This window comes from Clarias gariepinus, chromosome 5 (assembly GCF_024256425.1).
Source record: "Clarias gariepinus isolate MV-2021 ecotype Netherlands chromosome 5, CGAR_prim_01v2, whole genome shotgun sequence".
Classification (NCBI taxonomy): Eukaryota; Metazoa; Chordata; class Actinopteri; order Siluriformes; family Clariidae; genus Clarias; species Clarias gariepinus.
In genome coordinates, this window is record NC_071104.1 from 15,488,237 (window position 1) to 15,560,325 (window position 72,089).

A 72,089-nucleotide genomic window follows, 5' to 3' on the forward strand; every position below is an offset into this window, starting at 1 on the left:
TGAACAGAGCTTCCTCTGCCTGAGTGGGAGTGTATATATGTGTGCGTGTGTATATATGTATGTGTATGTATTTCTGAGAGCAAATATAATCATGAAGAAGTGCAATCTGACAACAATCTACAAGTTTCAAGAGCAGTTTAACTAGAGTGTCTTAGGTTAAGGTAGTAATATTACATTACTATACACTTTACATTGAAATAATCTAGTACTGAGCTTTTTCAGCTAATTTAATTTATTTTCCAGCATTTTTTTTTAACCAATAATGTTTACTCCTAATTGTGTCTGCTATGTACTGTGGCAGTGTTTTTGCTTGCCGAGTCAGCCACTTTTTAAATGTTATGCTGTGGTAACCTCTAATGAATCTGTCCTTTCTGCTACAATCAGTGCAGTGTTCCATACTTCATGTTTCCTGCATTTTTACATCATCTTAATAGTAAAATTATATGACATGTACCAGAAATTTCCAGTGAGAGTGCCTTACTTGCACTTTGAAGAGACAGTCAATTTGGTTGTGAAGAATTTTTAAAAATCCACTGAATCCTTCCTATGAAAATGAACATCACTAATGACGGTGCATCATCACAGAAGCTGATCAGTGGAATTGGAGATACGTTGCTCTTTCAAATTCTTAGATAAAAGGACCACTAATTAATATTTGGGACAAAAAAGACGGAACATGTTGACATTATAGCCCTACTAGTTTTTAAGGTATTGAGGTTTGGATTAAAACTATTTCATTTAGGGAACCAGTTAAACAGGTTAATAAGAACTAAAAAAAAAATCCAAAAGCTTTTATAGTATTAAATTGAGATTTATACTAAGGTAACAACGTAAATGTTCAAAAAAGGGTGTCAATAGTTTTGGCTATGCATAATGGACCCGACTTTGACAACCTGTGTTGTAGATCACTCTTAAGAAGTAACTGCATCTTCAGGAATTTGTCTCACTGTTTTATTGCATACGATGGCTTGTCGTCAGATCTCATTATTTTATCCACCCCATTACTCATTTTGCTAAAAACATGCAGAACTCCTCTTTGGTGGCTTGGATATAAACTATTTAGGAACATTTATGAGTTCCGCTTGTTAAATTAGATAACAGTGCACGTACACAGGAATCTGCCATAAATGTTCTTTTTTTTTTACTTTGGAATATGGTCCAGATTTTGGTCACAGGGTGTCAATAGTTTTGACCGTTTAATGTGCAAGGGTCATATGATCACAGTATGTAGGAGTGTTTTTGTTTGTATTATAGTTTAAAGAGCTCCAAACTGTATGCTGACAGTTTCATCACTTTTGTGATTATAATATATGTGGAAAAAACTGAAGAACTGTATCCATGGACCAGTGAGTGTGAGAGTGAGTATACATACTACTGTGTCCAACATGATAAGTGTGTGGTTGTTAATTACCCTGCCATTAAAAAGCTTTGGGGAACCTATTCTTGATGACTATCATCAGTCTAAGTCAAATGAGGTAAATAGCATGAGAGGAGAGTTTTATGCATCCATGTAAGGGAAAACAACACATACCTTTTTGGTTGTATAGGTTCTCCTGTGTGAAAACCTGGGCTGCCAGGTTCTGTTTCATGCACATATGACTCCCAGAATAAATCATAACTTCCTGCTCTCAGTTCCTGCATTAGCCTATCCTTCGTTTCTTCTCTCCACCCTTCCTCTTGATACAGCTCTGGATTGGTTTTGGAGAGCCTGTCAGTCAGCAGGCACTTGGGCTCCTGTGTCAGACTCCCAGGGGCTTTGTCTCCTCAGACTCGCCCACAAATTAGAACACAATCAGTTATCCATCCCCTCCATGCAGGCTCCAGGCAGACCCCCAAGCCAGGAGACGCAAGCCACCCTGTAGCCGTAATTCCACCTCTTGTTGCACAAAGCAGAGGCAGCTTTGGCCTTGTCCTTGACAAGACCCTTCGGATTGCCTCCGCCCCCTGCTTCCACACAGCCCTCCAAAGACCTGCTGAGAGAAACCAGGTTCTCAAAAGGTTTCAAAAAAAGTGTTGGCTGCTTTATTGAACCCTGGCATTCTTACACCATTCTTAAGCAGCTAGACTTTTTTTTTTAATGTCTCATTCCTGCATTTATTCATTTTGGCAGATGCTTTCATGTGCAGCAACTCACAACTAAGCAGTAAAGATGAAGGTTTAGTATCACCTGGTGCTCAAACATCAGCAGTAGCACCTTGGTAGTACCAGGTCTTAAAACTTACACTAGACCAGAGTCTTAAAAATTCACCACATCACATTTACTGTTTGACCAAGTGGAGTTACAGTACAACTAACATCCTGTGTTCCTGCTTCTTCTAGTTTGCTCCTATCCTCCAAATTCATGCAAGTGGACTGAATTAACCCTAGGTGTAAAAGCGGTGCATAATGTTATCCATTATCCCATCCTGGGTAGTTTCTTGTACAGTCTGTGCATCTCCTACCCGTGAGAGATTACAACCATAACATGATTGTCTGAGTTGTTTCTTCCCTATACTGGAAAAATCTGTTATGTGAGTTATGTGATGGGTAAGTTTAAAACTGCAACAGACCTGCATCACATTTAATTTCTTACCTACAGCCATGCTGCACAATTAAAGCTCTTGTTACAGTCATCAGTATATGTTGCCCATATTTTTGTCACATGTGATGTGACACAAGTGATGCATTGCAAGATAATTAAATGTTCTGATACCCGATAGAGTTTACATTCAGGCTGATTTGATACAAGCTGTAACAAATCACTCAAATCACTTGTGATACAATATACATTTTTGGGAAAGTGGCTTTAAAAACCCACAATATAGCCCACTCAGTTTGGCTAGAAAGTTTGAGCACTTCAAATTGTAAAAGCACCACCCTGATATATAACTTGTTAAAAATATCATAAGCCATACTATATTTCAGGAAAAGCTAATAAAATACTATATTAAACACATGCAGCATAAATACTGCCCATGTGTGGTATGATCATAGTGATTATGTGAACTAATATCAGTCATTTTATTCAGTGTCGGATATAAACACCTCCTTTGAGGGTGTAATGCTAAACTGGAACCAAGCTGGTTGTCTAACCATTAATTTGCATGCCTGCATTTGGATCAAAACACCCCACCCTTCATCTGCAAGTTTTTGTCATCTAAATAGCTGGGAGGCTATTAAGTTAATTAATGACACATGGAAGGATCTGGATCACCCACGATCACAGCTCTCACTGGCTTTATCTCTTCCCTTACTGTGGTACAGTACAAATACATAGACCTCCCTCTCTCTCTCTCTCTCTCTCTCTCTCTCTCTCTCTCTCTCGCTCTCTTGCTTAATTCCACTATATCAAATTAGACTGACTAATGTACCCCAAAACAGATCCCTGTCATGTATAACTTATTTAAACATCTCAATCATTTAAATTCCACCAAACTTATTTGGTACAAACTTGGACACGTTTCATCCCACTTTCATTCTTTATGCTTTTAACTTTCCTACCTGTCACACACTTAAAAGTTTCTATTAAAAGTAAAATGATGGTTTGATAGCTGGCTTGCAGTGGTGTGATGCCATGAACTAAGTGCGCTGTGTGCAGGAGTAGAGGGGAAGAGAGAGGAGAGAGGAAGATAATACTGTGCTGAAAGAGGATGATAAGAAAATTATTTTCCACCTAAACTTCAAAAACAACAAAAAGTCAATAGCTAGAAATACACTAATAAAGTGACAATGTCAATAATGCCTGGAAGTTGGGGGTAGGTTTGAGGCTGGCCCTGAGGGAATGTTCAACAGAGCTGGTGTGCGCTCTGATGAATATATCTGTATGTGATTATTTTGACAGCAGTTATAAACCCATAAGGCCTGGCCTCAGTTCCTGCTCTTGTTGATTTAAACCACCGCAGGCCATAAATAATGGCTGATTAAGTGGCCTATCTGGCTCTCTCAGCCCCCTCTGCCTGGGTGCGGGCCTGCGTCTTGAGTGCTGGCCCTCAATGTGTTCTGCATTAGAATTAGCGAGGAGCTAGGCGAGCTGTGAGGGGGGTGCCCCCTGTTGCCCCAAGTACCAGGGAAACCTTCAGTTTTTCAGATTTCAAAACCTTCAGTTTTTCAAATTTCTATACTTAAAATGTATTCCCTATAGGTAAAGAGGTTAGAACATTGAGTTCGATGATGACCAGCAAAATGATAGTCATGCCTCACAGTCATAAAAATACAATGTGCATTGCTTCAATAATTTGCAAAAGCCTATTATGTGCAGGTTGTAACATGTAGGTTTTCTATAACTGCTCTGTGTTTGGGTTAGTCACTTTTAATGCAGTGCATCCATTTTCCCCAGATGGCACTGGTGACGTGTGAGCCAGCTAAATTCATTGTTATTACAGGATTACCTTACATAGGTCAGAGACTTTGTATATAAAAGTGGGCTTTTATGGATATTTGTGGTTATTATTTCTGACTGTTAAAAATCTAGCAGTTTGTGCAGTGTAGAGCGAGTGTTTATGCAATAGCTTGTGTCGCTTTTCTGAGGTCCATGGACAAGATGGAATGATTGGACGGAATGCCTTTGATGCAGCTGTCGGAGTACAGTCCAGTAAACGCATAAGAAAACACTTTGGATTGGCAAAGGCTAATGAAGTTTGAGAGATATTTCACATGAAAATCTTCAGAGGTTTTTTTCCTTACTTCAATCTATATTTCAGCTACCCTGCTCCAATATGTTATGTCTCACTGCCGAGGTGAAAATTCCAAAATATGTGCTGAGGTGGTATTGATCATGAACCAGCTGGTTAGTCCTTATTTGTCCAGGCCAAGTCCCTGTAAAAACATCCCTTATGCTGCCATATGCAGTGAGCAATAATTCAACCTGATGTCTTGACTTTGCACAATGGCCTCCAGCCATCATTGCAGTAGTAGTGAGTACTATGGCACCTTACCCACTTTTAGAGGGGATAATATTTCAGCACTTTAGATTAGTAAACCAGGGTCCCATCAACACCTTTAAGAGGGTCACGCCTCCTTCTTCAGTGCAGGCTAAGGGAAGCTGAGTGGGCTATGCTATGTTAACCTGTCCAAGGGCAGGAAAGCAATAACAAACACAGGATCACAGGACTACCATGACCTTTGACTCTTACAACCTCTTACAAAACTCCTCAAAGATCACTATCATATATATCCACTTCAAAGCCTCCCACACAAATGTTTATTAAAATGTAAAATAAACGTAAATAAATTGTTTGTTGCAACTCCTGACAAAATGTAATTGACGAGATGTTCACATACGCTAAGAAGATGATGAATATCAAATTTAAAATGTAATTCTAATTTAGGAATTAGTATGTAAGAAAATCTGCACTGTATAGGTTTACATTATTTGCCCATGCAAATTCTAATGTCGTTGTTTTTTAATCATTCTTTAGGTGATTGGTAAAAAAAAAAAAAAATAGGTTGGGTTACTTATTTGTCGATATCTTGTGTATATAAATGATGAATAAATGGTTCATTATTATTTTATGATCTGAGTGAAAAGTTAAATTGATAATAATAATAATAATAATAATAATAATAATAATAATAATAATGATGATGATGATAATAATAATAAAAAAGTGGTATCTACTAACAACGCATTTATTATTATTATTATCATTAAATACTACTACTACTACTACTAATAATAATAATAATAATAATAATAATAATAAAAATAATAATAATAATAATAATAATAATAATAATAATAATAATTTGGTTGTTTTTGTTACTAGAGACACCATTTTTACTAAAGTTAAAATATAACATTGGGCAAATAACATGCCATAAATTCAAAAATAATTTCATGTTTCATGTTTATTTTATTAAAATGTGTCAACATACATAGAAACAACATAAAATGAAGTCTGTAGTGGCATCCTAAAACAGACATATCAAATTCTTCCATTTAGCTTTGCCATTGGGGGTTGCTTTAGTCCAGAGCTCTCAGACATGATTGGAGTTTTAATAAGGACATAATAGACCTGGCTCCAGCCCCCCTCTCCCTTCTCTTTCTTTCTGGCCACAGAAATCTAGTCCACTGCTCTGGAAAACTTCACAGTGCCAACAGAGATTTAGAATGTAAAGGCTATGCTCAGTAATGTTTAATAGTAGATACAGCTCACTGATTGTGACCTTCTCTACTTAAACAAATATGGCCTCCTCCTTCTCCGTCTCCTTTCTGGATTCCACATCCACTCCCCCAACAGCCTCCTTTCATCAAACTCAAACCTCAGGTTCATGGACTCCATCACAATATACAGAATCAATTTCTTTGTTAATTTGTGTGCAGCAGCTGATAATCAGGTGCTTTTGCTGGTGTCTGACTGCTTTGTGACAAGAAAACCTGAGCCATTTACAATGTTGTGACTGCCTTCTTTAGGTGATTGGCAGTAAATGATTGACACTAACAGTCATGGGAAGTTCCGCATTCAGGTCTGCAAAGTTGTACACCCATTTTGTTTACCCACAAGGCCATTCTCTTGTCAGTCATGCGTTCAGCAAAGAACATGCAAGTCAAGGAAGACAGCTGGGAAGACAAATTAAATGCAGTCTTAACAACCCCTTTACTCTGATGTAACGTGGTAAGTAATAAGCACATGACCCTTTGTTTGGATGGGTTTAAAAATAAACTGCATGTATAAAACTGAAAATATAACTATAGATTTCAGATCATTCAGATGAACATTTATAGGTTTTGTTTTATGTCCTAACAAAACAAAACTAGAAATAGTTTTCTCCAAAAGTCCTTGAGTTTTTTATAGTCTATAAGATTTTTTTCTGCCACACTTACTAGTTCTTCTTGCACCAGTGCTGTTTGCGTTCATGGTCTGCATCGGTACCATTGTCCACTGCAGCCCAAGCTGTTCACTGAAATACCCATGCCTATTAGTAATGTCTTTGGTTTTCTGTGCATTTTCTGTCAACTGAATGCAGAATGTATTTTTGCCTTGGTCTCCAGGACTGAGGTAATGGACTTTGAGCCTTCTGAAGTTAGTCTTAACTTTTTTAACTGTTGTTAGGAGTAAATTAAGTGTTAGAAGAGAACTACATAATTAGTATTAATTAATTTAATAATTATTCCTATACAATAACGTTAACGGATATGACTGAAAACATAACACTGACACAACACATTAAGGGCTTTATTATCCACGTTTATGTGACATATAGGCTATATTATAACCAGTGTCTCAGACAGAGACAAGGAAGTGTACTTCTGGAGCACTTTATACGTTAAATGGTAAGATCCATTGTAGAAAGAGAGAGAGAAAAAGAGGGAGAGAGAAAGAGAGAAGAGAGAGAGAGAGAGAGAGAGAGAGTAAGCAGGAGTGCAAACTTGCAAAATGATTTGAACTATGGTTGCTTAATTATTTAAAAACATAGCCTTTAATTAGAATAGTGCACACTGTATATATATTTTAGGCCTTTCATGGTGTGTTTTATCCGCTGATTATGTTAGAAAAATAAATTTCTCGGAACCAGAGTCAAAATGTAATTTCTGTCATCTACGTTTGGTTTCATAACCCTTTTATACTGTAATAATAAATGAATAAATAAAAATAACCTCGCTTGCAAATGAATCAGACTTCAACACTACACTTCTGTAAAGTAATTACAAAAAAGCTTGCTTTACAAAACCCATTAATAAATAATTAGAGTCATTATAATAATTAATAATTGGAACTGTGTCGGTCTCCTCGGTTAAGGTGCCCAAAATCACTCTTAAAACTTGACCAGTTTCTTTTAGTCTGGTCTTGTTTGCAAATTTTTAACAGGGCATAAGGTACAAGGGCTACCTCATACATGCTCTAATGAAGTATTTACAGATAATTTCAGCTGTCAAACACTTGTGGCCGATGACACAGTGCAGAGTGCTGGAGGTCGAAGCGTTTCTGCTCGTCGCGTTTCACTCAAGCGGATTTCATTTCAGCTCAGAGTCACCTGGAGCGCAGGGAAGTGCAGAGCTGTGGGCTTTTAACACCCAGCTCTCCTTACGCTTCCATTTGCTTTCGTTAACGTCCGGAAAAGCGTGAGAAAGTCACAGTTATTGTTAGTTATGCTGGACGAATTTGTGAAACTAAATGAATCTCTGATTTATTTAGTTATAAATATTTATTTATTTATTTATGTACTCTCTGAGGTTTTACTAAGAAGGTCACTGCTGGATGTCGTCACTGCATAAATGAATTGTCCAAACATAGGCACAGAGGTACTCTCCACAGAACTGGTCTAGAGTTAAGGAATTAAATTAATAATTTAATAATTTAATGGCATTAAATGATGGAAAATTAACACGGATTCGTCCGCCCTACATTCACGATAAATTTACGCAAGGTACCCAGCGAATGATAGAATTAGAGACTAAGAATAATTTATAATAACATTTGCATTACCTGCCTCGCTTGCAATATATCGATCCCTTTACTGGTACATAATACAACTATTTATTTTGTTTTATATAAAATAAAAAGGTGAACAAAAACAGTTCATAATTTAAATAATAATAAGTCAAAAACACTTCGTTTTACATAATTAATATAACATATAATCGTCATTGATATATTATTGTGATATAATATGATTCCTGGGAATCGATACATTGGGAATATTTATTATTATTATTATTATTATTATTATTATTATTGTCCATATAGCCTACGATACGAGGTGGACCGATTAGTGGAAGTCTAAAGAGTTTGGGTAGTTTGAGTCATGACCTCTGAATGGATGTAATTTGTTGAGGTTGGAGGTTCTCCTGCGCCGCCGCCTCTCCTATTAGAGTGTCATTTAAAGCATAAACGGAGCCAAACTAGTGCGAAAACTCATTATTTGGGAAAGAGATTATTTAAGCCGGTCATTTTACCATCTAATATGTGGAGCATGGAGATATGACGCAGGGGAGAAAAGATTCATCTTTAATGCTTAAAGGCCTGAGCCATTAAGTAGGTTTAGTTATTTAATTGAATTAATCACACAGCGAAAGTATAAAACCCGGAACATAATTTTAAACTCAGTAATAAGTATAACATAACATAAAACATTATGAATTGGTTATGATAGCATACTGTCTGATAATGGCATTTTAAAACGTGATATAAATATTTTAAGCTTAGGTTATTGAGGATTAAAATAATTAAAGTAAATTTTCAGCTATTATTTAGGTCCTGTGTGCACCTAAAGTGCCCTGTGGCAAAGGAGAAGTCTGGGAGCTGAAGCGCTGCTGCTGCCGTTAATCGCTTTCCGTGCTAATTAACACTGAAGTAAAGCGCGACTCCCTCACACCTCCACTCTCTCTTTCTCTCTCTCTCTCTCTCTCTGCAAACCCAAAGAGCATTTCAAATAGCTATTTTATAAACCGAAATGCTTTTTTTTTTTTTTTTAGAAATGTCTAAATCAAACAATTTTAATCTCAACAATAACTTTGTCATTATTATTATTATTAGTAGTAGTAGTAGTAGTAGTATTTTTTTTTTTAATGTAAAGACGGCCTGCACTTTACTAATAAATTGTCAGGCGGCTGAATGGGATTTTTTAGGAGGGTTATTATTATTATTATTATTATTATTATTTCGTTTGTTCTTAATTTGTATGTAAATTTAAATTTGTAGGCGAAACGTATATTTCCCTGCTTTAGCGCTGTTCAAAAACTTTGTTGTTAATTGAAAGGTTCTACCTGTAATCGATGCAAATTATTATTATAAGCAAAATAATTTTGAATATTTTCAATAAGAGTGGCGTTAATAGAATTAAAATGGATAGTTAAAACATATTTAAAAGTTTATTGTGTGTGTGTGTGTGTGTGTGTGAGAGAGAGAGAGAGAGAGAGAGAGAGAGAGAGAGAGAGAGAGAGACTGAGACTTACCACTAGATCGTGCTATTTCCCGGCCTTCCTTCTGCCATGCGCAGACTGGGTACTATAATGTCACTCCATTCTTTCATGGTATTTAGTCAATTGTGATCTTACATAAGATAAGATCATTATGTCATCTTATGGATATTCATATACGTTTTGTTCAGTACGGCTAGAGGTTGAAACACTTTACGAAGCACTATAATTTGCTCTCAATTAGGGCATCTGCCAAATGCTGTAAATGTGAATATAAATGTAATCTTTGTGTGTTTATTTCCTTCAAGTCTAACATGGTGACATTACTGTTAACTAAATCTTTATGTTGTGGCTCGAATATATATATATATATATATATATATATATATATATATATATATATATATATATATATATATATATATATATATATATATATATATATACTGTATATATATATATAACATAGTATGCGTGTGTCCTTAGCCTGCAATATACGTTTAAAACGACTTTTTTGTAATGATAGCAAATCTAGGCTAAATCCACGTGATATAAAGCGATCGTTCAAATTTAAATACAGTTTCAAACAAAAGTTGCGAAACTGCCATCATGTTCTGTTACAAGTTCCTCCCCTTTTCTGTGGTGCATCATACTGCATTGTTTCATAATTTCTCCCCCCTAAATGTTGTCACGCCCTGCATCACAAAAAGCCAATATGTCGGTCAGTCTTAACTTTATACAATATTGGGACCTTGAGTACTACATATTAGAAGTGAGGCAGAGCTGCTACTGAAGCCATGTGATCAAAAACATTACAGCTGATAGGAAAACCAAGGAAGGTCAGAACAGGGAGATCTCATTAACAATAGTCTGATAAAGATGCCGATTTGCTTGCTTTGAAAGAACATATATCCTTAAAAAAATGTACACATCATTTGTTAATTTGAAGAGAAGCATATGTATATAACCATGCAACAACATTAGTAGTTTTAACTAAAACTGATCGTCTTTTTTCTTCTTCTTTTTCTTCTTCTTTTACATTTGTTTTATTCTCTAAACACACTCACTCTTTAAAAAAGGAGCCATTCAACGTTTTCTCAAGGGTTCATTGAGGAGTTGCGGATTCCTCTCTTCCTAACAGAAATATGCTTGTAATGCCTTTCTGAGTTTTCTTTTTCTTAGTTCAAAGATTTTTTCCCCCAGAGGGACAAGATTTACTTAATGTTATACTTAGGATTTTTTTCTGGTTAAATATATTGAATCTCAGTAATCCACAAAGACATAAAGAGCATCTAACAATAATGAATTACAAACGGGAATCATTAAAGAGGGGGCGGGAATACAGTGTGTAGATCGTATCAACTTCTGGTCATAGAGCATTCCTGACACACAGATATTTTAATCTATACTCCTCCAAGACCCACAACCAAATTTATGTACTACATAATTTGCGCTCTTCAATAATTATTTAACTTTTATAACATGCTTGATTTTATAATAAGAGTGTTGTCTTTCAGGACTGGACTCGGACACTTCTGCAATAAAGCACGAAGAGTCAAAATACAAAATTTTAATATGTAGATAAAAAACGTTAAGCGTTAAGAATAAGTTTACAGTTTTAGAGAGCATAAATATTTCACCAGATCAACTATATTAGATTCAAGCAAAAAAGAAAAACCCAACACACTAAACATTTAATCATGTCAGAAAGCCATGTGGGTTGAAAAACAGAGTTGCCGACAGAAAACATTTTGAAAGTATAAACGGACAAAATATTGTTTCTGATTACTTCACCTTGCATATGTTACCACTAAATTATAAAATGTGGGTTGATAAGTATGCCCACAGAAATATTATGTATGCACTTAAATATTTCTGGTATTTAGATTATCTCCAGGGATTTTTGTTTGTTTGTTTTTTAGAAATTTTGCAGATGAAGCAAATGGAAAGAAAAAAACTATTTGCACTTATATGCTGTGGGCAGCATATAAGTGACATCCAGCTGTTTTATCCCGCTTGGGCCTATTTCATAGTTTTTGGTGCTATTTCATCATATTTATGCCTTCTCATTGAGCCAAGGGTTTTGTACACGCTGTGTTTTACCACTACATAATTACTTGTTTATTTTTTTTGTTTATGTAATTATACAACAACAGTAATAATAATAATAATTATTATTATTATTATTATTATTATTATTACCGATTACATTGTTTACCTTTCTCACCTCAAATGAGTAGTTTCTCTTTAAGCAGACCGATAACTTTAAAACGTCGATGTCATGTTGTTTTAAGGTATCCTGTGTATCAAGCGTTTCTGATAGCGATACATCAGTAGGTCTATAACCAACAACGGAATCCAAGATTTATGCTTAATGCTTTTACCGTTATTTAGTATTAAATATTTAAATGATCATTAAAAAAATTAAAAAAATGTCACTGAAACTTTAATACAATATTAATGCAGACGCTATTTATAGGAAAACAGACTACAGCCAGATCACAACTCCTTAGTGACTTTATGAAATTTTTTAACATGCTCGTGTTCATTCTTTATCCCTGTCAAATTAATTTATGTTTATTCTACTGTATATAGCCTGATGTTACCTAGGCATTATTAAAAATGAAAAAGCCTGGAAATCTCACCAGATGTTATGTAATGTCATGTCATTTTATAATAAAGTCACAGTTAGATGTGATAATCAAGCCGATAATTAATCAATTAGAAATTGCATTATTATTATTAGTAGTAGTAGTAGGAGGAGGAGGAGGAGTAATTGTAGTAGTGGTAGTAGTAATGTTATTGTTGTTATTGTTGTTTTTAACGAAACCTCTCACTCACTCAATCACATCTTCTATACCGCTTTATCCTGTTCTAACGAAAACTATTAATCTGAAATTACATACGTTAAATCAAAGCTCTCCAGAGGTTAGCTAACATTTGTAAGAACATATTTAGCAAACGGATTTATATGTAGTTTATGGTAATAGCTTGATGAGCCGTTTCTAATATTCAATCATGCATGCTTTCATCACAGTGAACAAGAAAATCTAATTTGTGTCGTTTTTTTTTTTGTTTTTTTTTTGAAGGAACAGAAACCACACCATGCTGATTTACTAGCTTTGGCATGCATAAACACGAGCGGAGCAACTAATTCACTGTTTTCTTCTCAGGTTTTATGTTGGGTTGCAAATTTTCACACACATCATAGACATCAGTAAATCTGAGACTGTACTGAGAATTTTTCTGCAATTGCTGGAAGCCCAGGAACATTGCGTTGAGGATTATTCTGTATCTGTTAAAGGCGGGGAAAGACATCATTAATAGAAAAAAAAACACTCCTGTAGAATCAGACTCGCGCACACACGCACCCCCATCTCACAGCGTGGCTTATTCATGCAAATTCTCCGTCAATAATAGCGAGGCACCTGAACTGCGGAGAATTGAGGAAAACATTATCCCGCCATGCACAGTGTCAGCACAGCTATCTTCGCCACCACTCTGTGCTGTTGAAGTCTTTGTAGTCTGCATATGATGGACATATTATTATCGCCTTCTAATAACCTATAATCATCGGATAGCCAATAGTGTGGGATGATGCTAAAGAATCAGACACAGCACAGTCCGCGTGTTCCAGCTCTCAGCACACTCATTACTGTGTAGCTCTGTGAAATGACTGAGCGCATCTGGAGTCACTTTTGAAGAAGGTAAGGTCGCTTTGCATGAGCCTGCTGGATTTTTCTGAACTGATCGAAGAGAACTTATTGTATGTTTGGAGGCTAAATGGGGTGTATTTCGAGTGCATGATCAAACTTGTTTTCAGAAAGGAACCCTTTGGGTCTTTTTTCCCAAACAGGAGTGAAGCGATAAGAAACATTTTAAGATGCTTAAAATTGACCGATTTTGTGTCTATATGTTATTGTCGTGGGATTTTCCCCCCAGCCGTTTACCTTTTCCAGTGTTAAGGGGAAGAATGCTTTGTGTAACTGTGATGTGAATGCGAGGCGATAGAGCGCAACACATGTAGTTGATCATCTTCGGATTCAAGTCATATTAACAGCTGATTGCATAAGGCCAATTACTTCTTAACCTGCAGGGAAAAGTGTTACTAAACTCTGATTAGAATGGTCCCGAGTTATATATCAGCCCTTGCATGCACACGGTCGCTTAATGTTTGTACTCAATAACCTAAAACATATTAATCTCAGATAGTGAAAGACTTTTCAGATGTCCGCTCTAGTTACTGTGTGAACATAAAAAAAAAAAGAAATGATCACAGATTAACTCTATGGCGCTTTATTGCCAAGATGACATGGATGGGATTAATAAACTGGATCTGACCCCCCCCCCTCCCTCCCTTCTCTCTCTCTCGCTCTCTCTCGCTCGCTCGCTCTCTCACTCACTCCCTCCCGCGCGCGTTCTGTCAGTCAGCGCGCGCTGGCACGGGAGAGATTGAAAGTGACATACACACTCACGCGCGGCCGACCTCGATCTTTTATGTCGAAGAAGAGGCTTCTGCTGCGATAGCTCGCTTCTGAGGAGTGAATCGACAACCGCAGGTCCCTCGTCTCCTTTATTTCCTTACGCGCTCCCGCGCACTAGGACTTGGCCGGTTTATAACGCGCGCGCTGTCTCCTCGCATTGCGCCCACACGAGCTCGCGGCGGACAAAAACTGGCTGCACTTCCGTCACGGGGAACTTGTGTCGCTTTGCTGGTCGGATCTCCGTCTCTGCCATTATCGCTTTCTCTCTCACCCCCTCCTCTCTCTCTCTCTCTCTCTCTCTCTCTGTCTCTGTCTTCCCAGTCATCTTTGCCGCCTCCTCGCTTTAGACTCTGGCTTCCAGTCCCGCGTTCACACACAGCCTAAGTGTCAAACCGCCGATATCACCGAGCCGATTTCAACCCACCGATATTAGCAACACGCCGATTCCAGCCATCCTCGAAGCAGCAAGAAGATCAGCCCTGGATTCTCTACTTTTACTCAATGGACAGAGTCCTCTCAACGGCCAGCCCCGATACCAACACGCCGTGAGCAGTAAGTTCATCTCCATACCTAACCGCTTGTCTCAGTTTTCTCCAGGCTTTAGCACACGTGCTGTTTTCCCCTCTGTTTTCAGATGGTACACTTTAGAACAACTCGTGCCTTTGTTGCTGCTGCTGCTGAATTATCATCTACAAAGTCCTAGATATGGAGTTTATGATGCCCATCTGCTCGCACTGTATAGCCTTAATTTACCACGTAGGATTGTGATATATAGCTTTATATTAATATTTATATCAACATGGAAGTTAATTTCCATCTTCACATTTATTTATACAGCGACATAACCCATCCACCATTTATTAGGATCACTGCATGCTCAGTATGGCGTTAACTGAAACAACGTAAAATTACTATTGATCATTTTAAATGAAGGTGAGTTTACACAGAGTTTTGTGTTGTAGCACATTGCACCTTTGGACTCAGACAGCTTATGATGTTAATCTTCTAATATTAGTGAACATTAACACACACACAAGAGCTACCAGCTGTTAAGTAAGTTTCAGTTACAATATATTTAACATCTGTTAACCTAAAATATTAAGTCGAACTTATGCGTGTAGTGTAAATGCTGACGGCTACAGTATAAACTTACTGTAAATTAAATTCCCAGTGTTGTTCAATTAAAATGGGCTTGTGACAGAACAAAACATAGTTTATAAAAACCTATTAAAGTTAATTAATAGATACCTGATATTTAGAGTTTCCTGTTATTAAATGAGTTATAGATATTTAATAAAAGCGATTATATAACGAATTATTATTCTAATTATTGAATTCTATAATTAATTATCTAAATTGCAATTCAATCATAATTGTGCTTCTACTACTTTTATTTATAATAATAATAATAATAATAATAATAATAATGATGATGATGATGATTAATTTTATTATGTGAATCAGCAGACACTCCTTGTGCATACTTTTACTATTCAACTGTTAGTATTCCTACAGCTAATAATAATAATAATAATAATTATTATTATTATTATTATTATTATTATTATTATTATTTTATTATAGTTATAATAAAAATAATAATTATTATTATTATAATTATAAGACGTGTGTTTGACGTTTTATACAGCTAATTTATATTTCCTAGACAGCAATAGCTCCCATTAATTTGCAGCTGAGCTGAATTACCTGCGAATTGAAGTTAAACTGTGTAAAAGAATCGGATCCGAGGTTCTGGAGTTCTGGAGTTTTTCTCATTACAAAGCAGATGAGTTACAGGTTATTACAGCTGCACACAACTGAGTAACAAATTAGTTCAACCCGAGAGCATGTCGCGCTTTAAAGGCGCCGAGTGTTATGCGTTAGCTGTCCAAGTCAATCATACTGTTCAACAATATAAGTTTAGAAAAAAAAAATATATATATAGTTTTTGTTACTTATATACCAAAATATATACCGTTTATGTGACTTTGAAAAGACACAATCGTTCAATAGAAATATAAGACAGAGGCGTTTTGGCGTTCCTCATTTACTGCCACCTTCTGCCCCGTGGAGAATAACCGCACCGCGCACAGCCAAACTCCTTCCCATCCAAACCAACCTCTCTCTCTCTCTCTCTCTCTCTCTCAATATTTTACTTCTTTTTAATTAACTTACATTTTTCGCTTTAAAGATTAGGTTCCATTAGGTACCCTATGTCCCTTATAAATATTGGATAAGAAACTGTAATCACACCTAAACTATCTTCTGTTTTATCGTTGTATTTTCTTGAGTTTCTTCTTCCTAAGACCGGTCCGAATAAAATTGATCTAAAGCACACTTTCAATGGATCGAGAAAGCCAGTAGAGTGTTTTAATCACATATTAATGAACACGTTACCGGACACAGGACATGAGTGTGATGTGATTTGTTTTGCCTGCAGCTTTATTTTGAATCAATTATTTATTTATTTTCGTTTTTTTTTTTTTTTTTTGCACGTTCACAACTACTCAGAGACAGCTTTAACTACAGTTAAAACTAATTGATCTTGTATGAATTAATAGTGGTTTTTTTTTTTTTTAGAATAATAATGTCTTACTTGACTTACTTAAATTTATTAATCGTCCATCTTTAAAGCATTTACAATAATAAAAAGAACTTGACTTAATTGGAGAACACACGCATGTATATATTAAATTAGTAACGTGATGAGTTAGTGTTTTAGTGTTGGTAAAGCGTACAAACTTCCAAAAGGGAAACCAAAACGCATTTGAAAGAGACTTTCATAAGTCACTCTGTGCGACTTATAAAAACACTATCTATCCATCCAGAGTCGAAAGGAATACTTCTGACATGCAAATGGAACTAAAACGCAATAGTTTTGACTCTTATTAGTGCCACAAACTCTGGAGTAAACACGCAAATGAAACAAGCAGAAGCATATGGAGCAGTGCGCAGGATTCAGGATCGGATTGCATGTGACTTTCGCCTCTCCATTCAGGCCTCGGTTTATGCATACAATCAATGTTTATAAAATATGAATTATATTTTAGAAGGCACTAATGCCTTTCCCATGCTTGTGAGAGACAGGGATGTTTAGTATAGAGTTGCCCTGAAGCAGCTGTTAGCGTTAAGGATTGTATCGTTGTTCGTTTTGAAGTGGAACTGGTGCGTTCAATATTCATTCGTATAAACTATGCGCTTCGCTCTTTGACTTTTTCTCCTTTGCTGAAGACTACAGAAAAAAAAAATGTCTCACGATTTCCCAGGCTTGCCTGACATCTCGACAGCTTCTTACAATCCCCACAACGTCCCAGACCGCTCACTACCGAGTCTGTCGACCCAAGGAGAAGAGTTTGCGCAATATTTTGTCTTACTTTTTGACACCATACTATGCTGTTTGTTTAGTTTAGTTCCACGCAGACTTCGCAACGCGTGTATGTCGGTGTGCGTTAATCACCTCAGAGATTATTCTGGTGGTTAAGAACAAATTTACAAAGCCAAAAATCTTTTGCTATTTGAATAGCATACTGTACGTATGAACATAGCTCAGTCTAACCTACTGTATGGCCTCGTGCACTACGTATCCATAGGGAGACGAATGTTGTTTAAGGCCAGAGAGTCGTACTATTGCATATCGATGTTTATTTCAACTCCACAAGGTTTAATTGTGAGCTCGCATTAGAGTCAATGCTTTTCCTGTATTGCACATTTTTTTTTACTTCGTTTTACTTTTAAACCTGAACTAGAAACGCACTTAACTGGTTTTGTTTTTATTTACTTTTTTGTATGCTGTTTTAAAAGCTTTTCTTCTTACTTTATTCTAAGCTGATCACTCTGCCATATGGTGCAGATCATGCGTTTTATTCTCAATTGGTAATTTCGTCACCGTTAATGCTTATTATTTAGACAGACAATTAAATAGCAACCACACTTTCCCAGCCCTGTACCTGTAAGGTAAACTTGTGGTAAATATAAACAGGTTGACAATCATTGCAGTACTATATTTAGGCCTAATCTTTCTCAGCTCTGTGGATTTCACTGTGATTGTTGGATAACTCCTGTTTTTAAAGTACCAATATACGTATATATCCACAGTATCAGGCTGTATTAGGCTACTGTCTTCAGCATTATTTGGACAAATATCCAAGCAGTATTTGTATACCCAAGCAGGGTATTTCCAAGTATATCCAAGCAGAGTATTTCACAGTCCTGCACCCTGTTCTTGTCTGCCTTGTCAACCATATGTGACAACTGTGAGACTTACTGCTGTGAGTCAGTGTGTGGTCCCTGCAAGTGTCAGAGCAGCAAGCCTGTTCTGTGGTTAGTGTATAGGTGTGTGTAAGTGTGTAAGTGTGTGTGTGTGTGTGCATGTGTGTGTGAGCGTGTCACATGTGTTTTTGCCTATATTTGCCTGTGTGTACACACGCTTGGGGGGAGCGTAATAAAGTCCTACCTCCAACTCTTTGTCTTTTACTACCAAATGAGATGTTTACGAGCAAGCTGAGTCTCGAGAAGATCTATTGCAGTCCCACAACTGCTCAGCCACCAATTCTGCTTCTTCACCACATGGCACACTCCACATGTCACCAAGTCAGGTCTTTCTTCCATTCTTCAATAGCCTCATTTATTTTTTGATACAATATGATCTACAGCACATATTACGTGACGTCTTCAAAAATTTCTATACTATACGTACATTCCTTATTTTTTACACATCTTTCAGTGGAATGTGTACACATTTTGCACTGCATGTTATGTTATGTTCTTTTAGTTTTTTAGGTTTAGTCGCTAAATTGCTTGCCTTGTTATGTGTAAATTCTATTTAATTATCTCTGCTGGTTATGCTGTGATCGGCTATTAAATGCATTGCTGATAAGTTGTTATCTGTCTTTCCCCTCCTTCCCAACACACACCTGTACAAGAAGAGACTCTGAATGGGGCCTTCATAGATGTCCCTCTGACCCTCTACTCATCCTTTATCAGCACTCCAACTCAGCCCATATTTTAATAACCATGCAATAAATGACTATTACACAGCTATTCTCTGACCAATGAGGTTAACGCCTTAGCACATTGTCACCACACAGATATGAGCTAATAGTGCTACCATGGATCAACCTATGTTTATTTCATTATTTACTAAGTTCATTATTAGGAAAAAAAAAGATAGGTTTATCAGTGCTGTCAGGTCACATCTGTAGTTTTATGGTGTTTAGGAATAAGGAACTTAATGCGTATTCATTTTTATTTATTTTTTTATTTTCTCTTTTTGTGTTTCTTTTTCTACTGATTACATCAATGCTACATGCCACTAGCTTACAATGACAGTATTACTCCACAGGAAAAATATAATGTAAAAATAGTGAGAGCCATAAGAAACCTGCATTGTGGTTACTGGAGTTTAGAAATCAAAGTCTCTCAGGACATGTTCCATTTATTAAACAAACTAGACGATTATAGCATGTATTTAGTCTGAAGCAGATATTTATACCGATCTGTTGTGATCTGTAGAGTTTAAACAGGCAGCATATTTATCACCTTCATTGAATCTATCACTCTCCATGTTCCTCCAGGTGGATATGGGTTTATCTTATTGAGTGAATCTTTTAATCTGCCTTCATTAATCTACATAACTGATTTGATGTCCAATGTGTTTTACTGATATAAAAAAAGATATGCGCTTTTCAAACGCACAGAATTATTGCATTATGGTAACAGTTGCACAATATCCTCATGTTCTCTTTTCTCTTGAGGTGCAATTTTAATCTAATCTATATTGTATACACAGAACAAACATATGTATATCCTTTCTATTTACATCTAAACCATATGAATTTAATTTCATACAGCAAGTTGTATTTGGTCTAAGGTAATCTGATTTCGGCATTTAGATTTCTTTGCCTTGACTAGGATTATAATATTTAAAGAATGGATTATAATACCACCTTTTCTTTTTTTTTTTTACAATATTAACAACAATATTACAGCACTTAACATTAAGATGTCTCAAATAGAGTGAATTCCCAAGTATCATTTTGGATCCAACTTATCTTCCCTGTCAAATATTTGTAGTTTAGGAAGAGGGAGTAGGAGGACAAGTAAAACATGATAGAGTGAGAGACAGAGGAATAAGCACACTGATGCAAACTAAGATGCAGACCATTTCTTGATTGTGATCAGTGGTAGCGTCATTAGGCTCAGGCAGGTCAGGACCTGTGCTCTACTGCAAAGGTACAGAAAAATCAACGGGATCAGCATCTCAAATCAGCTTTAAAGTAGATGAAAGACACTGAGACACCAAGAAGGGCAATGGACAGAAGCATTTTAGATGTCTACAGTGATTTGATGGTAAAAGGAAGATAATAAGATGCAAAAAGCAAGATATATGAAATATTCAGAAGCGGATCTTTCATTAAAATAAATATTCCATACAATGCATGTAGCGTGACATACAGTATAGATTCTTCTCACCCATGTCTTTTTGTCATGCACAACATTGCTTCTTTTATTTTCTCTCATATATCAAGATATATATATATATATATATATATATATATATATATATATATATATATATATATGTTAAAGATTACAGGCTTCGTTTTGTTAAGTGTTTATTAAGATTTTTATGGCCCCAGTGGGATCTGTAGTCTAATAAATACAGAGACAAACAGGAATAGGCGTGCATTTCAGATCTATGACTTCCCTTAGAATTAGTGAAGCCTTCTGTTTAACACTAAGTTGAGGGTTGTTTTTTCTTACCACTTTTATGGATGACATATAGTGAGATTAGTGACTCTTCATTAGGTCTTAAAAGAGTAACTTGTAGTTATTAGAAGATTGTCCTCTCGTTAACAAAGAGTGACTAGCACAAAGTATAATCTCTAATGTAGAATTAACAACTACGGTGCTGATTTAAGATGTACAGTGTTCCTTTATTTATAGCTAAATTATAAACATTCTTATTTGTTAACACAAGAGATTATGTTGAACATTAGCTAAGCTGTTTTGATTTCGGCTTATGCTCATGTCATTTTCATTTGTTTCATTTGGTTCACATTTTACGCTTTTTTACTTTTTTCTCCAAGTTTAGGTCCTTGCAATGAATGTAAATGGTGTGTTTTACTTATATGTGGCTGCTGTCAATTACACTTAAGCAACTTTAAATTGAACAGTATTTTATTTTATTAACTTATTTTATTATTTTTTTATTATTATTTTTGTTAAGATCTTGCTTTTTGGTTTGTAAATCAAGAAACATAGCAATTTCACAGATAATGCTAGATGCTAGATGATGGGGATGATGATGATGGTACAGGGTGGCCTAAAATCCTGGCATTATAGCAAAAATGTATTTAAAATAAGAAATGACAGCAAATGTGCAAATTGATGACCTCTGACTTTGGGGATCCTGTGTATAAGTTGAATACAATAACACTGAACATTGGTTAATTCATCAGACCTAACGGTGTTTCATGCAGATGTACTTCTTTAATACAACTATGGTTCTGGGCAAAATTCCGATCTCCCCAAAGGTAAAAATCCAGTATTGTCTGGTTCTACTTGATCTTCTATAAGTCTGAAATAAAAAGAACAATATAAAATTTAAAAGTGTGTTATTGGAGACAGGTTTGTGAAAGCACTATATAACTCATAATTCAGCAGTACCCAGAATCATTTATTTTTACCCGAACAGCATTTAAGTGTTGTGTTCCTCCTTTTTTCTGCACTCATTAAACCACAATGAATTTAGCCTTTTGCTTTACTGCCCTAGTTGAAGTTTTAATCACTCTGAGGTTAATGGCTTTAATTTATTATTCATTTTAAACATTTATTCCCACCTCGTAATGCTCCTCCAATTTAATTTGTACTACATTGGTACAAGATTTGTTCTTAAAGCCCAGAAACAAATTTAACATGCTTGCACTATAGGATTATTCTGCTTCAGTGTTAAATTACATATAAATCAGTGATTTTAAAATATAGCTTTAAAATGTAGATTTAATTTAAATTTATTTAAAATTTAATGTCCTTAAAATACACATTTTGCTACTGAAACTAGGACCAGTTATAAACAGTGGGCAAAGTTTCATTACAGCAGTACCTTATCTGTTTGCTTCTGGAATTGATGGCAAAACACATGCCTATTACTGGTAAAACTGGTTGTTTGTTACACTTTATAGTATTCTGCAGCTACATTTGTGCAAATAATGTTTTCTTTTTTGCTAAATTTTAGACATTTCTTTTTGGGGCTTTTTTCACCTGCTTTCTCTGAGACCACATTTGACCACAGCCTTTGCTTTGTGGCGGGAGTAAAATGTAAATTGTGTTTCTCCTCCTCCACTTGGCTAGTAGTGTGTGAGTACTCATTCTTTTACACTTGGCAGGTGAGCCGCCCTGCCTGGCATTCATCCTGATGGACATTACCAATATTAAAGGTTTGGCTGAAAAACAAGAGCCCTTGGAATCCAGCCCAATTAAGCACACATGTGTGCATAAATATGTAATCATTAGAATTGGTAATCTGTAACTATATTATTGATAAAAGGAAATATTGACCAAAAATGCAAATCACCCAAATATAAAATATCACTCTTTTGATACATTTTATTAAATCATCCTTGTAGAGCCATACAAATACCAAACTATTACGCCTATAAGAAATAAACACACAAACATGTGCACACGGACACACGCATATGCATATGCACATGCTTATACAATTATTTGCCAGAAAAGTCTGACAGACATTTAACCCTTCATTGCTCTAACACACACATAAGAAAATATAAATGCACACAGAATGTAGTTTACATTCCCTGTAGACACTGGTGCAGAACAAGATGCATAGTCAGTCTGTTTGTTGATTGGAGTGATAAGGCCCGAAGGAAAGGTCCTGTTGGTTATAGGACACTGCTATCAGTTTAAGCTCTACCACCTGGATGTTATTCCTCATAAACCCACCTAGTGTTCCTGGGATAGACCCGGGATCAACCACGACCCTGAACAGGATAAAGTGGTTACTGAATTTGAATGAATAAAGATTGTTACAGAATTTGCATTATTAGAGTGCGTTAGATTGTATGTAAATCCCTTATATAGCATTCTGAAAGCAATTGCTCCGGCATTTAGCACTCTGATGTCTAGTAATAGTAATAAGCAACTGGACCTTTCGTCATTAACGCCTGTTCAAGTGGATTCAGTTTAATGTCATACACAATCAAAATGTCTTGGATGACGGAAAATAAACTTAGCAAGAATACCTACAACACTTATTATATCGTATGTATATCCATCTACATGTCCATCTTTGTCTCTTCATCAGGTCCGTACTCCCTGGCCGGTGTTCCCCCTGCAGTGTGGAGGGGGATGGAGCGCGGAGGAGGAGAGAGCCCATGTTTGCGCGAGAGCCCAGAACGCCGAACTGCTTCCAGCCCAGATCTGACTGGCCCCCCTCCAGGCAAGATAAGCCGTCTGGAGCTGAATGGCAGCCCTACGGGACCACGCATCCGCCACAACGGAGCTCCACAGAAAGCTCTAGGAGGTACGACTCCAAAAGCAGCAATAGTAAAACAGCAATAGTAAAATGCCCGAGGTATAAACGTTTATGTATAGTGTCCTGTAATGTCCTGTCCAGAGTGTTTTTTATGCCTTAAGTCCAATGTACCCGGGAAAGCTTCTGAACCGTACACCTGCCCTGACCAGGATACACAATTACTTAAGATAAATGAATAAAGTCTTTCTATGTACTTCAAATTCAATCTGCATAAGACACCATTGTTTTATTGGTACTTATAGAAAAAGAAAACAAAACTGTAGTTTGTTTTAGTAGAATAAATACTCAGAGGTTTAGACATTTGAATCCTTAGAAAAGAATAATATAAATGTAATATGCAATAATATATAGATTTAATAGGTTAAACCAGCTTCAACCAAATACTAGCCTAATCTTTTGCATCTTGTGCGTTTTCTACTGTGTGTCTGAGCTTTTTATTAGGCTAGATTAAAAGGCTAACTCATTGCCTATGAAATGAATCAATTCCATCCTATACACCAACATGGCCTGCGGAGTGTCATGGGGACAATATAACACCAAGTGTAGTTAATAAAGTAGCACTGTAGGGGCCTGATTTATTTGCCTAGGTCATTCATTGATAATAACTTCCCAGATGCAATCACGCACACAGACACACACAGATACATACACACAGTGTTGTGAAGGAAATAAAATGTTGGGTGTAGTCGTCATGGTTGTTGTGAGCAGATAACATTACGTGGCATGTTTTTTTTTTTTTTTTTACACACAAAAATACAAAGTCGATGTGTTTAGTTATTACATCCCCCAAATGTATAACGCACACATGCATTCATGTATGTGTGCATCTGATTTAAAGGATTTAAGGAAGGATCAGTGGTGTAGAAAGGCTTTTCCTGTGCCCGTGTGCTGAAAGCTGGGGTCGATGGTTAATCCTAATGAGGGGTTGTCATTGAACATAGGAAACTTAGTGTGCTTCCTATAAACCACAGCAGAGCAGTAAGGAAAGGGCCACACACGTACAGTCATATACATGCTCTCACTTCTGTATATATAGTAAAGTAAATCATAAGTGGGGTTAATTACTCCACCTGACTTATATTAACACAGTAGTATACCACCAATCAAACATATCCACAGCCCACAGGCACAGGTCTGTACAGAGATAGCAATTAGGCTGAATGTAGTTACAGACAAGATCTATGCTCATAGATATACTGCACACAGATGCCCACACAAAGTGTTGTGACAAATAAAGCTGATAGATTAAACTTTATGGGCAGGATAGAGAGAGAGAGAGAGAGACTGGGAGCGTGTGTGTGTTGACATTTATATTTCCCTGTTGGGGGAAATTCACTTACTTGATTTGGCTCAGGCCCATAGTGTAACTCACTCCATAAGAGCATTTGTGATCGTGAATTGGGAGCTAGTTTGATTAATGGGGAGGAAATAGAAATATAGGAGCTGATTGATTAAAACACAAGGCTTGGTTAGGTGCTATATATACAGTATATATTGATATGCATATACAAATATAGTTTAATACATAAATGTTATTATTATGCATAGGAACATAACACTTATGCTCTCTTCAGTCAGTTTCTAAATATATTGAGGGAAAAAATCTTGAATCAAAGTAATAAATATGGCTCAAAACTGTAACAATTTTACGTTTTTTTTATTACTTTGAACTAGTTTTAAATTTTTATTAGTGTAGAGAGAAAAGAGGCTATATACATTTACCACCACAGCAAATCACACCACAATAAGCCTCTATATATTTTTGAAGCACATCTGTGAGACAGAATGACAGACAGAGAGAGAGAGAGAGAGAGAGAGAGAGCATGTGTGTGTTTCACCCAACTTGGCTGTTATTATTAGCGGTCTGGTTTGCCCGACGCTTTCAAACCTTCATTTCTTTAATTAATTTAAGCCACCAGAAGACTGTAGAACAAAGCACATCAAGAAAAATGCTCTAAATGGGGGCAGGATTTGCAGAGAGAAACAAAACGTTTATATTTACCCAACTGATGCAGCAGAGATCATGAAACTGTGCAGAAGAAAAGCAATCAGAGATGATAAAGGGTAAAGTTTGCAATGTACTGTATGTTGCAATGTCTAACTAATTAAATGAACAACATATTACTTCTATTATCCATGTAACCTAAAGGGTTATCAGTTCAGCTTGTAAAATGGAGACAGGGCAATGCTTGATAATTCGCGGATGTTTGATAAAGGATTGATTATTTGTATGGCTACTAGCCAACTCGGATCATCATTAAATATGTGATTAACCTATTAATCATTAAGCATTTATGCATTGATGACTTATCTTAAGTGTTCAGAAACAGGTGCAGTCAGAAATTCTGTCACAATCTCTGTCTCTCTCTTTCTCTCTCTCTCTCTCGCTGTCTTTCTCCCAACAGGTCTAATGATTCCCGTCTTCTGCGTGGTAGAGCAGGTAGATGGAGGGATGGTGGTGGAGGGGGAGGGCAGAGAGGAGCATGCAGAGTTTGTACTAGTCAGGAAGGACATTCTCTTCACTCAGCTGGTGGAGACGGCGCTACTTGCACTCGGCTACTCCCACAGCTCAGCAGCCCAGGCCCAGGGTGAGTCCACCAGTGGAAGTCACACTTCCTTATATTGTTCTAAGCTCAATTTGCAATGATTATGACTTATTCTGGTCAAGTGGAGCAGTGTGGTGTGGATTACTGGGGTGATTACTGGCAGACTAATAATTGACTGATTTAAGGTTATTGAATCAAATTATTCAATCACATTTAATATACAGTCTCAGATATCATATGTCAATCAGGTAACATGATGAAGAGCCCATTGAGAGTTTGTGCAGTGCAGTTTGGACATTTGACTAGTTCCCACACCGCAGAGTGGTTGTGGTATTGTTGTTGTTGTTGTTGTTGTGGTTTTACTCATTTATTCAATAAAATATTGGAGGTAAAGTGTTTCAGAAGTTAAGGTTATTAGATTCAAGTGTAGGCACCGTATTAATAAGACAATATTAATAAGGTGGTTAGTGCATGATGCAGATGATCTGTAGTCGTATGTAGTCAAATGTTATCGTACATTTTAATTATTGTGTGTGTGTGTGTGTGTGTGTGTGTGTGTGTGCGTGTGTGTGTGAAGTAGACAAATAGTTTGTAAGTATGCTAGCAACAAAAGGATTATAATGAAATAAATGTATTGTTATATATAGTTCTCAAGGCATCTTCTGAATGTGCAGGAAGGATAAAACATCAATTTAAGTGACAATTTATATAACAAAGACGTCATTCTCAAGAGCGTAAACCCAAACATTTCTTAACACATTTTGATCTTCTCTCAAAGGTATAGCATCAAGTTAAGATAATTTTGTGATACCACAAGTCTGCACTACTTTTAGGGAAATTATAACGTTTGTAAATTTTACCTTCTTATTTGCTTTAATTGATATTTAAAGAGAGCAGTCATTTTTTAATTCTTAAGTAAGACATTTCTATGAACAATTGAGTGTTATTTTTTAAAATAATAAACAGAGCATTGGTTTTAATTAGGAGTGCATCTAATTGTCAGTTAAAAATAAAAGTATTACACACAGATTTAAAAAAATCACTAGTTTCAGTGTAAGCTACAGTACAAAATCCACCAAAGCAATTTTTTACTATCAAAATATTTATCAGCAAAATATTTATCGCAGAATATTTATACCACCAATTTGTTTTTTTAATATTGATACCATCAAATATTTATATTGATATCTTTATGTTTCTCTATGCATATACACTGTAATATTCTGTAGCGTGCAAGGGGCATTCAAGTCAAACTGGGACTTTTGATTGTGCAGAATAACAGAACACAGAATAACAGAATAACAGTTATGAGAGTAAAAAACTGTATAATCCCCTGCTACACTAAATTACTTATTTCAGCATTTCACATAGTGCTTGAATACCATCAAGGCAGAAAGATTTCTCAGCATGCTGGAGCCATAATTAGACTGCCTGCATATCTGAAATGCTGGCCTCCCAGGAACTCCTGTAATGACCCAAACATTAGGAAATGGGCAATAGCCCCCGGCTAAGTTCCTTCTATAATGGTTGGGATCATCATTCATGGACGTATAGCCTTCTGTAAAACGTTTGCACAATTTAAATGTTTTACTGGTGCTAGGAGTCTTCCCACTGTACTCTGCTTGATGTCTTATCTAAAAATTGCTTTTAAGACTTTATTCACAAAAAAAAGCCCCTTTTTTGACTTGAACACCCCTCAGAATACTGCATTGTAATATGTGTAATCTGTGATATTAAGTAAGATATTGAGTTCATCAAACAGGAATATAATCTTTTTGGAACGCATAGCATTACGGTATACCATATAAGTAATTCTAGAGAATTCTTTTTTCTCTATCTTACAAAAAACTTTAATTATATTAAAGTATAATACTTTTAATATATATATACTTTTAATGAAATAGTATCAGGACACATGTTTGTTTCACATAATCTGCCAGAAAAATTCATGTGAGCAAATAAAATATAAAAAAGCATTGAAAGGCTTATTAAGTTTATAGTGTTGCAGCTAAGAAAACATTTTTTTTGAAAAACAAAGCATTTTTTAATTAATGTGTTGAAGACTCTACAACACATTGCAATAGTCAATAAGTGGCAGAAGGCCATATGAAACGAACAGAAGAGATAGAAGAAAAAAACACTAATGCTTGTTTTTGTGAAATGCAGGGGTGGTTCCGTCATGGTCTGGTGGTACATATTTTAACCAGTGATGTAGCAGATCTGGTCAAGACAGTGAAATAATGAACATTTAGTCTTATAAACAGATTTTGTTTCGTCATCTCTGGGTAAACAACTGAGTGGTTAAATTCTGAAAACTGCTTTCAACACAATAAAAATAACACAATACCCAAAGATTGCAAACTCAGTAAAGAACTATGGAAAAAAAAGTTTGATGGGAGTGTTACTTTATTAATGTATATACTACTTTGCGACTCTCAACTTCAGCATCACTGTATACTGTATAATCTTAGAAATATTATATTATAAATATAGCAAATTGACACACAATTATTATTATCATATGTGTTAAATGCAAAAAATATATAAATACTATTTAAAGCATGCACACAATCGATAAAACAATTTTAGTTTTAAATATTGACTCTTTTTATAACTCTTTCACAATGCAAACTATATTTTGTGCTCTGTTTATTATTTATGTTGGGCTGCAGTTCATTGTTTTTTTCCCCATGAGAATGTGAAAATGTCCAAATTAATGGACAATTATTATATTTTTGGAAGTGTGATAACTACTGACTGTCTGGCATCAGTCATTTTAAAAAGAGGCCAAAAGGTCATCTCTGCACATTGGAGAGGCTTCCAGAAGAACTTAAAAAAAAAGGGAAAAACTAAATAAAATCGCACACCATGAGAAAACAGTGTGGAGACAGTCCAATTTACTCCACACCCTTGACAACAAGTCAACTAGATCTATCTATCTATCTATCTATCTATCTATCTATCTATCTATCTATCTATCTATCTATCTATTTATCTATCTATCTATCTATCTATCTATCTATCTATCTATTTATCTATCTATCTATCTATCTATCTATCTATCTATCTATCTATCCATTTGTCTATATGTTTGTCTGTGGTCATGAACATGTACCTAGTTATCTCAAACTCCCACAGACGCATAGTCTTACCTCCCCCTTCCCTAAAAAATGCGGGGAGAGAGAGAGAAGGACAGAGAGAGAGAGAAAGAGAGAGAGAGAGAGAGAGAGAGAGACCTCATCCTAAATGAATACTTTTTGTTTTTTAAAATAAGCATTTATGTTAAATGAATAATTTCTGGCTTAAATTATACATTTTTTCCCCTGTGGTTCAAGACCAAAATTACACAGAGTCCCGGCTATTTTCTCCCTGTTTGAATTGTGTCCTGCATAGCTCTTTTCCAGCGGTGTATTTAAGCTCCTCTCCCAGCACCACGGCCTTTCTTTAATTAGCCTGGCCAGCAATTAACTGGGAGATATTGTTTATTTCAATTATAAGGGTCGGAGTATTTTTATAGAAGCATATAGACAGACCTGTAGTTTAAGGCTTCAGACAATTAAAAGTGGTGATGGCTTACAGAAGTGCATTGTTGCCCTGCCACGTTTGACATGTGGCTACTGAGGGTCAAACCACCATCTGGGTCAGTTGGATGGAAAATATGTTCTGTTGCTTGATATGGTAGATGCGGGCATTGTGGATGCTTTGAACTGTACCAGCTGACATTTTTTATGGGGGGTCTGCTTTTTTTCTGCTTTATGCGGGTTGTTGTTTAGTCCAGTATGATCCCATTCCAACAGAAAGGATCTGTAGATGTTCTAAAGATCATATATTAATCCTATTAATATGGCAAAAAAAACACATCTAAACTGGTTATGAAAACCTGGTTCTAAATCACAGTCAGTATTTGTAAGATCCACAGAGATGAATAACACTGACCACACTGAACGTAGCCTATTTAAAAATTAAATAATATGAAAATACTCTTTTATATAAATGAATGATCCCTACAGCAGCATTTCAAGTGACACCATCAGATTTATCACAGTCAGTATTTGTCACCCAGATGCACTTGCACATCAAATGCATATGGATATTTAGTATTATTATTGCCAGATTATCCTCTTTTGCACCAGTCATGACTGTATGAAACTCTGTGGTTGTCCTGACTCACACACATCAGGGGCCATGCCACTTAAACGCAGTCAAGTGTGTGCATGCGGGAGCATCTATCACAATTCATTGCATTTTTCTGCTTGAGAGACAGAGTGAGAGATAGCATGTGCAAAGAGATTGGCTTTGTGTATATGAGCGTATATGGATCAGTACACATAAGCTTAAGCCAAGCCACCAGTTTCCCACAAGAAAGGCCATCACAGAGAACAGGAATTTTAATGTGGCAATTGGAACAATGGTTTGAAAAGGGGAAGAAAATGCCAAAGAACATAAGCTTTCCAAGTTAAAAAATGATTCATTAATGCCCTTACCACAAGGCCCAAGTGTGTATTTGTGTGATGGGTGTTTTGTGTTAAGGAAAGTACATCTGTGAAATACTCTGTCAAACAATCTTTCTCAGTTTTCTACTCTAAGAATACTTGTAGGGTTTTTTTTTTTTTAGCTCATTTGGTTGGATCATCACAAGGCTTACTCAGCATTGTAGTGAAGCTATATGTAGAGAAGGTTTTCCGTGTGTGTGTGTGTGTGTGTGTGTGTGTGTATGTGTGTAAATTGGATGGCAGCTTTAGTAAGCATTGTTGTGTGGCTTGTATAGACTGTCAGACTGTGGCCAGTGTACATACAGCACTGCACGGCGAGACAATGAGCTAAACAGGCTCGTCCCACAGAAATCAAAGCTCTCCAGTAATATAAACATGGTCTGAAGACAAAAAGAGAGGGAGAGGAGATCTGAAGGGGGAGTGGCACCACACAAATTGTCTTCATCTGTTTCACTTAGTTCTCGAATTCTGTATCTGGGTAATACGTTTGTACAGATAACTTTGGAGAACAAATGCAAGACTCCCCAAAGGCCTGTTGGTATGTAAGTGAGAAGGGAGAGTCTCAGAGGTGGTCAGGCGTGTGTCGTGTTAGTTTTTCTCTAGCAGTCAAAACACAAACTTGCTCACAAACTTGAGAGGCACAAAATGAGTGGACTGTCTGGCTTTTGAATAAAAGAGTTAGTTGTCAGAGGCTAACTGGTGTTGGCAGTGGTGTATTGGCTGGGGATAGGTTAGTGTGTGTCTGCTATTGAGCCTCTTCTACAGCTGGAGCTCTTCAACTTACAGAAATAGCCTGAAGCACCAGAGAGGGAGAGAAGAAGCTAGGCCATACCATGTCTGTCTCTAATTTAGTGGACAGTAATGCGATTTGCATTGTTTAGCTTTCATGACTTTAGCCTGTCCTTGATAAATCCAGGGTAACTTAGCATCCACCTTTACAGCTGGGTATTTCATATGTGTGTTCATGCTAAGCTTGCAGTTATTTTTCATTCCTACAGTGTGCGTATGTGTTATGCGTGTGTGTACAAGAGAACGTTGCTTGCATGTGGTGGTGACGATGTGGGGCTCTTCGGAAAATAGGTAAATAACGCGATAAGCAAACGGCCGGGTGCAGCACATCCCAACAATGCTTGTGATATCTGGACTTAAATAAAATAAAGTCAGTGACCAAACATGTGCCTCGACGATTAAACACTGAGTGTTAGTGAGTAAAGTCACTGATCTTCAAAATGCATTTTTTAAAGGCAAAATTTTTCTATCTATGATACAGTAGCAAGGAGACAATGACAGTAATCATGTGAACACTGTATGAGGATAAAGCATCCAATCTGGTTGAATTTTTTTAAAAAGTTTAATTAATTGTTATATCTAAGGTTTAAGTGATTAATTAAAATATACAATGAACAATATAAGAGCAAATAGATTGTCAATATTGAATGGTAAAAAAAATATTTTCTATAGTCAGTAATGAAAATATTACATAATGACAGTTGCAAAGACCTACTTGAATTAAAAGCAATATACCAAACCTTTATGTGACATCCTGACATTCCATAAACCATCAAGGTTAAAGGTGACTCAAAGAGGAAATGTCATCTGTCTCCTCCCTTGTCTGAGGTTGCTTAGGGACAGACTGATTACGCATTTTATTTACAAGACAACCAAATGACACTCAGTTGACTAACATGGTGGTTGTTCTCAACCCCCCAGTAGGCACGTCTTTATGGACTACTTCTCGGTCATAAATGGCCATCCCATCCTTTGCACAGTGAGAGGCATTTATAAGGGTCAATTTGGGTTAATCAAACAATCATTGACTGGCGTTTATGGCAGGGCCATTAATGGAGGGGCAGACACGAGTGTCCGAGGCATAGCCTCTCCTCCATGTCTTTGTGGGCTGTAAAAGGAGCAGTGGCGTCCCAATGAGCCGCACTTTAATGGGGCAGCCGCCAATGTGCGTGTCAGGTGCTTCTTCCCTGCCTGATAAGGGTTTAATAGATAAGGCCTTATCATTACAACTATTGTTCCCTGCTGTCTGCTTTTATAGCCAGGGATGAACTGCTCCACAGGGACAGACAGAGAGACACAGAGTGAGCGAGGACAAAAAAGAGAAAGCCCTTAATTCACTTCCCGTATCCATGATGCAATGCACATCTATAAACAATAAATATTGACTCATCTCCAATAATAAATGCCTGTATCACTTTAAGACCACATGTATAGTGTTTATGTCCAAATAGACACTGAAGTTCAAAGTCAAGTGATCTTTTTTTTCTGTATGGCGTTCCACTTTTTCTATTTTCCACTGAGGCATCCAACATGTCTGATTAATAATTATTTGCTAACATCTGGCCTGCTGTGGTGATGTAATGTACCCTAGTCAGCTTTTGGTGTTGTGGTGGAACTGCTGAGCGAAGGGTCTTTCCATTTCAGCCATCACTGACAGTGGGGGTGGCACTGACCATCTTAATCGTGTAATGGAAATGGATTTATGTTGTGGAAATTGGTACAAATTAAATCAAACATGGTTAATGAATTCTCTCTGTGTGTCTCACTCTCTTGCTTACAGGCATCATTAAGGTGGGTCGTTGGAACCCGTTGCCTATCCACTGCCTGACGGACGCTCCCGAAGCCACAGTGGCTGACATGCTGCTGGACGTTTACCACATGGTCACACTCCGCATCCAGCTGCAGAGGTCAGACAGCATAGCAGCAGCAGGGTGGAGGCTGCACAATGTTTACTCTGTTAAAATGTGCTAACCTTTTCAAAAAATTAGATTACAATTTTTGACAATACTCATTTTTAAATAAACTATTAAGCCATTGAATTCTGAGAACCAGTCAGTGAGTGCAGACTTCATTCCACCCTCTATTCACTTTATACTTTGTGAATAGTTCATGGTTGTTACTGGTTGTGAAGCTGCCTTTCAGACTTGCAAGTAGAGTAACCCAGACTTTGACTGCAACATGTCTGGCTGTTACTTATGGTTGTGCAACCCATGTAGGCTCTGAAATATATATTTATTCATAAAACTCACAAATAATTCAAAAGACAAAAGACATTGCAAAAGTAATTTTTTTTGTTTCAGAAACTGTTGATCTTTCAGAAATCTTATCAATAATAGTTCAATAAATAAATAAGTTACACAGATTTCCCTCATTCAGCAATTCACCATCTGCTTTGCAACTGTAATATCGTGACAGTTCAGGCGAGATGCTAAACATATTTTTTAATGATAAATAAACATCACTGATGAAGGTGTAGTGACACTGTGTTCTTGTAAAACAATATTGATATACACAAATCTAATTGGTTATTTAGTTAATAAATCTTTAATTAATTATCATTTAGTTACAAGGCAGAAAAAACCTAATTGGCTGAATTTCACCCTCTACCATGTGACAAGATTTTTTTTTTTTTAAAGAAATAAAATGCCTTCACTGAAGGCCTTTGAAAGCCTTAGTATGCCACAGCGGGTTGTTACTAAATAATATGGTTTAAAATAAAAAACTGAATAATAAGTCTGGAGGTTTAATTACATTACATAAGACCTGTTAATAGCTGCGTAGATTGCCTATATTTAATGTTGCTAACTATTTGCCACTATTGTTTTAGATATATGCACATTTTTTTTTTAGAAATAGCAGGTGCCTGCATGCACTGATGATGATAAATATTCTACATAACAGCTACTGCTGTTCACTTATCCAGTCAGTATGATTACATGTTCTTGGATTGTGATTGTTTCAGATAGTGTTATGTTTGTTAATATTGATCAGGCATTATACACTCATTGATGACTCTATTAAGGAGCACAGCACAGCAGCAGAATGAATAAAATAATGCATATACAGGTCAACAGCTTCAGTTTTAACTCACACAGTCACTCAGTCACGCACTCATCCCCTACACCACTTAATCCTGTATAGAGGGTCGCGGGGAGCTGGAGCCTATCCCAGGAGATTGCACAAGGCTATAAAATCCTGACTTATATCTGCATGCTTTATACATTATGCAGCTGCTACATGACTAAATAATTAGATGAGTGCACAGGTGTGAAAGTGATCCTAATGAAGTAGTTGGGGAGTGTACATCCTGATTGTATAGAGATACAGGAAGTGATGGATCTTATGGTTACAGCTTTGCCAAACTGGAAGACCTGCCATCAGAGCAGTGGAATCATGCAACAGTGCGCAACGCACTTAAAGAGCTGCTGAAAGAGATGAACCAGAGCACACTGGCTAAGGAATGCCCACTTTCCCAGGTACAGACATGACCTTTAATTGTACAAGTCTTCCTGAACTGTCCATATCATACTACTGATCACAGATCAAAGATGTTCCTACAGCAACAGTGATGTTTTGTCATTGTCAATATTGATATGTTTGTGCCGTCATGTGTGTTGTATTTTTGTAAGGTTCTGTAAAGCCTTGCACTGCATGTTCACATCCATGTTAAAAAAAGGGGGGGATTTATGATATTTGTGTATCTGTGCATGTTGTGTTTTGGTGAACTGCTCTGTGTGTGGGGGTGTTGAGCCTCGTATCAATTGGTAGCATATGTTTGTGGCTTTCTGTCTCTATGCTGTTTGCCACTAGTTATTTCTCAGCCTCCATCTTTATCCCTGTCCCTCTTCTGACCTTTCTCAGAGTATGATTTCCTCCATCGTGAACAGTTCCTACTATGCTAATGTCTCCACTGCTAAGTGTCAAGAGTTTGGTCGCTGGTATAAGAAGTATAAGAAGATTAAAGGTGAGATCTGAGCTCTTGTTTCACATTGTTCTGGTTTATATATGATAAATGTGCCTTTTAGTCATTATTCCTCAAAGCCCTTGCCATTGTGCCAGAGAGTACAGTTTCAAACCTGGTTATAGTCAGTTACATGCACCAGAAATGAACCTGACAAGAGAGTTTGAATATCCTGAGGTGACCCCATTTTATTAATTCTCCTGAGGTTCAGGGGCCCATAGTATACATTGTGCATCGTGCATGGCCTCTCTGTCACTGGACGGGGAACCCCAGTCTACTTCTCAGCTTAATAAAAACCACGACTCACTCACCTCTCTGCAGGAGGTCTACAGCACCAGACCCAGCAGATGAGCGTGCCCGCTGCTAGGCTGTTTAAACCTCTTAGAATCTAAATGGCTGTGACAATTTTTCTCCTTCCCTTACCCCATTAAAAGGCAACATAATTACACAGCAGGACAGATCAAAGTGTCGAGCAAACCCCAAGCACAGCTTCAGAGAGAGAGAACAGCAAGCAGAGAGTAAGGAGGTCCTTGGTGACAGAGCAAGCAGTGTTGGGTTACATACAGCCTGCTTTCGGTTCTGTTCGCTGCCTCCCAAAGCCAAACACACAGCCACAAGCCACCAGATGTGACCAGGGAGAAATCTTATTGATTGACAATCTCAGTCATAATTTTCAGTAAAAAAGGCTAAGGCACTAATAAGGCGTTCTTTTACGCAGAAAGTGCGTTTGTGTTAATCTTATGAATGTGCACTGGTAACATTTATCATACACAGTCACCATGAGTCACATTCCTCTTTGCGTTTTTAGGTGATTACTTTGAAAAGATGTGGCCAGTACGAGAGAATTCTGAAATTAAAGGTGAGTAATTGTTTCATTACAAAAGAAAAAATCTGATGAGTGATTTAGGTGATTTTGCTGACTGAAAGCAAAGGACTTTGTGACATGTAGTAAGAATCTAAAGGAAGTATTTATTATTCATGTCTTTTCATCTTGTCTCACTCTTCACAGTGGAGAGGGACACCATAGTAGACTTCTGTGTTCTGGGACAACGTCCTCCCCCTCACCTGGCTGGCCTTGCTCAATTAGGACCTTTAGGCAGTGGTGGGTCTCTTGTGAAAAGCTCTGGAGAAGCTCAGAACCCTCAGTCTCAGACCCCATCGCAAGGACAGCCACAGCCACCCTCCTCTCACAGTGGCCAGCTCCATCACAGTCCCCCACTACGGACCCAGGTAGCCCCTTCCACAGCCCTGCAGCCGCTTCTGGGACCAAGAGCCCTCCTTTCTCCTCAACTCAGTCCACAGCTAGTGCAGCAACAAATAGCTATGGCTCACCTCATCAACCAGCAGCTGGCTGTCAGTCGGCTTTTAGCCCACCAGCACCCACAGGCCCTCAACCAACAGTTCCTTAACCATCCACCTATCCCAAGACCCAGCAAGTCTGGAGGACCTGGAGAGCCAGGGTCCAATCCTTCTGCAGCTGAGGTCTCAGCAGACATCTACCAACAGGTCCGTGATGAGCTCAAGAGAGCCAGTGTCTCACAAGCTGTGTTTGCCAGGGTGGCATTCAACCGAACACAGGTAAAAACAAATGTTTGACAAAGTACACACAGATGTTAAAAAAGCTATAGTCACCACAGTCATCTTAAGTTATTCACAGTAAGTGTAATGTCTAGGTTGTACATAATTGATCCAAATCAGATAGCAGAGATTCAATCTTTTAGTTGAGGTCTCTGGGTAGAAAGTTAGATCAGAGTTTTCCAATCTGCAGGTCACTGCACTGAGGCCCAGCATGGTGGTTCCAGCCCCTGGGCCATATCAGTCTCGTTTCCCGCCCTCTCAGCAGCCTATACACCTGGTGCATTGAACCTCTGCAGGCCTGAATTACGCCCCATTAGAGCCAGCCATAGAGTGGGTGGGAGATGATGTGGTGCAGGTGAAGACCTGGTGGGATTTGCATGTGTATACTTGCAAGACCTGGGCCTTTCTGATTTTGCTTTCATGTGCTTGTGTGTGCATGTTTGTGAACACCAGGGTCTGTTGTCAGAGATTTTGCGGAAAGAGGAAGACCCTCGCACAGCCTCCCAATCTCTTCTGGTCAACCTCAAGGCCATGCAGAATTTCCTCAACCTTCCTGAGGCTGAGCGAGACAGGATTTACCAGGAGGAGCGTGAACGCAGCATGAACCCTCCTGTAGGTTTGCCCCCAAACTCAAACTCCAGTCCTGGGGGTAACCGCCTATCTCAGGTACCCATTATCCCACTGTTATGAAGCCCTTTAGACCTTACACACTGTTCCTACTGAGCTGTCTTTCTTCCTGGCCCAATATGAAAGTACCTGCATTGCAAATTTGTGTGTCTGACTCTCCATTTTCATACATGGGCTTTAGAGATTGTTGTTGATTTCTGTCTAGTTCTATCTTATCTGATTAGTTGTTCTGTTTGGGTTATACATATTTGTGGTTGTTGTGAGCTGAAACAGAGTTGTTGTTTTTATGTAGGCTTGATGCAACTTAACAAGGGCTCAAAGAAATGTAAAGAAATATTTAGACATGTACTTAGGATCAGTGGCCTTTTTATACACAACTGCTTTCTGATGCTTTTGATACTTATTTGTATTAAATGTCATAGGTTTCATAGGATTCCTTTTATCCATTTGTGATTCTGTGCAATATCCCATGAGTGGCATGTTCATACTTTTTTAAACCCAAATCACAACACCATATGTTTATAAAAAAATATTTCCCTTTTTACAGAGTTAAACCTCTGCTAATCACATAATGTTCATTTCTACACAGAAAGTTTGGGAGCGCAGCATGGATGAACAGTTAACCCCTGATGCCTGGGCATCTATTTGGAAGAATAAAAACAAAATTACCAACTCGGTAAGGATCATCTTAGTTCCCTCTCACTATATTGAAGAATAATTTTCTACAGGTTGTAAATGATCTCAAGATTAATTTTGTCATAATGTCTTATAAAATATTATTAGTATTATTTTTTTATTTTATATATATATATAATGCAACCTGTTTAGGATCTGTATCTAAAAATGTTTGCCTCTTGTATCTAGGGAAGTTTACTTATGTTAAGTAAACTTGGTAACTTATGTTAACTTGAAACCTTTTGCTGAACATGCCTACTGTAATAGATGGTCATTTGAGCAGGACACCTTTTAATCCTAGAGCATCATGGAAACAGTACACATAGCTACAATCTCTCTGATATAAGGACAGAGTGTTGATTCTTTCGTCTTAGGGAATGCAGTTATGTACTATGATTATTATTATGTCTGTATATTGTTATCTTACTATCTTTTGTGTTGGGGAATGTGAGATTACTTGCCTGTACCTGCAGGATGACTTCAAACACTGCATGTGAAAAAAATATATAAAACACACATAACCCTAAAATCAATATGCAACGATTCAAATATAAACTACAAAGTAGATGCAAGAGAATGTCTTATCTACTGAATGTGACCATCGCTGCGCTTGACTAATACAAACAAAGGCTGCTTTTAACCTTTTATGTGTGGATTATCATTTTTTTTAAAACTTGCTTTGTTCATTTCAATAACATTTGCCTCATTCTTGTTTCTGATGAACCTGTTCTCCATGGCATCTTGTAGTCGAAGCCCTCTGGTCCGAATCCTGACCTCCCCCTGAAACTGGAGCCACTGGTCAACATCACCTCGTCCATTTATGATGAGATCCAGCAGGAGATGAAGCGAGCCAAGGTGTCTCAGGCTCTGTTTGCCAAGGTGGCAGCCAACAAGAGCCAAGTAAGCCCTTATGTTTGCTTACCCAAATAACTGCTTTCAGTAGACTAATGATACACTTCAAAGCCTTCACAGCCTACAGACACAAAACTTTCTCTTTTTCTACTGCTTGATTTTATGCACTTATGAAAAGGTGGTGATTCAAAGTCATTGGAGTGAATGGAAGGATTAGACTGGTAATTGTTTGTTTCAAGTTAAAGATGCATTTATGGCTAAATTATTACACACGTGCATGATTATCAAAGACACACTGAGCAATTCCTTTCCACATGAAAGGAAAATAAAGCTGAAAATAACAAATGACGTTAAACCGTGCTCAATCTACCGTAAGCACGTGTCTCCTCCTGTGCAGGTGCTGGTATCTGATCAGAGCATGTCTGCACGCGGTAAACAACAACACAGGCAGATAGACATGCTTTATTTTGCAGATGTCCATCAGAAGGGTTTCCATTCACCCGACCATAACCCACCATCTTGAAATCCCAAGGATCTCATCCTCCATGACTCATAATCTCAATCAAATCACTTCATTGGCAGGATATTCTTTTGCACTACTTAGATAGTCCTGATTACTGGCTCCTTTTTATACATTGACCTGCATGTTGAGAGGCAGACAGTGAAGCTCTGATTCAGGTTAGATTGCTGCAGCAGTATGGACAAGTAAAAATATTAGGAAAAATTTAAGTGTAGAGTCACTAACCCTAACCCACTGAAAGGATAAAAATAAATTTGTTAAACGGCACTATTATCTGGGTAATGACACACTAAGAAGTATGCATTTATATGGTTATCCTTATGAAAATTCTCGTTCTGTAGTCTTTTTGAAAAGAAGACTATAATAATAATAATGGTGCAGTGACTCTAAAAAGCATGAAATTCATCTGTGAGTCTTGATTAAGGAATATTTTGGAAAACCTGCTGGACCAGTTGTGGGTCCCTTTCCCATTTGAGAGCAAAGAGAGTTAATTGATTTAGTCAAATCTGATCCTGTACCCAGCTGCACCTAATTCCGGCCATGAAATTGTCTGAGTGACGACAGTGCTGTAGTGACCCATTCAGACAAGCACCGCTAGTACGCCATGTGTGAATTTGCAGGTGTGACCACCCCATTCCTAAAATGTGTGTAAAGCAGTGTTGTGCTGGTGTATGTGTGTGTATGCATGTGACAGATGCAGTTGGGTCCCACAGGTCTGGGGTCGGTTGGGGGGGTCATGGCTGAACGCACCCATCTGCTGCAGCTGGCCAAGAGGGCCTGGAGTGAGAGAGGGAAAGGAAGAAGGAGAGACAGAGAGAGAGCGACAGACAGAGAGAGAGAGAGAGAGAGAGAGACAGAGGGCTCTGATCAGGTTATTAACACAGGGTGCTGGTAAAGGTTGGCTGCCCACAACAGCTGGTATCAAAGACTGGCCTAGTCTAGCAGAGATAATCATATCTCCCTCCATTTCACACTCTCTTTCACATATTCTCATTTTTCTCCCTCTCATCTCTCTCTCTCTCTCTCTCTCTCTCTCTCTAACTGACTATCTATCATTTACCTTCTTGTTCTCTGTCAGGGTTGGCTATGTGAGTTGCTCCGTTGGAAGGAGAGTCCAAGCCCAGAGAACCGCACGCTGTGGGAGAACCTGTGTACAATCCGCCGTTTCCTTACCCTCCCCCAGGCAGATCGAGACCTGGTATACGAGGAGGAGTCCCGCCACCACCATAGCGAACGTCTGCACACTGTCCTCCATCTGCCCTCTGACCCTCAGGTGAGTTTAGAGATTTAAAAAAAAATCATAATACTAAATCTAAGTGTATTAAAGCTTTCAGTGCTGAGGTTTCCTGTTGGGTTGAGAAGTTGATAGAAGTACAGAATTATTAATATATCATGGTAAGAGATCAAAAAAAGGCAAATTTATTAAAAGATTTATTGTGCAAATTTCCTCTAAATGGTTTGTGATTTATGATATTTTCCATATTTTTATTGCTGCTGTAGAAGGAAAAAAGGGGTCATTGTGATTGTGTTTCATTGTGTGGTTGCGCACACATCTTTGGAGCTTTTGTTTTAATATCAAGGCCTCTGATGCAGGGTCCCTGCCAACCTCTAATAACCTAATACATCCAGCCCCCTTTAATCATAAACACACACACACACACACACACACACACACAAATCCAAATACAGCACTGATTAAATGGACTTTCCCCTCCTCCAGCCAGGGTCATTACAGTATGCACTGAGCACAGTCAAAATTCACACCTACACATATGCACACACATTTCTATATTTTAACCCATACCTTATAAAAGTGTGCAAGCATAAATCTGCCTCCCTCCAAACGCTATATATTCTTTCTGTACTTTTCTAGAATTCTGTAGCATCCCGAAATATTCCTGTTTTTCTGTTTTTGTTCTTGCTTTCTTCCTCCAGTTTGGATTCTTTTTACGGTAGTGGTTATGAGTGTATATTTGTGTGTGTGTGTGTGTGTGTGTGTGTGTGTGTGTGTGTGGTTGTACTTATTTATGTGTTTTGGGCGCAGTAGGAAATGCCCCATTAAGACACACCCTAACAGACAGTACCACCACAGCCCTGATATTATTAATGGCGGGAGGAGACAGAATGCACACACATGTACACACACACACACACACACACAAACACACACACACATGTATATGCACGCATACACATTAGGTGACTCATGGGAATTAACAGTAGTGGGCGACTATGGTTACCGTACAGTGGCTTTGACCATGAGCTATTGCAGACTACTGACCATAAAGTGACTGAAACTGGGATGGGAAGCCGGCACCTCCTGTACCTTTTCTACCATTTGTATTTAATAATACATGGCGATGTATAATATTTATTCTCCGGCTCTTACAATCAGCCCAGTCTCCCACCCATGTGTGTTACATTGTTATTGTACAGTAAAGTTGCTGCATGTTTCAGCACTTATTACTGACACTCTTCTTCCTGAACTGAATCCTTTTTGAATGATTTCGCTTTACTATTTTCCTTAAAGTCCCTTAACATCGCTGAGTGTTCCCCTTCTAACTCCTCATGCTTTTGTGTGTTATTAAATGCTCATCACAGGAAGGAAACTGTGGTCGCTCCATTAACACATTCCAGGTCTCTTCTGACACAGAGCCCAGACAAGCCACCACACCGAGGACAGAGACAGCTAAAAATACGGCTCGCAGGAATCAAACAGCTGTACCCAAAGCAGTGGGGTCCTCTTTTTGTGCATGGTTTGTTCTATGTACAAAGACTGTGCTTTTAGATCTGATTTAGCTCTTTTTTAAAAAAGGAATCTGTGACCACAATGAGTTTAGGTTTTGTATTTTTAATTCGCTGTCAGCACAGATTTTTTTTAAAGGTTGGGTAGCCAGCGATCGTAACAAGCACGGCTTTGTCTGAGTATCTGTCTGTCTGTCTGTTAGTATGTATGTGTGTTTGTGGGTGTCTCTCCTGCAGTTGTTTTCTTGATACAGTAATGAGGGTCCCTCCCCAGATCAAAATACCCAGCATCCCCTCGGCTCCAGCCAGCCAGTCTGTCACCACAGACCACACATGTGTCCCAGCTGCTTAAACGCTCAAATATGCTCACATACTGTACATACACGTTATCTGTGTACCTACATAAACACAGAGGCATTCTTTTTACACAATTTGTCATTGTTTACACAATTAGTCCCTGAGTCCTGTAGGCTTTTTCAGTTAAAGTGTCTGTAAGAATATTTGACGGCTGTCCTCCCAGATTCAGCATGCCACAAGTGCTTGTCTTAATGTTTAATGGAGTCTGTACCTTTGTCACCGTGGGTATAGTATTGTGTCCCAGATAACTTAATGACTTGACTGGAGAGCATATTGTCTCTGTGACTCATGGCACACACAGGACCAGTAAACACATGGAGAAAACATACAGTATAAAACACACCTGCTAAGTACCATAGCCACCTCTGCAATAATCCTTCCATGTGTGAACAGTGCTCATGGGCATACTGTAAGTGCCCCCTACTACTCACTTGGCAGGTCTCTGCTTATAAATTACGTCCCCTTTGTTTTTGCTAAATTGGATGCTGCTATGTGCTGGGTGCCACACCCCCCAGACCATGCCATGTGTCTTGACGCTATGACTGACTGATTGAGTAGAAAAGGAACAAACAGATACAGCTCAAACTATTTTTGGCCCAAACCATGATGTGTATTGTGTTTTATCTGTACATATCAATATGTGTACAGATTTTTGTAATACACATATAGTAACTTGTACAGACAAGTAAAAAACACATGCCTCTCTGTCTTTCTCTCTCTCTCTCTCTCTCTCTCTCTCTCTCTCTCACACACACACACACACACACACAGGCGCACATGCACATCCAGTAACTCATCCACTCCCAAGGAATTGCAACATGGGAAAAAACTAAAACAGAAATTATCATGCATGTCTATAATTGAGGTAGGTGAAGTCATGCAAAAGGAAACTAACAGTAAATGTCTTCACATCATTACATATTTAATGTCATGATGTGTTAGCAGTGTCTCCAGTGACAAGACAAATCCCCCACCACCCCAGTCCTCATTAAAACTCAACTAAATCTTTCATACTTTCGCCCCTAATTCTACCATACTTCTGTGCTTTAATTTGCACTGATTTGAAAAAAGAGCTTTTTCCTTAATGTAGTGAACTTACAGAACAGTCCCTGGTTGCAATTAAAAAAATCACAGAGAATGTATGAGGTTTAATATTAAATTATGCTATAAGTGCATGAGGGCAGAAAGCGTGTGTCCAAAGTAGACGCTGTGGTCGAGGAGTCGTAGTGGGAGCAGTAAATGAAGTGGACAGAGGGAAAGAGGAGGAATGGAGGGGACTGACTTCATGGCTTTACCGGTGTTCGGGTTGATTTGAAGATGGAGTCATTCTTCTGGTTTGGCTACAACTCTCTTCATTAGTGTCCTACTCCATTAGAGGAGTGGAGCAGACTCTTGGATCAGTGGCGTAAAATGGGGTAGAGCATTTTTACATTAAGAATCTGGGTTCCTCCTAAAGCAAGAGTGTTGGTAATTGAACTAGTACATTTCATGATCACTGTTCACAACAGGCCTGAACACCAGTGTAGGGAGCGTTCTCTATGTGTCTATTTCTTGAGGCAGATTTGAGAAGAAATGATTCATGAGAAATACACCTCAAAGGGGGAGTCTGGGAAAAGTGTATAAGTTTCAGTGTGTGAGGGTCAGTGTGTGGTTGAGTGGGTTTTGTGTGTGTTGCAACTGAGTGCTGTACTGTATGTGTGGTCCCTGTAGGTAGGCTGACATACAGATAACAGTGTTATATCATGTGGGCAGTTTTAATGTTCATGCGTCTCAGCCCCACTCCCGTCCCAGTTTCTTAACTCTTTTTGAGGTCTCAGTTTGTTTCTCAAAGACATCAAAATTAATATAACATAGAGCAAAAGAACTGAAAGGGGAAAAAAAGACAAACATACACACTTCCTGTAAATCACTAGCCCCAGAAAGCCCTCACAAGTGAAATCGGAGCAATTCTGTGGTCTGGCCTCCCCTCAGTATTATTAAAAAAAATACCCTGTTATTATTGAGTGGAGAGAGCAAGAGAGAGAGAGAGAGAGAGAGAGAGTGAATGACTATTATCTTTATGTAGGTCCTTTAATTTTAATGCACCGCAGATTTATAGCTTAGCATTCCAGCACAGAGGCAGTGGGCACCCCACCCTGGTCATAAACTCAGCAGGACAGCGCCATAGTTTTCAATAGTTCTGCTGTGACATGCTACACCTTTAGCGTCTGTTTCGGAAAACATTCGCTGCCTTTCACCGTCATCATTTTACTGTTTACACTAACAACACTATTTACCACACCCATACCACACCCTTTTTTTCTTTCTTTCTTTCTTTCTTTGTTCCATCTCATCTACCTTCTTTCTGACTTTCACCTCACTAAACGTCTTTAGTTTTTGAAAAACAGAAATATGCAGATTTGATAATGGTATAAGTGTTCCCATGTTATTTGTGTAATACACATAGTTAAATAGTCATAATCCAAGACAGTGTGGTTGGATATTTACTAGAGGTGACCTGACATTCTGGTCAAAAGCCCCATGGACTCTGCATAAATATTAATTGATGTCACCCTTTGTACTCTGGTGGACTACTTTACTTATTATTAATTTTCTTCCTTTAGTGATCTCACTAACTTGATCTTTGGTCTTTCTTATCAGATTCTCCACAGGCAGCCTGTGCCACCATTAAAAGACCACTCACCCATGCGTGAGGACTCACTCCCCAACTCTGGAATAGAGGAAAACCCTCAGGCTGTTGTTGGTAGTGGCAACACTGGAGGAAGTAGTAGTGTTGCCAAAAAACCCCGTTCCCGCACCAAGATCTCACTGGAAGCCCTGGGCATCCTGCAAAGTTTCATCCAGGATGTGGGCCTCTACCCTGACCAGGAAGCCATTCACACCCTCTCAGCCCAGCTGGACCTGCCCAAGCACACCATCGTCAAGTTCTTCCAGAACCAGCGTTACCATGTGAAGCACCATGGCCGACTGAAGGAGCTGGGGGCTGAGGGCAGTGGAGTTGATGTCTCTGAGTATCGAGATGAGGAGCTACTCTCGGGCTCAGAGGATGCCGAATCCAGTGAGGACGGCCATGAGGAAATCTACAGTGGACAAGAAGGTGCCTCAGCAGGAGTAGCCACCTCTTCTTCAACACCTTCATCCACCTCAGGCCAAGAAGAGAGCAAGGACAAGGCTTCATCCCTAGGGTCAGTCCGGCCCAGCTCCCTGCCTTCCTCCAGTTCATCTCCAAGCCCACGAGACCAGGCCGAGTATCAGAGATAAAGCATTGTGACCTGGGGAAAAGAAGGCACTTTGGGAAGAGGATAGAGGAAGGCGGAACAAGTGGAACAGTAAAGGCAGACTAAAAGAATCCAGCACAGGGTCAAATAAACTTTTAATAAAAAAGGACAAAAATACATTTGAATATTGATTATAAAATTCTAAATGTGTTACAACAAAAATAGCTAAGATAAGGGATTAATAGTTTTAGCAACAGATTAATTGGCCTCAGATAATGTAAGTTCTGGCAAGACGATGAAGGAAAATTTAGGTTGGAGACCCCAAGTCTTTGCTTATTTGTTAAAATAGTACCAGATATCAAATGACACTGAAATTGCATTTCTTATCCTAAAATGTTAAGTAGTTACTTTTACTCATGGTTTCATGCCTGCAAGTCATAGCAGGTAAACACTAAACCTGTGATTTTTTTTTTTTCTTTCCCAAGTACCTAACACACAATTAAAGAACTTTTTTTAATTCCTAATTTACAATCCAAGGGATCATTAGAAACAGTCATCCCACTCTTCCCACCTCGAAAGCATTCCGAGTAATGACAGTGATTGAGCTTTAGATAAGTTTTAGATGAGCCATGGACATCTACAGGAACCCGCACATCTTTACTTCTGTCTGCTCAAGGAGCCTGGTGGGTGTCTGCGGCGTCTCTCTTCCTCCCATCTGTGATGGGGAATTCTTTATGTCTCTAAGAGGTGGCTGTGTTTGGCCATTTAAGTGGTTGAATAGATGGGTGGGTGGGTTAGAGGTAGTGATGAGGGCCGGGGTGTATACATCAGCCTTCCTCACTGATTCCACTGTAAATACATGTGGTCTACTGAAATGTCCAGAGTTAGCTTTGCCTCCGCTTTGAAGTTAGAGCCATGTCTCCCACAAACAACCACATCATTCCATATAGTCCAATGTGGTGGGACAAACCACCAGCCTGGTACCCATGCACCCATGCATGGACTTCCCTCAACACCTCTCTCAGTCCAAATTTAGTGAATGGTTGTTTCATAAAAACACATGTACATGAGACATCTTGTCACTATGTCTCTTCGTACTCTCTTTGCACTTAAAATGGCTAGTAAGCATCAAGGAAAAACAACACGTAGGCATCCATTGACTGCTAAAGACAATTTAATGAAAGATAAGAGTGCAGTCTGACTGCCTTGTCCTGCTTTCGGCTAGGTTGAGGAGAGTAAAGTATGTGTCCAGCAACAGTCAACAATCGGTTATTTTACGTGTGTGACTAGACTCCTTCCTCTCACCCTTTCTGTCCTGTGACTCTTCCTCTTACTGGAAAACACAGTGTACCAATTTTAAACCACATACCCCCACACTCCACATTTCTATTTATTGCAATCTATATCCACATTTATTATTGTTGTTGATGTTATTATTATTGTTGTTGTTATGGTTGTTCTTTATGTCATTGCTGTTGTTTTTGTTTATTTTTTTTTTTCATGATCTAATATCAGCTTTTGGCTCAAAGCTGTTGTTTTGTTAATGAAAGACTTTATAAAAAAAAGGGGAACACTGCCAAAACAGTGAGAATTAGAAGCAGTTACTGAAGAAATTGTGTGAACCCTGTGATATTGTGTACTACCATTTCAATCTACACTTCATACTTTTCCCAAAGAAAGCATCAGTAGGCGAGTTGAAACCCAAAAATAAGACAAAGCATAAGAAAATATACTTTTTTTTAAAAAAAGAAAAGACATATTGACAATCCATTTATTGAGCCATTTAAAACTATGTATCCTGAATTAAAACATGTTCATTCACATCTCGGGAAATAGATGTGTGTACAAAAGCAACGTGGCTCCTTTGTGGCAAAGCCTCTGTGGACACTATGGCAAAACTTGGATCCAGGGTCCTGATTTGCTTTTGAGAATCAGCTGCTACCTGCTCATTTCTGGAAAACAGAATAATCGTCATTGTTCACCTTACACTGACCTTTAAACTGTTTTTGTTCATGAGGTAATGTTTATGTAGATGTTGAATCTATGACAAATGACAGCATTTTCTTTATATGTGTATGATGTGCAAATCCTAACAAATGTCTCCACTGCAAAACATTTACTCACATTAACATACAGTTTTTTAACTGATCATCAAAATTGAAAAACTGTTAAATAATAATAATAATAATAATAATAATAATAATTGAAAACAAACATTAAAAAAAAACACTATATCTTTTTACTTGATTGCTGAAAGCATTGATGTTCATTGCTTTCTAGAAATCTTCTCTAGTTTCCCGAATACAAAACCTCTACATCTTTAAGCTGGTTATGCAGTATGACAATGTCTGGCTTCTGTTTTGAGGAACTATTCAATTAGATGTCTAACAGGGCTGAGGATGTCTAACAAGACATGCAGGAGTTTTTATAATTCACATGGAAGTATTGTGACAGACTGAGCATCTATGCCATACCACAGGGAGCCTCCTGCATTTCACACAGAGCAAACTGTGACATAAAGAGGATACAGTGTAAAGCTGTGGTTCCTAACCTTCGTCCTGGAGGACCCTCTTTTCTGCACATTTTTTTAAGTTTTCCTTGCTCTATCAAACCCACTGCAATTCCGAAAAATCTTATTATTAACTCACGTGTGTTGGGAGCGGAGAAAATACTAAAGTGTCTATGGCATGGGGTTCTCCAGGACCAGGGTTGAGAGCCACTGGTGTAAAGTGTGGTGTTTTAAACCACTGCTGTCCATTTTTGTTGAAATCACAGTGTGTATCTCCTAGTCAGTGATATTTAACCACTAACCAACACACTTTAATTAAAGTGGGGCATTTATAGCTTTCCCTGCCTGTCTTTTTTGACTGTTTAGGCTTGGTTTGCCACCTCTGTGATACTGGTAAAACTGTGTAAAAGATTTCAGCGCCAATTATTTAACCTTCTTTCAGAGCAGGGATGGTTTTACCGATTCTGGTTTAAATTCATCTCATCACACCCAAATGAAATTTAAAATCACAGCCAGTAAAATCCAAAATTTTAATGTATATTCATTTGCTGCTGGTGGATAAACAGCTTAGATTGTTTTCTCAAGCAATAACACTGTCGAAAAGATGTTTTTTTTTTCTCCCAGCTTGCATATCCCTTAATGTGCAAAACATATCCTGGCAATATGTATCAGTGATTTTTCATATTGTATTAGATTTGTAATGAAAATGCCTATATATTTGCAAAGTTTAGAATTTCTAAAAGTTGCTTGTTTTGTGACATCCTGAGGTATGTGAAATTTTACAACAGACCTGGAATGGCAAGACTTATTTTAAATCTATTCCTTAAAAATGTCAGATATTTGCAGGCTCTGATAAGGGTGTCTAATAACAGAGTACTGATTGTCAGGTGGATGTAAACCTTAATTAAACCTGTCAATCAGCTCTAGCTGTAGGAGGCCAAAGCCCACCCCTACCATTATTATCCCTCACCCTCTCGTGGCCCCGCCCCCTGCAGCGCCCAGTGAAGTCTGAAACAAGCAGCTTTGATGAGTCCGTCTCTGCTCTGCTCCTAAATTATCCACAGCCCTGGTGAGACAAGTGTGCGCATTCTAGACTGGTGTTTAACCTGCTGCAGAGGTGGCCTCCCACTCACTCAGCTCCTTCATCACCTCCTCCTCCTCCCTGTCCTATACAGAGTTTGTGCTAAGTGAGAAAACAAAGACGATTTGCAGAGTCCCTGATGAGCGATAGGTCAGGGTCACTCACCAATTATCTGTCTCTTCTGTGACAGGAGTCTCGTCTTTGCCTTTTCAATTTTTAGCACTTTGTCTCATTTTCTCCTCCACCAGGCAAGAGACAATCGCTCTCACTCACGCTGTGCTGTCGAGGTTAATTGGAAGTGATCATGTCCCCTTGTGGGGAAACAAGTGGTTCCTGGAGAGCACAAAACCTTTCACCATAGGTGTTTTTTAAAAAATAATTTTAAATAATAGATTTAATCAGAATAAGACGGAAAAAGAAAAAAAAGACGGAAATCAGTTATAAAAAATTAATTCAGGAGTAAGAAGAGAGATCACAGTTTCTGATATGATTATCAGCCACAGACACACATGTATACATGAATACATTATATCACATTCCATTATAACCATCCTTCTGTAATGTAGCACTTAATGATTAATTTTATGTGGCATGTTTCTGTTTTTTGGCAATCCCCTCTGACTGAGGCATAAAACACAGAAAGAAGCGTTTGGTTTTCACTCCATTTTTTGTATTCTTTCAGCACGCCTAATCTAAGCACAAGGCTCTGTCTGCTAGCTTTGGAGACAAACTGTTTATCCTCATTAACTACAATGTGAATCAGGTTTGCCACTCTAGGATTGGTACTTTTCCTCAATCAAATGGATCATCATTATCACTAAGTGATAATAAATTATGTGCATTATTTGGCTCTTTGGTTTGTGTGTCTTAATGTTTCGTTTTTGTTTTCTTAAATTGCTGTCATTTAAATAAAGTGCATCAATGGATCATTTTTATGCCTCTGGATCTTGTACTTCATGCTCGCAGTCAGTTCGTATTTGATCAAAAATGCAAATTCAGTTGGTTACGGATGAAGCAAACCATAACAACTGACATTTTACCAAGTATATTTTAAAAGTTCAAAAAGCGCAGCGGTTGTCTTTAGAACAATGCAATGTTGTCTTTTGCAAAGAGACTAAGTCTTGGGGAAAACGAGTGGTGTGGCCACAAGAACCAAACACGCTTTCATAAAAAGCAACCAAAACAAACCATAATAGGAAAAAATTGCCCATTTGGAACTATGTTACTGGAAATGATCAGTAATGACACAACTTTTTGTAATCATTTGCTGAAGAAGATCTTTAAATAAACCATCAAAATTGTGTGGGCAACTAACCATCACTGGTGACCACCAAAAAAAGCTTTTTATCACATGTTTTTGGATTTCACAAAACCACATGCATATAAAAAGAAACTTTTGAAATCTGCAATATATAAAATTTACAGACTTCCCCTAAAAAGCTAAATACTAATTTGGGCTGCACATTTGCTGGTTAGTCAGCCACTGATATCCCTTTTTTAGTGAACTCAGTATTCATTATGCTGTGTCTTTATAAGTATGTCTTTATCATAATTATTTCAATCGACATATTTCAACTATTACTTTTGTATGTAAAAGGTGGTTAATATTTGGGAAAGACCGGGATAATATGACAAGCTCCCTTTTAGCCTCCATAATCCCACACTGCCGCTATACAGCTACACAGTCTCTATATAAAGTCTCTCCTCATTTCAAGTCCCTGGCCACCTGCCAGTCCTCCCTCCCTGCCACTGCTTCCTTCTTTTCAAAAGCAGCTTGCAGTGGTGTCCTCTGGTTTTCATTCAGTGCCAGTCCCCCAATCTCCTAATTGAACTTATTATTCGCTCAATTGGCTTGTTTTAACCCTTTCTCCCCTCCAGGTCTGAAGCTGGATGTCGTTAAGCTAGGGATTTTTTCAACATCCAACACGGGTATTAAGGGAGCTGTAAGGGGTTTGATATAAAATCTTAGTGCTGGCAAGAACCGCTGCTGCGCCTGTAAGCTGCTAGCTGCAAGTCAAGCCTTGTTCTGGCACTGTGGTCATGGCAGACCACCCAGAGAGGACCACGCAGTTTGTTTTATGGATGATGAATTCTCATCTCAGTCGACATATCAACTGACCTAACATCAGTCACTCTTCTTCATCTGTTTCCACGCTGTAGATAAAGGGCAGGGTGACAATAAATCCTATAAACCATCTGTGTGCAGTTTTCTCACACTCAGTAGGAAGTGGTTCATGTATGTCTTGTGATACCATATGGATATCAGCATACTCTGGTCTACTCTGGTCTATATACATTCAAGTTAGTACTCCCCTCCATAGATTCTATATGTTTGTTGTAAAAATGTCAAATTTATCTGATTGTCTTAGAATTAGGCAAACGTAACCTCACTTGAAAATATAAAACTTTTTTACCATGCCAAATATTTATTTCATAAAAATAAAGGAAAAAAGCAAACAACATGTGGGCAATAATAAATACACTTGTACTTAGCTTGTAGATTCACCTTCAGCAGCGATAAGATGGTCCAAGTTCAACCAAGCTTTAACTGTCCTATTTTAGTCTCATTTTTGCCTCTAGAATACTCTGGATGACTTCATAGTCTTTAATACTTTACACTTGCAATTAATCTTTCTCACTGTTAAACTCCAAATTGGTCGGAAATAATTTTGTGATCCTTTTCAGATTGATGTGCAGCAACAACTGCTTCTAAGACAATTTCCTACGTCTTTCCCTCTTGGCATTGTGTTAACACACACCTGTATGTTCCCGAACAGCAAACAGTCTTTTATAAAGGTCTGCACACCTGCTGATGATCAATTAATCTTGGCTGCAACTTACCCTCTTAAATCCTGTGAAAGTAGTATGGGGGTACTTAGTATCGCCTGCATGTTTTTTCTTTTTCACTTCATTTTGTTAAATAAATAATGGCCTGGTGAAAAAAAGGTATATGTTGTTCATCTGTTGTTGAATTTTCCTAATACTAAGACCTGCGTCAATCAGATTATTTGTTTCATGTCTGCACAAAAAAACATAAAATTAAAAGAGGAGTACTAACTTTTATACTAAGTAATATAGTTACTACATATGATTGTTATGTAGTTTGTAATTATGTGATTCTTTTATATACAGTAGGAGCACTTTTAGGTTGATAATAAAGAATAAATCTGCATCTGCAACACTGTGTTGCCTGTTAATAATTATACAGTAGACCACAAAAAAAGTGCATGTAAAGAAGCTCATGGGGCCCTTGTGGCTAAAAGCTTTAAAGGAGACATAATAAAAGGCATTATTGTTGCTACAGTAAGGCTTCAGATGTTGCATTGTGCATAATAGATAGTTATTTGGGTGGTACTATTGACTGATTTATGTGTTTCCTTCTATTTTTATATGTGTGTGTTCTTTTTTTGACTAAAACCATAGCTTAGTTAAACGTTTATACTTTTCCTTGACTCCTGACCGTCTGGTGTATTTATAAATGGATGTTTTCTAATATGTACAGTATATTTTCAATTCTAGCTGATTCTAGCTGAGCTTAGTGCGTCGATGTATAGTAAATGGTAATTCCTCTGATGTATTTGGTGCAGCCATGATGGACGATGAGCAGGAAGGGAGATTGACAGCACTCTGGCGGGGGAGTAGGGGCAGCTGCCAGGGCACTGCTGCTGGGGTATTAAGGCCTGATGGCAGCATGATTAGGGGCCATTAGAGGTGAGAGTAAGGGGGCGGCAAGGGACGCAGGTGCACCAATGCCAGCTATTACCCAGAATTCAGTGGGGTGGAGAGCAAAAACACACCTGTGGTCTCCCGTTGGCACACGTTCACACTGCACACCCCCTCATCTCTCTCCTGCACATTAATACACACACTGATAAACAAGCTAATACTTAGAGCACTCTCTCTCTCTCTCTCTCTCTCTCCAGTATGGGCTTTTTCCCTCTCCTCCTGTTCACCTCACTGCCACTCAATCCAATGTGATATTTTCGTATTTTACATTACCACAGGCTTTGCACCCTTAGCTGCAGGTCAAATATTTAAAATAATTAACTTATAATATTTATACTATCTAAGATCTCATCTTTAAGCATTACAATAAACCAACTATAGACACTAACTGGCTAATGTAGTTAAGTTATCTGCTTTCTATACCCTGAAAACATTTATGATTATGAACTGTGGCGATGAATGAGCATCATGAATCCCTGTTCTGGGATAAGTAGCTGAGCTAGTGCACTCAATTAAGGTCGTAAACCTGACACACTGAGATGGAGAGAAATGTGAGCTGCGGTGATGGCCTCCCCGGGGACACCAGGCTAAAGCAGGGCATCTGTCACTGGCCTGTATCAGAGTGTCGTACGCCGACATTAATGCACTAAACAACAACACTCACATAACTGCCCCCCCCCCCCCCCAATAAGCACTTATGAGCAAACATTCAATTACCCCGACCAAGCAAAAACATTATAAATGTCTTTATTTGATGACATTTGGTGCTCTCAATTAGCATCACAAACAATTTTGAAATAGCTTTTGACATACGTAAGAAGAATTATGTTCTATGTTTCCAAATTTGGAAGATGGTCTTAAAGCAGAGAACATGCTGTAACTTTAAAGTGTAACCAAATACATATAATCTTTAATACATCCATACAGAAGGTATGAGAAGGTCCTTGTAAGTAGTTTGGGTACCGATAAACAGGAATGTTCTGGTCAAAGTGGTTGACTGTCACATGGGAATATCGTACGTAGTTTGAGAAACAGCAGAGTAACTCAATAAGCCATTATATAGTTTTTAAATAAGTTGTAGTAATAATGTAATACATTTATTTAGACCTGTGCAACCTGACAAATATGACAAATGAATATGAAAATACTTAAACGTATTTAGTATATGAGCTATATATGTACACTACATGATATTAGAAATGTGTTATTAGTATATATTGTTTGCAAGTGAACACATCTGTTTATAAAGGTTTAGTCGGGTACTAACTGTTGTTAAATGGTTGAACAGCAATTCTCCTCACAGGACACCACTTAAATGCCATCACTGCCTTCCCCTTCAACATGCGTGGGCTTAGTGGCAGGTGTGTGAAGCTGGGGTGCCTGTGGGAGCCCCGAGGCACCCACACCACTCTGCCCACTACTGATGCTTTCTGACAACATGTACTGCTATGAAGAAAATGTTGCAAAATTTATTCAGGTCACAACATACTTTTTAGTTATCGGCAAAAAAAAAAAGAGTAAGTGAGATTTGCTCAGATGCCATCCTGAAACCAAAGGGCTAATAAGTTCACATGTAGGGTTATGCACTTGTTGTTAGGTGATGTGATTTCTTATAGGAATGCTTTCTCTAGAGAAATTATGTTTTCTATTTTATCTTTTAAGAAAATGATATATATAACATAGAAGAAATGACAAAGCTCTTGAGTTTTTTCAATATCCTGTGTAAATATGAATCAGTCCTAATTCGTACCCTTATATGCAGTGACACACACATCCCATGAATGATTTACCCTCTGAGAAGCTACAGTATCTGAAACTGGCCTCTTTCTAGGTATTAACTGCTGGACGTGACTGCGCGGACTTAAGTGGTGTCACTTATTGGCTCCACGCTGGTGAACTTATTAAAGAATCACTGGTCATGTCACTCTCTCACTCATCAGATCCTCTCATTCTCTATCAGATATTTAACTAAAGGCACACATTGTTAGCCAAAATAAACAAAAAACTCTTAAAGATTTACTTAACAGAAATGGCATGTATATATATATTAATAAACATATTATAACATTTAAGTTTAAATATCAAAAGGTTTTCTTCTCAAATTAAATGTCTTGAGTGCTGTAAACTAGATTTGTGCATGTTATACACACCAGGCCGTGAGCAGCACAGGGAGTGGCCTTTACATTTGTTCTCCCACACCTACCATTTAAATCATCATCACAGACAGGCAGAAAAAAAAAACACCCTCACACAAATATCTTTACACACACAGTATTCAATATTTAATAGCAAGGCGCCACATAACAGGTCTCCTCCTCCAACACAACCCCATGCTGACGATGCAGCCCCAGAACTCTCCACAGCTTCCCTCGATAGCCTCCATCCAGCTAACCGAGCCACTGTGGAATGAAGGTTTCGGGGGCTTTCAGGTTTCCCATCTATGTATAGCAGCCAAACATTGCCTGCAAGGCCACGTTTATGCGGACAGTTGTGGCCGATTGTGCCTTTTACAAACTGTGGGCCCCAGTGATTGTTGGTCACTAGCGACTGTACAAAAATAGAGAATAATGATGGCCTTGGGGTTCATTGTGCCTCTTCATGGTATTAAAGGTTTGAGTTGCACACAGGGCAAGAGACAGGCCACTCATAAAAAAAATGACCAAGAATAACTCCAGCTTTTCTGGTCAACTCAATAATGCTTGTCCTGTTATAAAGAAGGGCCTCTTACACAACCTGGGTTTAAATTTTAGCTCTATAAAGTTTGAATTGTGCAAAGTTTACAAACAAATCAAATTATAGAATAGATAATTCTACTATCTGGTGCTGCTGTACTGTAGATGTCACTCAGACCGGTAGTGACTAGGATGAATCCAGCATGCTCTCAACTCATAGGGGGTTGGGGTGGGGGTTTGTTTTCCCTCTTCCTGTCCTACTTTTTGTCTTTTTCAGATGGGATTAATGTGTGACAGATAGTGATTGGCTCCCAGGCCTGTGTGTGTGCTTGAAATGCCACTGCTCTCTGACCCTTTAGTGGTTAATGGCTGTCAGTCAGTCATTAGGACAGTTGGAGTCATCAATATTAACTTTCACCATTTGGCCAAGAAAAATAGAAGGTGAATAAGGGCAAGGACAGAGGCAAGGACAAAGAGTGTCACAAAATGGAAAAATAAGCTATGCATTTTCTATGTAGACATAATTATTAAGACATAAACAAATGTAGTGCAAAATTCAACGGTATACTTGAGTGTGAGTGTTTCAAGTTTCAAGTTTTATTGATGTATGCACAGTAAAGAAACATGTTGCTTGAACAATGAAATTCCTCCTTTGTTGTCCCCCAATGAATGCCACTAAAAATAAGCATGAAATATAATAAAAATAAAAATAAGTATAGGTATAAAAACAGAAGGGTATATATCAAAGAAAGAATTAAAAGCAGAATATGAAAATATATTTAAAAAAAAAAAATGTGTGTGTGTGTGTGTGTGTGTGTGTGTGCGTGTGTGTTTTTACATAACCATGTGTGGGCGGCTGGGCTGTATTAGCTCACCTGTGGCACTCAGTACCTCCCATCCTCTCCGTCACGCTCAATTAGCCTCTACTGAGCGCGTGCAGAGCTGCCTCTTCTACTGGCTGCCATTGGCTGATAGCCTCTGGAGATAGGATTGAGCGGCTGTCTCCTCTGCAGCCCCAGCATGCAGCTCTCTGTCTGAAGATGGCTGGATTGATAGCATTCACAACTATAACAGCAGTCTTTCATCTGCTGCACATCTCTCAATCCCACACCAACTACGTGCAAGAGGGAACAAGCATTGGACCGTGCCACCTCTTAAGAGGCTGCGATCGGGCAGATGAAACGTTGGCATACGATGTGAAGACATTCTGACGTACATATTAATATTGTAGTGAAATTCTGGTAACTGGTATGGGTCATACCGTATGATGCAATCTAAGCGATTCCTATTAAGTGCAGTTATTTATCACATTTATATCGAAGGGCTGAAAGCTATAGGGCCACATTTATATCTCGATAATCTGAGAGTGAAACTTGGGCTTAGACTTAAGTTTATGTAAAGCCTTCTGAACAAAACATTATCTCACTCAACTGTAATTTTAACTTCCATTATAATTTTGATTTTAGAATTCCCTCTGTAGCTGATATTTTTTATTGACCCCAGTGGAACCTCTGTAGATCATCTGTTGCAGTGTGTTTGTGTATTTGTGTGTTAATGATGAATCAGTTTCCACACTTCAGAATCAGTGGCCCAGGACGAGTTTAAGAATGTTAACCTTCTCCCTAATAGATGACCACTGGAACTGTGACTGTTCATTCAACACACACCATTATCTGTGAATTAATCATTTGCTCATGTGTTCGTGGCACTTTCACTTAGAAAGAAATATCGAATCTAGTGCTCCTCTTGATCTTTTCACATCACTCAACGTCATACCGCTTTATTTTTTTTCCCTTCATTTGCAGTGCTTGATAATTGGTTAATGTTACACCCTTTCTTTGGGGTAAAACCTAAGTGTTCTTCATGTAGGTCTGCTCTTCCTTTTCTGCATGTCTGTAAACTTCACCACTGTTAAAGAGCTGATAACTCCTTATCCTAAACATCAGCACTTATCAGAATGGGGATAAATGTGGGATGCCCACCCTCCAGGGCAGAGTTCTCTCTCTCCTTGTTCCCCCGAGCCCCTTCTCCCTGTCCAAATCTATAATTGTGGTCTAATGGCTGTGTTTGAAGCTGATCTGGTGCATAAACAGGCGGAGGAAGTCTTTAGAGCCATAATCACTCTATTCCTCCTCTCTCCTTCGCTCTCCCTTGCTCTGCATCCCTCCCTCCACTTCTCTTGTTCGGCCCGATTAGGCCCCTGCCTCCCAGACAACTGCAAACAATTAGGCAAATTAGTGGCTCCACCATCACCATCAAGAGGCCTGCTTGTTTATAATTTAATCGAAGCGAATGTCAAAACAGTCAAGGCTTGAGAGAAACAAGATGTGTCCGTGAGATGAAATTTAAACTGCCAGCCAGTCCAAAATATTAAGAGAGTTTGTTTAATAGGGAGACAGGAACATAAGAAAAGAGAGAATAAAGGGGGTAAGAGGTGGAGAACAATTTAAGAAAAAAAAAGCACTCAGCATTTTTTCACATTTGTATAAAGATGCAGTTCCTTTCAGTTCGCTTTTTCTCACACTCACCCACACACAAGCATGTATTTTGTACTTGCTTTTCTCATTCTTTCTCAGAATTTTAATGGCACCAGAGACTGTGTTGCTCCAAATAAGCTGAAGCTTAAAAACAACGAGTAAATGCAATGTTTACCAGGATCTTTCCACCCCAGTGAACAGGAGTGACCTGCTGTAGAGGTAAAAGGGACAAAAAAAATCAGTAAAATGATGGATTAACACTGAGCACAACCGACTTTCCCAGTAAATACTGATAGATGAGAAGCACAGCGTCAGAAGTACATACAGTAGTAGTGAATGTCACTTTGTATATAACAGCTGCATCACCTTAATTGTATAGAGAATATCTGTTATAATGTAGGGCCAAATCACACCACCGTGTCACTCATCAACAGCATGTACTGCAGCATCTTATTCCGTATGGATACCCTGCACTCTAAGGTTCATTCTCATTCCCTTAAAAACCCAAGCGGCACAGATCTGTGCCAGCAACACAGTCAAGTCAAGGCAAGTAGGCTTTATCGTCACTTCAACTATATACAGTTAGTACACAGTGAAAAGAAACAACGTTTCTCCAGGACCAAGGTGCTCCTGTACGTACAACATAAATAAACATCATAAATCAACGAAAACTAACTAGCTAACTTAGAGACCTAATTAGCGGGCTAGCTGGGAACTGTCTACGTTTTTATACAAAGGATGCAACATAAAGTCTGCATGTGCACGTGCAAATGTGCAAACAAGAGCGACCAAGTGCGAGAAACATGACATTACAAACATGACTTGGTCAAACAGGTCAGTGACAATTAGAAAAATATATCTGTTCTTATATGAAAGCCTTGCAGGTCTGTGTTAACCAGGAGGCTTCAGACATCAAATTGTGTATTTTGGTAACGAAAGTTAACATTACCTTAATAGCGTGCAAAAAATGTAGAACTCTTCGGCCAAATAGGCCTTTTTTTCTTTGCTTAGTCATGTTTGTATAGGTAAAGATTAAATCAAATTCAGTTTATCATATTGTCTAGGTTGTGCTGAAAAAAAGGATATGTCACTCTATAATGCACAATCCTGAACACTATATATGTTTATTTTTAAAAAATAAATAAATAATAATAATAATAATAATAATAATAATAATAATAATAATAATAATAATAATTGAGTTTTAAGGGCTACACATTCTTTATTTGGGATCTATATTGAACCATACAGTCAAGTGGTTAGTTGGAGTTTGAATTAAAGCAAGAAGAACCTCTTTAGAAAGCATCAAGAGAATCAAGAGTTCAATGTAGTTCAGTAGGAAGAAAGAAAGAAAGAAAGAAAGAAAGGAAGAAGCAAACAAACAAAACAAACCAGTCCATGATGGTAACGTAAAGAAGAGGAAATGATTATTTAAAGAACAAATTTCCTGTGAGTGGTCGTGATGCTATAGCTAAAGAGAGCGGTGTTTAATAGGTAGATGGATGGGCATGGGGCAGGTGAGTTGAGAGCTTGGCTCCAGCACTAATGGCCCAGACAGACACACAGGCTCTACCTATCAGCCTCCAGTCTGCATACAGCCCACGAGTATCAGCCCTCTAATTGGATCAGTGGTACGAATGTGATTACCGGCGGCGTATTTATTTACATAATAATTATTACTGCCAGCTCCATGGTGCTAGAGGAGAGAGGGGGTGTATAGAGCCGGTCCAACCCTGAACGTGTGTGTGTGTGTGGTGGGTGGATGGGTAGGTGGGGGTGGTCGATTGCGTATTGTATGTGTGTGTGTGTGTGTGTGTGTGTGTGTGTGTGTGTGTTTGAGAGACATGCCTCCACCCTCAGCACAGAGCTGATCTGATGGTATTATTCTATTAGTGCTGCAGTGTGAAGTTTGAAATGAGTTCTGATTGGATTAGTTAACAGCAAGGACTAGATAGTGCAGAATGAGGTTAGCGCTCGCACGTGCAAGCAGGCAGCCCGAACACAGGCAGGCGTAATTAGGCATCTGTCCAAGATAGAAACGCTGGACAGGTGCCAGTGCACAACAATAACACTTTCTATCACACTCATATAGGCACTCACAATAAACATTCGCTTTCTATTACACTATTGTTTGACTGTTTCCAAATCACTTAAAACCCAACATATATCACTGACAACTGATATGTGTCTCATTAGATGACACCCTCCCTCCCCATCCACCCAAGCCCATCACCCCCACCCACATACACCCCAACCCAAACCTTCTTACCCACCTTGTCACTGAGTGGGAACTGATGCTCTCTGAGACTGGTAGGAGTAAAATGGTGCTTAATCACTGCATGCCCAAAACAGGCCATTACAGGAGCATTGAGCTCTGGCATTACGTGGCGCCTGCAGGGCCAGAACAAACCACCTTTTGTTAATATCCCTCCATTAATCAATCTTTATGTAAGCTACAAAACCAGAGGGCCTTGCAACTTGATAAATACCCTCCAAACAAAAACAATTTACTCACCTAGTCTAAACCAACCTCCCCTGGGTGCTTGTGTGTGTTCCTTTAGATTTATTTTGATATCTGTAGATATCTATGCATGCATAAACACATGGTTAGCTTCATGGCGCGTGTGCATATTTGTGTGTGTGTGTGTGTGTGTGTGTGTGTGTGTATGAGTGTGTTTGTGTGTGGTTAGCACAGGGTGGAACAGGAACTACACTCTATGGCTAAAGTGACCCAGAGGAGCACTTGAGGTTGAACACTTGAATAGTGTCTATGGGGCAACAAAGCTGTAGGCATGGCTGTGTGTCATTCAGTGATGTGTGTGTCCTTTCCTCTATCGGCTCTAAAGCTCCACAGGGCCAAACGCAATCCATCGAGCCTCCAATGAAATATCTAGCACACCTGCTGCTCTTGTGGGACTTACGGACAGAGAGTAATTTAATTAAACGTCTCAACCAGGGCATCATACTGTATGACCAATGACTAGTAAACACATTTATGCATTTATGCATAAAATAAGACAAAAAAGACCATTCATCATACCTAGGCCAATATATATTTTTGAACGGTGGGAGAGAAACCCAATGAGCTCAAGGAGAACATGCACAACTTGACCCTGTTGCTGTGGGGAAGCAAAACTCTCACCTTCATCATCCTGCCACCCAATACGAGTGCTAAAAGAAAAGTTACTCGAAAAGATATGAACACAGTATCTATGAGTCTTTTCCTTTGATTGTCCTCCTGATTCAAATTCCTTCGATTTTGTCCTTTTTACCTTAATACATCCTAAATTTTCTGTCATCTTCATTTTGTCCAACCCGTTCTCTCATTAGTGGCATTCTGTTCACTTTGTAATTCCACCCCCAACTCCGCAACTCCCCCACCCCTTGCCACATTTCTCTTTTTCTCCCCACTCTTCAGAGTGCCTAATGCTAGTGGTGGGATCTTCACAACAGATAACAGCACTAATTTCATTAATTATAAACCAATATGTTACTGCAATCCTCCTGAGAATCTTGGCCCAACTCTGGCATCTGTGCACACATTGAGGAGGGAGGCATAGCAAAATGGAGGGGTTTAGACGTGGTTAGAGAAGAGAGGAGGATGGGTATAAACTTCCTTGCCTGTCCTTGTCATTAGCAGCTACAAGTGTGACAATAAAGATTTAAAAGTGCAGGTTATGTGATATGGTAAACCCTTACATCGTCTATACCGCTTAATCCTGTATTAAGGGGGCATGGAAAAAAAAACTTAAGGCACGAGGTGGGGTACACCCTGAATAGGGTGCCAAACCATCGCAGGGCACACACACATACACACACTCACACACTTATTCACACTACAGGCAATTTGGGAACAGTAATTAGCCTAATCTGCATGTCTTTGGACTGTGAAAGGAAACCAGAGTACGCGGAGGAAACCCAACAAGCAGGGTGAGAACATACTCCATGCAAACTCCATCCACACAGAGGTGGGAAACGAACCCAGATCACGGAGGAACAAGGCGACAGCATTAATCACCAAGTCATAGTGCTATATGATATGTTTAATATACATTAAAATTCTTTTTTTAATAATTAAATGCATTAAGTGTTAATAGGGAGAGTAACTTAAAACCTAAATATGGCTGAATGACTCCAACGCCAGTGTCCGAGAACATGCAAACTCCATGCACCCAGACCCGGACCCTGGAGGTGCAAGATAACAGTGCTACCCACCAAGCCACCACGCTTCCTATGCTCATACTGTGAAATTATAAATAGCAAACCTATAAAATGAACTAGTCACCTAATGCTAACTGGCTAAAACATATGTTCTAGCAAGGGGGAAATGTTGCTCGGTTATAATCTCACAGCACTGGCCCACAAGTAAATTTATTTGTTTTCTCAAAGGATGCATGCAGATCTGAAGTGGATGGTCATGAGCTAGCCATAAATCTAACTAGCTAAAATACATTCTGGATAATAAATCGCATTTGGCCACTTCCACTGTTGTACTTGTATTATCCAATATGTGTACTCTGTTTATTTGAACACATCTAGGTGTTTTGCAATCCAGTTGATGTTCTCCATTCTGCTAAACACTATTTGTTGGATAATAGCTGGATATAGTTAGTCCTTTAGCTTAAACTACTGAGCAAAAATTATAGGAAAACACACACAAATGGCATTTTAACAGTTAAAAAAAGAAAATATACAAAAACACTTACCCACTAGCCAGGATAACAATACAAATACCGCCACAATGAGAATAAAATGACTTGCTATCATTCACTACTTTTCCACTGCAATCGAGAACAACTAAATTCCTTAACTGTTTGCAAAAAAGGGTTAATACTCCATCAGTACTAAATTCTTTCTACAGTTACAGTATTATATTGGACACTGTCAGATGTTCGTGCCTGTAGTTTGGACATGGTGGAGTTTCACACATCAAACCTGGCAAATGCATTTCTAATGAAACCAATATCCTTGACATTTTGCTGATTGTGAACAACTATTACTGTAGTTTTCAATCATGTGAGAGTAGCACACTGCATAACATCATGCACCTTTTTTTCTTTTGTGACTTTATCATTAATTATACTTGTCTTATTTTTCAATCATTAATTGTTGTTGCCAAGCTGAATAATTCAGCATGTTGGGAATCTGGGATCAGAGCTCAGCGTCGGCCATGATCCAGCATCCCTGGAGTAGAAAGAGCTAAGGGCTTTGCTCAGGTGCCAAACAGTGGCAGGTTGACAGTCCTGGAGCGTGAATCCTCCATCTTCTAAGCAGGTGACCAGAGAATTAATCACTGAGCCACTACCGTCATTATCTTTAGTTAAGGTATAAGCTTGGCATATAATTTATTAGTAATGTTGAATAACCAAAGCAATGTGTGTTTTATATATACTGAATTGTAATCAAAGTGTGATGTCTTTTGCAGTAATTTCTCTACCACAGCAAAGTGCTCCACAAGTATGAATAGGCTGGTTGTTTTTTTATTGTACTTTAATTAACTGTGATTTTGTTTTAGAATATTTTTATGTTGCAGTTAACTGTCCAATAACATTGATGTGACTGTTACTGAACATTTTTCAGAGCTCATAAAATATTCCATTTTCTATTATGCACTATAAACATTTTCAAAGCATTATTTAACATTCAAATACAGCCAGAATTTGTGGCCAGGAGGGAAAAAAGGGTCCAAGTAAATTCCAAAGCCAAAAGTACTGAAGTACTTTTTAAAACTTAAAAATAAATAATATATTTTTTTAATTACATAACGACATATACAGTTGGGTCCACGATATAAATATTGGGACCATCACAAGTTATGATTTTAGCTGCCTGCCACAATCTATTAAAATTCAAATTAATCAGGTTTGTGTTATTCCTACAATACTTTAGAGCATTAAAAAAAACATGTACAGTTGATTTCAAATGTGGCATTTGCATTTTTAATATGTTGCTGTTAAATTTCAATAAATCCAAAAACTGTCACTGCTGATGAAGTAAAAAATCTAAACAAATTTTCAGAAAAATGGTATGATCAAATCAACTATTTGGTACATTCCTAAAAAGAAAGTACTGACTTATCAGCTCGCCAAAAGGCCCAGAAGATCATGAAACAGATGTGATGGAAGACTGAGCTCTCTATGAGGTAGCCATATCTGTGTCAAAGTCAACAATCAAGTGAAAAGTGTACTAGAGTAAATACAGAGTTTATAATAACGTGTGAACAGCTTGACAGCAAAATGAGCTCTATTTTTGCAGTTTTGATGAAAATAAAGCAAGACGTATTGCAAACCAGTAGAGAATATTTTGTGCTTGTTTTGTTTTTGAGTCGCAAGAAAACCAAATAGGACAAATAGCTAAATATTTTGTTTGTGAGATTTGGCAAAATGCTATATCCCCACAATCCAACCTTCCATAGCTTTGTCTTCAAGAATACATCAGTCTACAGTTGTGTTTGTGATAATTCATGTATGCAATTTAGCATCACTAATATGTTAGTTGATCTTTAATAAAACACAAATATAGCAAACTAATGCTTTCATTATATTTTTATACTTACTTACTGGCAGCACATTGCAACAATGAGAAAAGTGTTGAGTTTTGTTGCAACCAAAACTTTTTAATCATTAACAATCATTCTTGATGATCATGAGCAACATGGAAACAAAAACAGTACAAAAACTTTCAATTTACAGCATCATCATAGGCCTCTTTAGTTTCTGTTTTACATTGATAGTTGAGGACAGCATCTGATCATACTGTAGTAAAAGTATGCACTCTATAATGTCAGTTTGTGCATTGTCTGATTACATGTGGTCCCATAAGCTTATAATATAACTCAAAAATCCCAATGAAAAATAAAACCATACATAGCAAACACAAAAGTTTAATAAACATAACACAACTCATGTTATCTTGAGTGTTGTAACCTTACATTGCAGCTTAATTTTCTCTTTAAAAATATTAGTGTAACATGCATCATGGGCCCCCATATGCAGCAAAACTAGTGCTAATGATAGCAAAAGAAAAAGGAGAAGTATTAATTTGGCAATGAAACAAAAGGGTACACTACAGTATTCATACTATATAGTATATACGTATACAATATAATATATAAGTATATAATATAGTGTTTGCACAACATACAAATTCTATAATTTTTGATTTCATTGTGGCAGGGACAAAAACATGCAAGGAATGGTAAGTGGTATTTCAAAATTGTCTAAAGTATATAAGTGTGTTTATGTCCTGGGATGGATTGGCACTCCATCCCAGGACATAAACACCCCCTAATGCCCTGGGTCCTCTGGGATAGGCTCCAGGCTTCCTGTGACCTTGTACAGGATAAGAGATATAAAGAATGAGTGAGTGAGCTTTCATAGGATGTATTGCAGGCATTAAGCGAAGGATACCTGTAGTTAATTAATTCTGGAGTGAAAGCAATACCAGTAAAAGAGAGTAAAAGTCATTTTTTTGGCTGCAACATTCTCAAAGAATTTACTGGATGCATTTAGTTTACTTCTCTGTAAATCCACTATTCTGCAATGCCAGTAGTTTTGCTTCACTGATCATGTGACAGACAGATGCAATGTGATTTGCTTTTCAGGGCCAGTGAAACATAAATTTCTCAAAAAGGGTTAAAAAAAAAAAGTCTGAGAATGGCATTTATTGCATTTTGCTGTCAAGCTGTTTATGTAAAACAGTAGTAAGACTGAAATAGGAAGAAAAGATAAAGGTTTGCTAAAAAATAAATTAATTAATAAGTAAATAATTAAATAAATAAATCTTGCACAATTCTGGAACAAAGTCATATGGACAGATGAGACAATGATTGACTTGTACCAGATTGATGAAAAGAAAAAAATACAAAGAAGGGAAGGAACTGACCTTGATTTAAAGCATATCACCTCTACTTATGGCTGAGGCATGTATGGCTGCCAAGAGAACTTATTTGTTTGTATTTATTGATGATGTGATTGCTGAGAAAATGAACAGATTTTGAAGTGGATACAGCTATGATATCTGAACAGATTCAGCCAAATTCTTTAAATCTCATTAGACAGCACTTCACCGTGCAGATAAACAATGACTTGAAACATACACTAAAAGCAACCCAAGAGGTTTTTAAGGCATAAATATGAAATGTCAAGCAAAAGATCTAATTCCAACTGATCATTTTACTTTCTGAAGGCAAACCTGAAAGTTAAAATGCTCTCTGAACAAGCAGGACATGAAGACGGATGCAGTAATGGGTTCCAGTCATTGACTGCAAAGAATTTGCAACCAAGTGTTTAAAATAACATTCATTACTATTTTATTTTTTATCTGGTTTTTCAAGAAATCGCATTTCTACACCATTCACCCAAGTTGGATACAAACAACCTTAAAAGTTGAAAGTCTTGCTCTCTAAATCGTATGCTCTTTTTATTATTATTTATAAATTCAATATACTGTGGTAGACAGCTATAAAAGGCTAGTAAATGAATGTTGCATTCGCTTTGAAATAATACCTTATATAGTCAGTCAATGCAGGAGGGAATATGGGAATCCACATATATCCACAATAGGTAAGGTCTATGATCCTGATTATTTCATCACTGTAACTAAAACTATAACTCTAATATGTAACTAATGGGTTTTGGAATTATGGTACTCATTAATATAAAAAAAATAGATTTTTGGCAATAATGTTAATGCTAATAATATAATGCTTAATTTTAGGAAGGATCTATATAAAAGACATGGAAGCATCATGGTAGGACTCTTGGTAAGGCTAACAGGTGTGTCCCTCACGCTACGTTGCCTCTTGGTGCACACAACAACACCCAATCAGTCATGCTTCACATCCACACAACAGCATTGTGGTAGATAAATAAATAAAGGAGGCCCCTGTGTCTCAGGCATTAATAGTAATTGTGTGTGTAAACTGTTTCACATCGTCCTCTCCACTCACAGCTGCCCCTTAATCACTACTGTGCCAAGCAAATGGTGTGTGTGTGTGTGTGTGTGTGTGTGTGCGTGTGTGTGTGTGTGTGTGAGGCAGACAGACAGACAGAATAACTGTGGTCTCTCGTCAGTTGGTGAAGTTGAATAACACTGAAAAGCTGATTTCAAATCTCATATCAAGGGAGCAGCACATCTGGCCCTCTTGCAGCTAAATGATTTTCCCACCTGCTTTCAGTTAGGCAAATTATGATACAGCACAATGAGAAGGAGGGTGAAAGAGGGACAAGTGAGAGACTCCATAAACCAAGAAAAATTAAATAACAAGCACCAAACCAATAACAAAACACCCTGTATACACCAAACAAATGACTAACAATCATACTTAAAGTTTACAAACAAATATAAAATGACAAAGCAGAAATGTTTATGAGTTATAGCTTTCAGCTGGCACAAATGATGACCTTTGTATTTTATGGTATTATATGGTTACAGTGTTACAAATAATACCTAAATTACAGTTATATTTTATTTTGTTTCTATGCTGAAATCTTGCATTAAGGGTTTGTTTGTTTGTTTGTTTGTTTGTTTGTTTAGCTTCCTATGTAGTGATACAATGTAAAGAAAACCGGATAAAACCGGATGACTGCATACACAATTCCTGACATTTAATCCTAGTATATCCATAGTATACATTCCTTGTCTTAAGTCAGTTAGGATCACTACTTTATTTTAAGAATGTGAAATTTCAGAAAAATAATGGAGAAAAAGAATTCCTCCATTGCAAGTGGCTGAGAAATTTACATATTGTACTTTATATTTAGCTATTATTTGGTGATATTGCCTTAAAATCTTTTTTACCTCGGATCAAATGTTTAGGGAAGCCTTCCACAGCCTTCTTACAATAAGTTCCTGTAATTTTAGCTTATTCCTCCTGTGAGGACTGGTGTAACTGAGTCAGGTCTGTAGGCCATTTTGCAAACACACATATTTTCAGTTCTGCTCACAATTTTTCATTTGGACTGAAAAACTTTATTGTCCTTAAGCCATTTTGCCACAACTTTGGGGTCATCGTTCATTTAGAAGAGCCATTTGTGACCAAGCTTTACCTTCCTGGCTGGTGTCTTCTATGTTGCTTCAATATGTCTACATAATCTTCCTTCCTTTAATGACATCTATTTTGTGAAAAGCTCTAGTCCCTACTGGAGCACTTCACTGCATACCGTACTGTGTATGACTGTGTATTTGAAAATTTGAATTTGAGTCCCTACTGGAGTACCTCACAACACGATGCTGCGCCCCTGTGCTTCACGGTTCGGATGTTGTTCTTTGACTGCAAGCCTTTCCATTTTTCCTCTAGACTACAATGCTCATTATGGCTAAACAGTTTAATTGTTTGTTTCATCAGACCAGAGGACATTTACCCAAAAAGTGATATTTTTGTTGCTGTGTGCACCTGCAAATGTAAGCTCACTTTTTTGGCGATAAAGCTTTTTGACTTGTAAAGCACTGAATAGTCTTGCCTTACAGTACCCAAGTGAACTGCTGGTATTCCATGATCTGCCATGCCTACTTTGATCAAAAGATGCATGCTATTTCTTGGTACATTGTATAGTAAAGACTACAGGAGGGGACAGATCTTTTCTTTACCAATGCCCCCCAGTTATGGAATAGACTTCCAGTTAGTGCTCGGGACACAGACGTATCAGATTTTCAAGAAGTTATCTAGAAGTCTAGATGTAAGGTTATTTGTTGAGGCAAGCATTTAGTAAATAGCTTTTCCATAGGTAAAGGATAAGGATTCATGAGCATAAAGGGTTGTTTTACATGTAGATTGAACTTATGCATTACCAATTCTCTCTCTCTCTCTCTCTCCCTCAGTCTCCCCCCACCCCCTATGTTGAACTAGATATGGTACCTACTGAGTTACCAGTGATCCTGCCCTGAAGACCTACCTGATCCATCCTGATGCCCTACCTCTGGTTCTCATTACATGGAGACCACTTACTGCTGCTGAGGATGTTTATGTGCTTTCTAAATAAAATGAATCACATTATTATTATTATTATTATTATTATTATTAATATTATTATTATCATTATATAGTCTTCCTATATATACATATGACTAATGAGGACAGTTCCACTTTAAGACCATGAAAATGGCTTTGGACTGCAGTGATATTAAAAATATTGCTTTGGTGACTTAGCTTAGCATCACCTCAAATGAAGATGGGTTTCCTTTGAGTCCAGTTTCAGATGGCATCCTTTTTTGAAGTATTTTTTCCTTGCAACACCACTGGCTACTAAGGATATAGGGATACTAAGGATATATTAAGGATATAAAACTAATATTTTTAAATCATTACACAAATTCTTATTTCTATATAGCTGAATAGAATTTAGATTTTTATGCCACTAAAGTTAACACATGGTAACAGAGACAGGAAGGTAAATGCCTTAGGTAAACAGATTAGGTAACAGATGAATGACAGTTAAAAAAGGGAAAACAGAACAGATGGATGCCAGAGAACTAACAGAAACATGCACTTTAAATAGACAAACTAATTAGACTAAATAAGGTTCAGGAGAAAACACTGAAGATCATGTGATGTCAGGTGCAATGCATCCTGGAAACTGAATTTCGGAACAAATGTCAACATAAGAGTCCTACAGAACACAAAAATGAGAGCATTTAGGGAAAACTATAACATAGAGTAGAAAATATCCTTTTCTGCTATCCTCAGTAAATATATGACACACAATCTATGTGTTAAAAAGAGTCCTTATGCTCCAGGACCACTCTTTCACAATTTGAGCCCTGGAATATGTCTGTGGCATCAGGAACAAAAGAATATTGCTGAGCCTAGATCTGACCAGTGGAAACAATCCAATATCGCACATGCATGCGTGATGTGTGTATTGCTTCATGTGCTTTACTTCTTACCCTGACATATACATTTTTTTGAAATAGAAACAGTCTGAATTCATTGGGGAAATTACCTTCAATTATTGTTTAAACTTTGTGCTTCCAAGCAAATTCTAGGTTTTTTTTTTTTATTAGCCTCACTAACAAGTGGTTTTCATGTGGACAAATAGCTGTTTAGTTCCAATCCAATGTAGTTCTCATTACATTGTGCTTGTATTATAATGCTCTTATTTTGACTATTAAACATAGAAATTTGTATAGGTTATTTTCTTGATAGATAGATAGATAGATAGATAGATAGATAGATAGATAGATTCGGTTTTTTTTATTTAATTAAAAATTAATTTAATTCGGAATTAAATTTTACATAATAGTAAAATATTTCAAGCCTGTTTGTTTGTTATTTATTTTACTTTCAGTGATTACAGCTTACAGCTCATAAAAAATTAAAGGTCCAGTATCTCAAAATATTAGCTTGAGATATATATTCAAGTTTGAGAAAATTACTATTTACACAGTATTAATACAGTGTATTTGATCTACTTGAGTATACACTATGAGAAAAAACTGAAAACAATTGTCTAGAAGAATATCAGACCCTGCACAAGTAATTAAGCATATTCGTGAAAAGTTAACTATAATGGGAAGTGTGAAACAAAAAAGATGAACAAGCAGTTATGCTGAACTCAGAGTTAAAAAGTGAGGCTAGAGTCAGTGCATCAAGAGCCCCAATACACAGATGTCTTAAGGAAAAAGGTAAAAACTTTTACAATTCTAGCATCAAGCCACTTCTGAACTAGAGACAACTTTAGTCGTGTCTTACCTGGGCAAAGGAGAAAAATAATTGAGCCATTTCTTAGTGGTCCAAAGTCTTCTTGTCAGATCAAAGTAAATTTTTTACATTTATTGGGAAATAAAGGTCCCAGAGTCTGGAGGAAGAGTGGAGAGGCACAGGCATGTTTTCACAGTCAGTGATGATTTGGGGTGCCATGTCATCTACTGGTGCCATCAACCAGTAGATTTTAGTTTTAGGTTTTTTGTTTGTTTCTTTGTTTGTTTTAATGTGCTTGGGAAATATTAAGCTTAAAATGCCTTTAAATATTTCACTTAACATGTGAAAACTTTCCCTGCACTATGTGTATTAATAATAATAATAATAATTATTATTATTATTATTACTATTAATAATAATAATAATAATAATAATAATAATACATTCACCACTTACGCATGGATATGATCTACTTTTTATGTGTTTTATTGAACCACAACAACACCATGGCACTGGGAGAAAGACATGGAGATCTGGAGTGGTTGTCAGGTGAATTGAGGCAATATGTGTGATCATAAAAGCAAAGGTAGCTCATCTGTAACCACTCTGCCCCTTGTGCTTAATGAAAACAACAAAATGGGTTTTGACAAGATTTGTCCTTACAATGGCTGTTAGTCTCTGAGAATTTTATCCAAGTGATACCTTCCCCAAGCACAAACACATACATGCGAATCCATAGCAATCT

At 37.9% G+C, this 72,089-nt stretch overlaps 1 protein-coding gene across 3 annotated transcripts; it reads left to right on the forward strand.

The window, feature by feature from the left end:
- The first annotated feature begins 6,510 nt into the window (after window positions 1-6,510).
- satb2 (SATB homeobox 2) lies at window positions 6,511-50,342 on the forward strand. 3 transcript variants are annotated; one of them, XM_053495733.1, is made up of 14 exons: window positions 6,511-6,593; window positions 14,644-14,874; window positions 23,648-23,866; window positions 26,284-26,466; window positions 33,487-33,613; window positions 35,059-35,182; window positions 35,568-35,670; window positions 36,476-36,526; window positions 36,677-37,245; window positions 37,699-37,911; window positions 38,462-38,548; window positions 39,295-39,447; window positions 40,998-41,192; window positions 45,662-50,342. In XM_053495733.1, exons 3-14 carry the CDS (start codon window positions 23,692-23,694, stop codon window positions 46,280-46,282), a joined length of 2,601 nt encoding a protein of 866 aa, XP_053351708.1. In that variant the 5' UTR covers window positions 6,511-6,593; window positions 14,644-14,874; window positions 23,648-23,691; the 3' UTR covers window positions 46,283-50,342. The 3 variants fall into 3 exon arrangements, with proteins under 3 accessions (XP_053351708.1, XP_053351710.1, XP_053351711.1); XM_053495735.1 differs by lacking the exon at window positions 14,644-14,874; XM_053495736.1 differs by lacking the exons at window positions 6,511-6,593; window positions 37,699-37,911 and having other exon boundaries at window positions 14,303-14,874.
- The last annotated feature ends 21,747 nt before the right edge of the window (window positions 50,343-72,089 follow it).

Excerpts from the sequence above, each read along its gene's own strand:
- satb2 (XM_053495733.1), top strand. The coding sequence starts at position 23,692 with ATGGAGCGCGGAGGAGGAGAGAGCCCATGTTTGCGCGAGAGCCCAGAA. Across the intron at positions 35,671-36,475 it reads GAAGTATAAGAAGATTAAAG|GTGATTACTTTGAAAAGATG; the intron begins GTGAGATCTGAG and ends TTGCGTTTTTAG. Across the intron at positions 37,912-38,461 it reads GGGGTAACCGCCTATCTCAG|AAAGTTTGGGAGCGCAGCAT; the intron begins GTACCCATTATC and ends ATTTCTACACAG.